General features: G+C 39.7%; 2 protein-coding genes and 1 non-coding gene across 3 annotated transcripts; 1 reads left to right on the top strand and 2 right to left on the bottom strand.

Moving 5' to 3' along the window:
* Nucleotides 1-16,193: 16,193 nt before the first annotated feature.
* LOC122040085 (pyruvate dehydrogenase (acetyl-transferring) kinase, mitochondrial-like) lies at nucleotides 16,194-17,473 on the bottom strand. Its single transcript, XM_042599449.1, has 2 exons — nucleotides 17,332-17,473; nucleotides 16,194-16,541 (listed from the first exon to the last, which is right to left on the bottom strand). The coding sequence occupies exons 1-2, from the start codon at nucleotides 17,452-17,454 to the stop codon at nucleotides 16,272-16,274; spliced, it is 393 nt and encodes a 130-aa protein (XP_042455383.1). The 5' UTR covers nucleotides 17,455-17,473; the 3' UTR covers nucleotides 16,194-16,271.
* Nucleotides 17,474-17,982: 509 nt separating this feature from the next.
* LOC122044038 (glycerol-3-phosphate acyltransferase 1-like) lies at nucleotides 17,983-19,354 on the top strand. Its single transcript, XM_042604585.1, has 3 exons — nucleotides 17,983-18,048; nucleotides 18,125-18,721; nucleotides 19,271-19,354. Exons 1-3 carry the CDS (start codon nucleotides 17,983-17,985, stop codon nucleotides 19,352-19,354), a joined length of 747 nt encoding a protein of 248 aa, XP_042460519.1.
* Nucleotides 19,355-49,424: 30,070 nt separating this feature from the next.
* LOC122044767 lies at nucleotides 49,425-49,530 on the bottom strand. Its single transcript, XR_006129773.1, has one exon. It is a non-coding gene; the product is annotated as a small nucleolar RNA R71 (small nucleolar RNA).
* Nucleotides 49,531-72,089: the final 22,559 nt, after the last annotated feature.

Raw genomic sequence — 72,089 nt, forward strand, 5'->3', positions numbered from 1 at the left:
CGAAACGTAAACATGGATACATAACAAACACCCAACAGAACATGCTATGGGTAACAAACAATGACATACCAAAGGCAAACATGATTGTTGCTTGTAGCTATAAAATACTATGCATATCAAATTGACAATATCATAAAAGATAAGTCAAGAGGTACCCGCCTTTAACTGTAGATCATGTCCAGAAATCCTACGTTGAGACACTCGTTCCAAAACAAAATCCTGCGATCACACATGGTATGATATCGCTAGTCAAGTAAGAACTAGTTAGCTAAATTCATCATAAACCAAATAGCTAACTTATTCCAATATGAATCAGAATCTATATATTAATTCCATTTCAATTATCAACCCCAAATCTGGTAGTTAACCAATCTCATTAATCCTGTTTGGTTTAACTCAATCCATAACCTCTTATCATTCCACAACCCAATGTGTAGCTCAATTAAATTTAACTATTCCACAACATCTAGTTAACAACTACACCTTTCCAATTTGAATCTACATTCATATATAAATCAACAACAACTTACCCAAATCAATGTATTCCATTGCTATCTCATAGCCGGAGAAAGTTGTTGTTGTGAATGTCCAAACCAAGTATCCTACATTACAATCATCACAGTAACATCTTAACATTAGATCTAATTCCACCATAAATCCCAATATCTGAAATCATCCCAATTATGGCACAACAACCTCCTTACTAAAAGGAGTCTTACCTTTGCTTGACCCGTGATCCAGATATCCTGATCCATATTCATCTATTAGATTACCTTACGGTTGGTTACTGTCGAAGGCACTGCTTCTTTTCCTTCTCTGCCGGAGGATGATCTTGAATACTCCTAGATCCGGTGAGAAAGTGTCGTTGGACCTCATTGTTCCAAATCTGGTGATGAGGAGGGTAAATCGGGTCTAGGGCTAGGGCACAGAAGGTTGCGAGCAAGCATCAGAGATGTTGGCCGTCGGTGATCGGGTCGTGGCGGTGGGCTTCAGCTAAGGCACGACGTGCTTTCCTGATCTTGGCCGAGGACAACCCAATGTGGCCGGCTTGAGCAGAGGAGTCGGTGAAACTGCATCTCTGTCAGGAGGAGACGGTAGGATCAATGGTCGACCGGCGACAATGGATTAGGGGGAACACTCGGCGACGTCGGGCAGTAAAGAGGAAAAAGGAAGGCAGCGCCGGAGATTAGGGCTCGGGTAGTTTTTCGTCCGTCGGTGCCGGTGGAGATGAGGTTAGGAGACGATAGTAAGGGCATCGGCGGCGGCGCAATGAAGAGGGAAAAGGGGGTCAGCCGCGTGAGGGCTCGGGAAGAAGGAGGCTCGGCGCGACGGGAAAAAGGAACGGGCGATCGCGCGTGTGAGGCTCGGTGAGGGCACGGGGAGGAGAAGAAAATAAATAAGAAAAAGAAAAGGAAAATAAAATAAATAAATAACTAAATCTTTTCCTCGCCTAAATGGGTAGCCTAAATTGGCTCTCCCGAGCTTCGTTTTTTACTCCTGTTAACTCGTCCGTACGAGCTTCGAAAAATTCACGATAAATTTCCAAAAATTTCAGAAAATTCCCTTATTATTATTCTCTATTTTCCGGTATTTTACACTAACTATGCTTGTTATGTTTCCTCATGATGTACGATTCTTGATATATGGTTAGTTTAAGTTTCCATGCTTCATGTTGGGTTAAAAACCTAGAATCCTACCTCTAGGTTTCGGCTAAGTTATGATTTAGGTTTTGTAGGAAGATCAAAACCCTAACCATGCATGATAATGACTTCTTATGATGTAATATGGATTTTATGTCACCATGTTATATGTTATGTACACTTGTGCCATCATGTTATGTTTTCCCTATGATATGCTAAATGTGATGTGCACTTATGCCATCATGTATGTTTTCTCTAGGAAATGATATATGTTATGTGCACTTTATGTCATTATGTTATGCAAGGCTTATGTATGATGAAAAGCCTAAGAGATGCTTCCCTTAAGTTGGGACTAAGAGCACTCTTCATGATATGACAAGAATATGATATGCCATGATATGACAAGAACATGATATGCTATGATATGATATGAAACATGATATGTTATTTTACTTTGTATGGCTTGTACCGAGGATGAGCTCCTAAGTTGCCCCTAGGTCGATGGTCAAAGAAACGGGCCTAGTAAGGGATGGGCTCCTAAGTGCCCCTAGGTCGATGGTCAATGAAACGGGCCTAATTCCTAATAGGTTCGGGATTAGCTACCTCGGATCTATTTAGGATGTGCGCAAATTCTGTATGTGGTACAAAGTCGGGCCCTCATGATGAGATTATGTTTAAGTATTTATATGATATATATGTTTTCAAAGGACATCTTGCATATACTCATTTCATGATACATGTTTTCAAAGGACATCTTGCATATGTTTATTCATGCTAAATGTTTCTTTATGTTTTAGTAAGATGTTTCTTTTTGAAAAATATATCTATGATGCCTAGATGATCATGCTACTACTTATGTATGAGTTCTCACATGCTATGTTATGATTTACTTACATGAATATGACTCTACTTTATGCTAGCATACAAATTTATATCTAGATGTTGGTTAAATGAACATGTCACCACTTTATGTTTAGATGCATGATTTATGTTTTGTGAGTAGGAAAGAATCTTATTAAGCCTATGTGCTTATAGTTTTATGTTTTCCTTGTACTGCAGAAAAGGCTAAGGAATGGTTACACTAAGAGGAGCAGCAGGAAGGGCGAAAGATGTGTGTGACAGTGGCATGGTGGAATAGATCCATTTGTGTCTCAAAACTTATATATATCTAAGTTGTGCATGTGAAACATGTTTTGACTTTATGCTTATGCTTTTGATAATAACTTGAGCTCGTATGGATAGTTATGCACTTATGTTCTTCTTGTTCATGTTAATATGCTTATGATATCATGAATCATGTCTTAAATGGTTGATATTAAATCAAGTTATATGCATGAATACTAGGATGTTCACATGTTATGTTAAAGGATTAGCTTGTTAGCATGTTTAATATGTGATATGATTATATTGTTCACATATCATGTTTAGTTAATATGCATATGATCTAATTGAATTTTTAAACCTCGCTTCCGCTGCCATGATTTTCATATGCATATATATGTGTGTATGTATGATTCAAGTAAGTAACCCCATCCCTCCCTTAGGGTAGTAGAAGGGGCGGGCGTTACAGTAGATTACTCTCATCTTCGAGTTTTTGGATGTCCAGCTTATATGCATATATCTAGTGAGGAAAGATCAAAGTTGGATGCAAAGTCAAAGCAATGCATTTTTTTGAGGTATCAGAAAAGAGTTAAAGGCTTCAAGCTTGGGGATCCTAAGGCAAACAAGGTGGTGATCAGCAGAGATGTGGTATTTGATGAGAAAGCTATGTTACAACGTACTCAGGAAGAAGGAAAGGAAACACCAAAGAGCAACATGGAGAAAGATATTATGCAGGTGGAGCTAGAGACTCATGTCTCTGATGATTCTAGCTCAGAGCACACGGAGCATCACACTATAGCTAGTGGTAGAATGAGACGAGTCGTAAAACCACCCACTAGATACGGATTCGAAGACTTGGTATCTTATGCGCTTATCACTAGTAGCAGAGACCCTACATCTTTTTAGGAGGTGATACACAGTTTTGAGAAGGACAGATGGACGGGTGCTATGGCAGAGGAGATGGAATCATTGCATAAGAACCAAACATGGGATCTATTAGAACTTCCTAAAGGAGAGAAAGCTATAGGGTGCAAGTGGATATTCAAAAAAAAAAAAGCAATGTCAGAGGAGGAAGAAGTGAAGTTCAAGGCTCGGTTGGTAGCAAAGGGGTATTCACAGAGAAAGGGGATTGACTATAAAGAAATTTTCTCTCCGGTGGTAAGACATATGTCAATTAGAGTGGTGTTGTCTTTAGTGGCATATCACGATTTGCAACTTGAGTAAATGGATGTGAAGATGACATTTCTTCATGGAAATTTAGAGGAGTAGATTTTTATGTTACAACCCGAGGGATTTTGTCAGCCCAGACAAGGGCGGTTGGTTTGCAAGTTGAAGAAATCACTCTATGGATTGAAACAATCTCCTAGGCAATGGTACAAATGTTTTGTTTCATAGATGATTCAAAATGGATATAGGAGATGTGAGTATGACTGCTGCATATATGTGAAGAGCCTTGAAGATGAATCACTGGTTTTCTTACTACTATACGTAGATGACATGCTTATTGTTGCGAAAAATATGAAAGACGTTGACAAATTGAAGAGGCTACTGAGGAAGGAATTTGACATGAAAGATTTGGGAGAGGCCAAGAAGATTCTTGGGATGGAGATTCATAGAGATAGAGCTGTAGGGAGATTATGGTTGTCTCAACGTAGTTATGTGGAGAAGGTGTTGGATAGGTTCAACATGAAGAATGTAAAGTCGGTGAGCACACCCTTGGCGCATCACTTCAAGTTATCCAGTATACAATATCCAAAGATGGATGACAAGATCGAAGAGATGTCAAAGGTTCCTTATGCTAGTGCAATTGGTTGTCTGATGTATGCCATGGTTTGCACGAGACCAGATTTGGTGCAAGCAGTTAGTATGGTAAGCAAGTTTCTCTCAAATCCTGGTCAACCACATTGGGATGCAGTGAAATGGATTTTCAGATATTTGAGAAATACAACTGATTATGGCATCATGTTTAGTAGACAACTGGAAGATCCTTCAGTTGCTGGGTACGTAGATGCAGACTATGCAGGAGATTTAGATAACAGGAGGTCTACTACAGGATACGTGTTCACTGTAGCAGGAGGACTTATTTGTTGGAAATCTATGGTACAATCTATTGTTGCATTGTCTACTACGGAGTTCGAGTACATGGCAACAGCTGAAGCAGCGAAGGAAACTTTATGGCTTACAGGATTGGTCAGAGAACTGGGTGTTTAGTAAAGTGGAGTCAAATTGTTATGCGATAGTCAGAGTGTTATCTATTTGGCGAAGAATCAAATGTATCATGCGAGAACTAAGCACATTGATGTGAGGTTTCACAAGATCAGAGAGTTGATTGTTTCTGGGAAAATTCAACTTGAGAAGGTTCACACTACAGATAATGTTGCAGATATGTTGACAACGCCAGTAACCACAGAAAAGTTTAAGCATTGCTTGAACTTGATCCATATCTCTAGATGCTAGAGGAAGGAAGCCCAGACTTATAGATCCAGATGGAGTTTTGTTCAGATACTCGTGTTCTTCGAAGGAGGTGAATATTCGCCAAGGTGGAGATTGTTGGTAGGTGGCTCATATTTGGATGAAGGTTAATATGAGAGATGTTATGAAAGAAAAACCTGTTAAGATTTTTCGTAATAAAATTCTGTTAAGATTTTATATAACAAAATTTGGTTGTGGTTTTTTATAACAAAATTCGGTTACGATTTTACTGGGGCTGGGGTTTAGCATTATTTATAGGGATTATTATAAGCCTATTGTACAACAACAAACACAAGAATCATTAGATGTGATTCTCTTGTGTAGAGGGAATTCTAATAAAGCTTCGGTCATTTTGTGGAGTAGGCACGCCACCGAACCACGGTAACTCTTCTTCTTTCTCTTCTTTCTCTTCTTCTGCTTCCTCGTGTTTGCTCTTCTTTTGTGCATCTTTGTCTTGTTGCTCCGCACGATCTCTTTTCTCTCTTCCTCTTCTTCCGTGTTTTAGAGGTTGAGAGGTGTTACCCTCTCTTTGCGCAACAATCTTCATTATTCCATTACAGAAACTAACTCCGTAATCTAATTGCTTTACTCGAAGTAAAAATTTTGAATTTTAGATTTTTGACTATTCATCCTTTATCTCTAACCACCATGTTCAATTCTATAGAATCAACTATATATGTTATATATACTCGTTTTTACCATATATAAATGATAAGCCCTGTATTGATTACTTCTTTATCCCTATAAGACTAGCAACATAATCAACAATAAGTGTACATGAAACTCTTTTTAAGGGACTAAATAACAAACATCAAAGTCTTAATTTAGTCTTCTTGTAAGATGAGTAATAACCTCAACTCTATGGAAGTGCTATATATTGTGATCTTTTAGTATAATTTATTAATTGTATAAACTTAACAAAACCAATGAATAAATAAACATTTCATTATATAACATGCAATTACATTGTACCATCATATATGCCCTTTTACAATTCAAGGTATCATTGGACTAACTACATATTCTCAAGGCACAAAATACATAAGTTCTTATAATGAGGTAATTATAAGGATACGGTGAATAATGTGAAGTTTCTGGGTGGGTCAAAATTAAGAGAATCGGTTGATATGATGGTCAAAATTAAGGAAGAGTCCATTTTTGAAGTCAGCATAGTTGATTATTAAGGCCGAAAGGTTATTCGATTGGATCATTAGGTCAGTCTGATGCCGAGTCCATCAGGTTATCCGACCAGACCAATGGTCTAGTCGGACGCCAAATCACTAAATATTGATGAATAACTTAAGATGAGTTAGCACTCTCCGGATCCAAGACTTATTTGCTACTTGAAGATAGCACGATTAACTAGCCGGGTTGAGTAGTCCAACTGATCGGAACTATAGTCCAATCGGACAGAATGGATACCCAATACGATTGAATCCTTTGACTAAACAAAAGGGGCGAGTAAAGGACGAGTTCATGGTAACACTCTATAAGTTCGATCAGATGATCCTTATGAGCGATTGTTGATCAGGTCACAGGAGAAACTCGGTCGGCTGGCCATATAAGCATATGGTGGGCCCCTCAATCTAACAACCTTATATTTCTTTTTGGCATTTTGTGTAACAGGGGATAGAGAATATTCTGCATGTAAACTATATATTAGAAGCTTTATTTCTGCCAAACATAGAGATTGTGGGTTAATTTTGAGAAAGGTGTCAAACCATAATTATGGTTTGTCCTTTTTTGGACACACTTTAAGATTCGTGCATAGACAACCAATAACACTATAAAAGGGGGTCTCTATCTACAACGAATGTCTGTGATGCTATGCATTTTTACACACTCATAGCTACTGCTCCTCTCATAGTTTCTCTACTTGATTCGATCACTAACTTGAGTGTCAGAGGGCCTACGTCAGTGACTCCTTCCCTGGCCCGATCACTAACTCTCCCTGTGACACGAAGGACCGCTCGGAGCCACTTTTTGCTGAATTGGAGTCTTCAAGTAGTCAACATTAGAGCCAGCTTCCTAGTTAACCATCTTCTTCACTTTCAGACGGGATCATATTTAGCGTCATCTGTGGGAATTTCACCTACATCCAAGATGTGAAAATGGATGAGACTGGATGACTCACCACAATAACTTTGCCGCAGGAAGATCTAGAGATGTTAATAGCTGCCCGAGCAGCTAGAATGGTACAACAACAACAAGTAGCAACCGAGTGCCCTCTTCAGAATGTTTTGGCTATGTTTATGATTAGCCACTAGGCCGAGCGCGGTATTCAAGTGGAAGGCCCGATCGGGTTCCAACTGACCTAGCCTCCCTTGGCCACCTTGACGTAAGCACCTGTGCATCCGACTAGCCTCCCGGTTGTACCCCCATCTCCATAGTATATCACCGGGCGTTGTTCCATATGCCTCTTACTTACACCGGCCGAGTGGAAAGGCCCCGAGGATGGTCTTTTGAGAATGCATCCACCATGAGCTTTAGAAAGGCAAAACTCGATTGATCGGTAGCTCCCCTAAGCGGGCAAGCATGCCGTTCTCCCAAGAAATCTTGGATGACAAACTGCTAGCTCATTTTTGACCCTTTTCAATCAGAGAAGATGGATGAGCGACTGACCCTAAGGATCACTTACTCAAATTTAAAAATTGCATCTATGATAGTGCAAAAAGCACCTGACGATCGAACCTAAGTTTTGGTTATGGCAAAGGATTCAAAGTTAAGCTATCTTGTGATCTAACAAGTGTAACTAAGTGTGCAGGAAAGTCGTAGTTAAGGATAGGCAGGTGGAAAGTCCTAGCTATAGTTAGGCAACGAAGTCCTAGTCTGAGGGACTGACGAAGTCTTGGCGGGTCGAGGATTTTAGGCGAAATCCTTGAGTTGAGGACTTTAGGTGAAAATCCTAGGGGTTGCAGACACGAGGTGGAAGACTGGACGGATAGTGGATCGAACGTTCAGCATAAAATCCAAAAGTCTAAGATGCTGAGCAAAAGTTTAAACAGTTTGGAGGACCGGACTGGCAAAAGATAATTTCTCCTGAGAGGAGTAGGTGAGGATGCACTCCCCGTTGAGGAAACAATAGGCATTGATTCAAGCTAGGGTTTTCGGAAAATTCGAAAGTCAAAACCAGATAGTCCAAAGATTGTCAAGTGGCTTTATTAATCATATTTTATTGTGCTAACTTTGTCTTACAGAGTATGTTTTATATTTTTGACTAACATGACTTGCAGGGAGTGAAAAGAATATTTCAAGCTTAGATGAACAGTGTTCAAGGCACCTCCGGGGCGGTTGGAGGCACCTTGGGTGGCTTGGCTGAAGGCCCACATGGAGAGGTGCGAAGGCGCCTTCTATGCACCTGAAGGCGCGTTGGAGATCGAATGGAAGGCGCCTTCCATGAGCTTGAAGGCACCTTCGAAGGGATAAACTTTGCAGATGGCAGAAGTTATCATCTCCTACATTACGGGGATAATTAAGTTGCATCGCTGGAGGCACCTTCAATGGGTTTGAAGGCGTCTTCAATAGTCTATAAAAGGATGGGTCGAGTAGATGCAAGAGTACAACTGATCTTCACAATCTTTCTCTTGCACACCGCTCCAAAGATGAACTGACGAAGCCTTAACGCGACTCCAACAACCGAAAGCCCAGAATTTCTCATTCTTAGTTGTCGGTATAATTTTAATTATTGTAGTTAAATTATTGTACTTATAATTCTCCAAATTATTATTGATTTGGCCAAAGTAAACATTCAACAAGGTTGGGCCTTGGAGTAGGAGTCGTCATAGGCTCCGAACTAAGTAAAACCAACTTGTGTTGCTATTTTCGTTACTTGTTCTTATTCCGCTGTGTTTTACTTGATTGTTTTTAAACGAAAGTGAAAGCCGCGAGTGCTATTCACCCCTCTAACACGTCTCAATCCTACAATTGATATCAGAGCAAGGTCCCTCTGAATTGGTGAAACCACCAATCGAGAAGGGGGTTCCTTTTTGAAAAAAAAAGTATATATCATTTTTGAAAAAAAAATTTGTATATACCCTTTTTGTTTTTTCCCTCTAATTTTTTTCATTGATTTTTTTTTCAATTTTAGTTTTTCACCATTAGTCAAAATTGGTAAAATAACTCTTTTGACAAAATTTGTCATAATATATATATTTTTTATTTTTTTATTTTATTATTTTTCTTTGAAATTAGTGTAAACACCACTCGAGTTTTACTATCTCTTTTCGTACCGCTCTACTAATCCAAGACTAAGTATTGGGACAAGTTTTCTTATTTTATTGTGTGCATGATTTGTTTCTTAAATAGCTTACTAAGAAGGCTATAGCACTGCATGGCCACCACTCTTCTCTGGGGAAGATTTCGGCTACTGGAAGAGTCGGATGGAGTACCATCTCAAAACCCAAGTGAAAATGTGGATTATAATCTAAATCAAATTCACATTTCCCATTGAAGACATAGTACTCATCCCGTATGACAAGTGGGATGCATAACAAAGAGGAAGATTGAGGTGGATGCAAAAGCAACATATACCCTCCAATACGGCCTAACCAAAGAAGAATTGACCCCTTCAACAGCGCCAAGGAGTTATATGAGAAATTGATTGAACTACACGAGGGCACCTCTGATGCAATAGTAAGTAAATGCGACTTAATATTAAATAAGTTATATAACATTAAAATGCAGGAAGATGAGTCGGCGAGCCAGCTACACGCTCGCATCCAAGATCTTCTGAATGACCTCCATGCAATCGGAGAGAAAGTGGAGAACTGCGATGTAATAAAGTACACACTTAATGCTTTTTCGAGGAATACCTTATGGACATAAATGGTAAATGCTTACAAAGTATCAAAGGATCTTTCTTTAATTAGACTAGATGAGTTATTTTCAAAATTTGAATTGCACGAACAAACTAATGTACTTCCAGTCAAAAAAGGCTGAGTCCGAAAATGAATCCAACTCGGAAGAAGACGACGAAACTACCACTGAACTCGTGAAACTAATGCGAAAACTGTACAAGAAGAAGAAGGGCTTCACAAAACGTGAGATCAAAAAGCTAAGCCAGTCAAACATAAAGACTAAGCCTGGAGTCACCTACTACGGCTGTAACAAGAAGAGACATATCAGGCCTGATTTTCCAAACCAAAAGCAACGAAGGAAGAATGCACTACAAGCAACATGGGACGAGTCCTCATCAGAAGACTCTGACGAAGAATGCAAGCAAGCGAGCTTCCTTGCTCTACAAGTGCAAGTTTACATTGTCGAAATCGAGTCTGAGTCTCGAACCGGAGCTAAATCCGAAATCAAGTCAAAGAACCAAGCTGAGCAAATTAACAAATCTGAATCCAGCTCAGAAGATAATTTCACTGTAAATCCACCAATAATTAAATTACAAAAGTTAATTTCATACTTCTTAAGAAAGTTGGCTAAATCTAATATCCGGGTAAAGATATTCCAAAAGGAGATTGAATCCCTTAAGGAGGAGACTAACCCAAGTCCTTTGATTATGCCAATTAAAAATAAAAATTCAACCCAAGTCCAACATCTTGAGAAAGAAAATTCTAATTTGAAAACTCAAGTCAAAGGACTTAAGGACACGTTGGAATGGTTCATATTGGATTTCAAGAACTTTGATCTGATTCTTGTAAAACAAAGGGTCGTATACAATCGAACTAGACTTGGATACAAGGCTAGACATTAATTCAAATCTTACTTGTCTTTAGTGAATCGATCAACTAAGAACCTAGCCCAAGCATGAGTCCCCAAGTCTAACCTGACTAATCAAGTTAGACTTGATCAATATTAGATCCCTAAGGATTAAATCTACTATCTTGATAGACCTTATCGAGACTATGATCCAGGAGGAGCCAATAGAAAAATCATCTTTATTATTAGATAAACCTGATTGATGCCTGATTTACTGTTTTTCTCTTATACATGCTTAGATTATGATAGATAAGAACTTAAGATTGATCAACACTTGTGTAGTTAGACCAATGATTCTCAGAAATAAAATTAAAGATTTAATTTCTTTAAAAGGCTTTGTCAAGAAGTGGTTGTTGTTCCAATATTCAAGAAGGTCTAATGTCTTGCCATAGTCGGGAAGCCAATTATTGAAATAAATGTTTAATTGACTAATTGTTAAACCTTACTTTAACTTAAATATAAATCAATCCTTAGATTTGAATTTAAATTAAAGCTTAAATATCTCACAAAACCCATAAGATTCCCTGATTAAAAATCTAGATAGGGTGAGGTGGATTTAGATTTAAATTAAGAATTAGTCTAACCTAATTCAAACCAATCAAATTCAAAAATTAATTATAAATCTTAATTAATTTTAAAATCTTAATTAATTTCAAAACTTTAATTAATTTCAAGACTTTAATTAATTTTAATAAATTTAATTAATATTCAAACTCAATTATTTTTCAAATTTAATTATTCAAACTTAATTATTTTTAGATATTAATTAATTTTCAAATCAGAACTTAATTTCAAAATCTTATTGACTTTCAAATATTAATTAATTTAAAAATCTTAATTATTTCAAAATTTAATTATTTTCAAATATTAATTAAAAGTTTCAAAATTAGAAATTTAATTATTTAAACATAAATATTCTAAATTTTTTTTAAATTCAAACTTAATTATTTTTAAACTCAAACTTAAAATGCTTTTTACAAATTAAAACTTTAAATATTTTAAAATTTAAAATTTTCAAATTCAGACTTAATAATTTTTAAAATTTAAAACTAACTTTAAAATTTGCTTAACTTCATCTCACACAAGCTCATAAGATGAACATGTTTAATAACATAGAAAGGGTGAGATGGAAATCAAGAAAATAGATAATAACTTTTATGTTTTTTTAATATTTCTCATGCTTAGACTCTAGGACCCTTAAACATAAATAATTTAGGTAAATATTTTTTTAAGGCATTAATCAAGGGGAGTGAAAGGATTTAAGTTAAACAATTATTTTTTCAAAAGTTAAATATTTTGTCAAAGTTAAAGTATTTTTTTTTTTCAAAATCTCAAAATTAAATATCCTTTTAAGTTAAAGTATTTCTTTTCAAAATCTCAAAATTAAATATCCTTTTAAGTTAAAGTATTTTTCTAAAATTTCAAAGTTAATTTTTTTTAAAAAAATAAGTTATGTAAAAAGGTCAAAGTATTTTAAAAAAATGAAGTTAAGTTTTTTTTTTAAGGTTTAACTATTTTTGAAAAGAAAGTTTAAACCATTTTTGAAAGGTGAGTTTAAATATTTTTAAAAAAGTAAGTTTAAATATTTTTTTATATTTGGCTAAGTTTGTTTGAAATCTTTTCAGCTAAGTATTTAACTAAGTTTTTCTATGAAAATCTTTTTTTTTTTTTTAAAAAAAAAGGGTACTTACCTAAATTTTTAAAGCTATGTACTGAACTAAGTTTTTATCAAACCTCTTTGAAGCTAAGTACTTAACTAAGTTTTAAAATTCTTTTCAAAGCTAAGTAACTCCTTTTTAATCTAAGTTTGTTTAAAGTGATAAATTCATAAGGAGCTTAAAGTTAAAAGAGATTAAAAGTTAGTTTTTTTTTCTATTTTTACAAATTAATTTTCTCTCTACTTAGTATTATTTTTTATTTATGTCAAAGGGGGAGAGAAAGGTTAAAAATTAAGTCAAACATAACTTAATAATTTTTCTTGAGGATTAAATTAAGCGGGAGTATCTTTAATTTGCTCAATTGGTTTATTTATGCTCAATTTACATACTTATGCTATATTTTTTTTTGTTATGCTTTACTTAACTTTGAATTGTATTGTCATAATCAAAAAGGAAAAGATTGTTAGTGTAAAAAGTACTTGATGATCGAATCAAAGTTTTGGTTATGGCAAAGGATTCAAAGTTAATCTATCTTGTGATGTAATAAGTGTAAATTAGTGTACAGGAAAGTCCTAGTTAAGGCTAAGTAGGTGAAAAGTCCTAGTTACGATTAAACAACGAAGTCCTGGTCTGAGGAACTGGGCGAAGTCTTGGTGGGTCGAGGATTTTGGGCAAAATCCTTGAGTTAAGGACTCTAGGTGAAAATCCTGGGAGTTGCGGACACTAGGTGAAAGATTGGATCGGTCGTGGATCTAATGTTCAACATAAAGTCCTGAAGTCTCAGAGTTGAGCAAAAGTCTAGACGGTCTGGAGGATCGGTCTGGACAAAGGTAATTTATCTTGAGAAGAGTAGGTGAGGACGCATTCCTCGTTGAGGGAACAGTAAACGTCGATTCGACCTAGGATTTTTGGGAAATCTGAAAGTCAAAATTGAACAGTCTGAAGATTGTCAAGTAGCTTGATTAATCATATTTTATTTTGCTAACTTTGTCTTGTAGAGTATGTTTTGTATTTTGAACTAACATAACTTGCAGGGAGTGAAAATCACATTTCAAGATCAGATGAACAGTGTTTAAGGCACCTCCGGGGCGGTTAGAGGCGCCTTGGGTGGCTTGGCTGAAGGCCCATGCAAAGAGGCGCGAAGGCGCCTTCCATGCGCCTGAAGGTGCATTGGAGACCGGATGGAAGGCACCTTCCATGAGCTTGAAGGCGCCTTTGAAGGGATAAACTTCACAGATGGCGGAAGTTATCACTACAACAAAATTGCTCATAGACATCGGTTTTCCACCGGTGTCTATTTGATTTTCGACCGATGTCTATGAAGCCGATGTTAAAAGTCTGCCATTTTAGACATCGGGTTAAAACCGGTGTAGTATCACTTAATGACACCGGTCTTCGAATCGGTTATTAACCGGTGTAGTATCACTTAACGACACCGTTTCATCAACGGTGTAAAACCGATGTAATATTGTATGTTAATAACACCAGTTTTGGCAGTGGTAAATGACCGATGTAATATTACTTTATAACACCGGTTTTACATCGGTGGAAAACCGATGTAATATGTATATTTTTTAACAGCACAGATTTGATTTTAAAACCGACAATAACAAAAAAAAATACACAAATATTCATAAATTGTACAAATATTCATCATTCAATAATATCCATAAAATACACAAATATTCACAAATTATATAAATAATCTTCTTACAACAATATCCATAAAATACCCAAACATTCTTTTTTACATCAAAAGCTAGCTAATAGATATCAAAATCAAAGTATAACATTCTGTTAACACATCAAGGTACAACTATCTCAAATGTAATCTAGCATGCATTCAGCCCACTCGAACCGCACTTCATCAATTTCAACTCTGGAGTACTTGAGATTTGTAAACTGTAAAAATACATAAATCCACCATATGTCAAATAACTAAAACAAATGTGTGCATGTATCAAATAAAATAGAATACTGAGTTTTTAAAGGCTGCTGTGGAAGATAACGAATATAACAGTGAAGGAAGCATAGAAGAACAAAGAAAATGTTCATAGTTAACAAGCAAATGAAGAGATATACTATTTATTGTACTACCTCTGATGCCATCTTCCAAATCTCATAAGCAAGAATGCAACTGTGCCCTTTGTATACACATGGCTAATAGACATAATACAATAAGGAGCAAAAGCTATAAAATTCACCATCACCACGCAATCAATGAAGCAGGCAAACACAAGGTGGGTTGATATGCAGTGAATCAAAAGGCAACTGTGCCCTTTTTTTGTGGCTTTCATCTTTCCCAGATAATTCCTTCAGTGATTTTTGCTGCTAACTTGGTTTCTGTTTTTTCACATCTTTGTATTAGCGGAATGGATTAAGATTATAAAACCCTCTTACATTTCTTTTGCAGTTGGTTGATTTTGAGAGCTGGAAAATTATTTTCTCAGAATCTAAGAAAAGTGCTGGTTACTTCAGCAGAGTCTCTCTTCCAGAATATAATGTTCCTCAAGAGCAACAAGAAATGGAAATTCAAGCTAACATCTTTGCTTTTGGAGTAGTTTTACTGGAAATAATCAGTGGAAGACCTCCATATTGCAAGGAAAGAGGGTGTCTGATAAATTGGGTAAGATGCATATTTGAAAATATTTGATACTCAAAAACAGCATCAGCTTCTTTGTAACAGATACTGAGGGCATAAACCCAAATTTGTTCTTATTTCCTACAAACTTCCGATAATCATTTGTTCCATGTAGTTTAGAAGCTTAATTCTCAACAAGCCCTCTAATCAGTTCATACAATAGTCAGGGTAAGTTAAAGGTTGTATTACCTCTATTTAGCTACCTTATCACATCCCAACTGAGGAAACCATAGCCTCGCTGCAAATCATAAGTTTCTTTCAACATTATCTTCCCTTTGGAGATTCATTAGTTGGAAAAGACATAACATTGTTTGCCCTTTGGGTTCGCTAGTCTCAAGATATATCCTTCTTGATCCAACAGTTTGTGATTCATATTAGTAGATTCATGCTATATATCCACGGCTCATTGTTCTTCTATGTTATACAGGCCACAAAGTATCTTCAAAACCCACAAGAGATAAGTAAACTAGTAGACCCTGAACTGAAAAACACAAAGTCAGAAGACCTCGCGGGTTACAGTTAGCCATGTGCATGAAGATGGGGGTCTAAAAGTGTATATCTGGTTAAGTAGGGTCATACTTGATGGTAGATGTACAAAAAAAAATTGGTTCTCAAAATTCAGAAAATACACTTAAACAATAAAAAAAAAAACTTAGTTTAGAGTCACAAAATGAACCTTTTGCTATGAAACAGGAGCCCAACATTTAAACAATCAAAATAAGGATTAGTATTGATTACCCATTTATCTTAATAGGTTAGGTTAAATTCGAGTATCAATCCTTTAATCCTAAGGTTACCATTTAAGATAGCTTATCCAGCCACTCTACTCACTGCATCTCCTAATCTCTATTTCCTTTCTTCTTAGGCAATCATTTAGTCTCCAACTAGTATATGGTTTGTATAAAAAAAAAGCATAGCATTCGGTTTGTATAAAAAAAATCATTGTAACAAAAGCATAGCATCCGATTTGTATCAAAAAATCATAGCAAGCACGAGTTTGTAAATCACGAATAAGTATTGGCAACATAATAGGCAATGAATGAGCCATATTGGAATTCAAGCAGGACAAATTGAACTTGAGATTAAGTATTGCATAAAGAAAGAATTGGATTTACCATATCCTTCCATAGAGATAATTTGTAAATCACCACCAAAATAGCGAGCATAGAGACGACTAATTGGAAGCCCATAACCATAACCAGCCATAATTACTCCATCTGAGCTTCCTTCATCATTTTCCTCGAGTGGATTTTTAGCAGTGCTATAGAGATATGTGAAAATCTTTGGAAGACCACTTCTTGGTATGCCACCCCCTTCATCTGATATATGAAATAATTGATAGCATATCAAGATCAGTATTCCAAAGCTAGAAAAACTAGATGATTGATATGTAACAAGAAATTCCTCGAACCATGAGTATTAACAAACAGAGAAATGCCATAAGATATAATTTAATGATATTAAGAAGAAGATAAATTACAAAAATTAGAAAATTTTTGCATTTATCCGGGTGTTATACTTGTATCAACAGCAGATGCTGATATACATGTTGGCAGTAAAAGATTTTCAACAGGCTCTGACGTATTCTCGTATGCATATAGTCAGATATAGACAAAGTGGAAGACTCTTGGATTTCACATAATCATTGTCTAGTTTAAAAATAACCAGTAGCAATGAGCCCCAAATTCATGAAATATTTGAGAATTTCCCTAACTTTCATTTGTAATAGTTTTCTGATAAATCTGATTAACCACTTTAAAGAGTGAGGAGTTAGTCCCATTATGTTCTTCAATGTATAATTGTTCTCTGTCTTGCAAATCTACATCTGGTGGTTCTGCAGTATCAACACTTTTCAAGAAATAAAAAATGCCTGCAAGACATCAGTAACTGTCAAGAATTCCCAAAGAAAATATAATTTAAATTCATATTTTTCATCTTCACTACATCTAGTTTCTATTTTCTAGAGTACCTAGTATTCTGTGTTAAATTCAAATTCTGCAACTTGCCAAGACAGCATGAATTTTTAACTAATTCTTTCTTATTCTTGAAGTATTGCAATCTTGCTTACCAAGCAGAATAACAGTAATTGAAGATTAAGTATTTATTGGTATCGTACCTTTATTGTAACATCTTCAATCCCATCAGCGACAATAATTCTAACAGGAGGGGCATTCTTATCAGAATTCATAAAACATTCTTGAACCGCACGCAGAGAGTTTTTTACCAACTCAAAGACCATAAGGTGCAAATGAGAAGGAACATACCCGGTCCACAATAGCAAGTTGAAAGAAATAATCAGATAAGTCATAAATATACAATATCATCAAAAAACTATTTATACAGTAAGGATGTGAACCTCAAACAAAAAGAAAGTTATAATCATATTACTCTGAAACGAGAGGATTGGTTATACTAATTCCTCCTCCTCGCGCTCTCCCCTACCTTGTGTCTCTTGGGGAAGCACGAGTTTGGGATGAGGATCATGGCCTTCGTGACCTTCTGCGGGCTGAGGACGGGGGACCTGAGGCTGATCGCTAGGACTGTGCTGCCGAAAATTTTCTTGGAGAACCTCCATCTGCATGCATGCAAGGTGCTGAAAGGGAGGCGAGCTGTTGTGCTCACCACCTTGCCGAGGCTCATGGTGGAGGGATTCATGAAGGAGTACTTAGAGGTGGGGGAGGTGGTGGGGGCGGAGCTGCAGGTGGTGAAGGGCTGCTACTTCACGGGGGTCATCTCTTGGCCTGACAAATAGAGAGCTCTCAGGGACATGGTCAAGGCCGGTGCGGCCATTGTGAACCTCTCCAATGTCCACCACCACCAACTCTCGGCCAAGGTTTGACCTAAATTTCTTTCGATTCCACGTTAGTCGATCAAAGATATGAGTTAAAAGTGATTGTTTTATTTTTCAGGAAATTTATGTCGTGAGAGAGGAGGAATCAAGGAGTGAGAGCAGCAAAATGCCGAGAAACAAGTACCCGAAGCCACTTGTGTTCCATGACGGAAGACTGGCTTTTCTCCCGACGCCATGCGAGATGATGGCGTTCTTCATGTGGATACCCGTGGCAATCCCTTTGGCCGTGTTCAGGATCGCGATGGGGATCGTTTTCCCTTATAAAATATCCATCTTCATCGCCGCTGTCACCGGAATCCGATTCCGGAGGGCCGGAGATGGGAAAGCGAACGGGGAGAAGAAGGGGGTGGTGTACGTGTGCACGCACCGGACGCTGTTGGACACGGTGATGCTGTGCTCGGCGCTGGAGAGGACGGTGCCGGCCGTGACGTACAGCCTGAGCCGGGTGTCGGAGGCGTTGGCGCCGATGCGGACTGTGCGGCTGACCCGGGACAGGGGACGAGACACGGCTATGATGCGGCGACTGCTGGCGGTGGAGGGGGGCCTGGCGGTGTGCCCGGAGGGGACGACGTGCCGGGAGCCGTACCTGTTGCGGTTCAGCCCGCTGTTCGCGGAGGTGGCGGAGGAGGTGGTACCGGTGGCTCTGGACGCGCGGGTGGGAATGCTGTACGCTACCAAGGCCTCCTCTTCTCAACCAAATGGAGGAGTTGGAGGAGATGCGGTGTGGTTGGACGGAGAAGCAAGTTCGTCGTGTCTTGATCCTGATCGGGAGAGGATCTAGGAAGGGGGGAAGAGGGAGATGAGGTTGAGAGAGATGGTCGGAGGTTTAGGTTTAGACTGAGAGAGATGGTCGGATGGTCGGAGGTTTAGGTTATCACGAGAGAGATGTCGCGCGGAGGAAGGGCGGGATAAAGATTTAGGTTTGGAGGGAATTCACAGTGTGCAGATTTTGGCTAGTGGGGAAAAATTAAAATATTATTTGGGTTCATTAACATCGGATTTTAAAAATCGATGTTAAAATCGGTGTCTATTAACCAAAAAAAGGGCGCTCATAGACATCGCCTAAAAAAACGATGTCTATGAGCTAAAATCTGCGCTCATAGACACCGGTTTTTAGAAAAACCGATGTAAAATACTCAAAGACATCGATTTTAGCCTAAAACCGTTGTTGTTCCACTGATATCTATGAGCGATTTTGTTGTAGTGTATCGTCTCCAACACTGCGGGGATAAGCTGCATCGTTGGAGATGCCTTTAATGGGGTTGAAGGCACCTTCAGCTGTCCATAAAAGGCTGTTTCAAGAAGATGCAAGAATACAACTGATCTTCACAATCTTTCTCCTATGCACTGCTCCAAAGATGATCTGACGAAGTTGTAACGTGACTCCGACAACCGGAAGCCCAGAATTTCTTATTCTTAGTTGTCAGTATAATTTTAATTATTGTAGTTAAATTATTATACTTGTAATTCTTTGATTTATTAGTGAATTACAAAAGTAAATACTCAATGAGTGTGGGCCTTGGTGTAGGAGTCGTCACAGGTTCCAAACCAAGTAAAACCAACTTGTGTCATTGTTTTCTTTACTTGTTCTTATTTCACTACGTTTTACTCAATTGTTTTTAAATGAAAGTGAAAGCCGCAAGTGCTATTCACGCCCTAGCACGTCTCAATCCTATAATCTATCCTCAATCAATAAATAGATGGAGTCAAGTGTCAAGTGTTCCTCACCACCCTATCTGGCTCGTCACAGAGATGGTTAACAAACTCCCAACTGAGTCCATATGCTGCTTCAAGGACTTTCACAAAATTTTTCTACATCACTTTGCCAGTAGTCATCGTTACCACAAGATGACGTTGAGTCTATTTTCTCTCAAGCAAGGGCCCAAGGAGATGTTGAGGCTTATATCAAGAAATTCAATCAAATGGTCATGGACGTCGTCTTGGCTACCTCAGAGATTCTAGTGAGCATCTTCTCCCAAGGGTTCATCAAAGACAAGTTCTTTTGATCCCTCATTAAGAAACCTCCGAGGAACTTCGACCATCTGCTCAGACGAGCCACCAAGTACATCAACATGGAAGAAGCTCAGTCCACTCAAAAGAAGGATGTTGCTCCTTCTGCCCCTTCCTCTGTGCCCGAGCGCCGAGCGCCCCTTCCCACTTTGCCACATAAAGGGCCTCGACCGGGTCACCTACCACATCACCATGACCCAAGGCATGCAATCTAATATGTAGAAATCGAGCATACACGCTTCCCTGAGCCCTAACAATGGGCTCCTATGTGTAAGTATCCCATGTTGATTTTGATGTGGTTAACCAAGTTAAGTTAGGCTCTGCGTAGTTGATACCTTACGTCTGAGTGCGCACAGACTTAGGAACACAAGAAGTCAAGCATAAGATGTGACAGACGAGAAGGATAGCATGGGAATCGAATTGATGGGCTCGGTGTATCTAATGGATGAGAAGTTACGAATGAGTACACCGGTGGAGTGAGAAGGACACGCGCGACGCTTCCAAGGGACAAGTAGCTTGAGCGGAAGACTGCTCAAAGAAAAGGTTGGAGTTGAGTTCAAGAGAGCTCTGTTGGAACCCCAAGGTTGTTTTGGTGTGATCAACAAGTTAAGTTAGGTCCTGTGTGTTTCTAACCTTGTGTCTAAGTGTGCAGGAGCATAGGAACACAGGTAGTCGAGCGGAAGACGTAGCTAGCGAGAAGGACGGCAGTCTGAGGGACGAGGTGCTGCGGAAGAGTACACCGGCGGACGAGAAATAAGCGCGCGGTGGTTCCGAGGGATGAAAGCCGGAGCGGAAAATTGCTCGGGGAGCAAGAGACGCAGCTAGCAAGAAGGACGGCATGCGGTGCGTCTGAGGGATGAAGACTGCGGATGAGTACGCCGATGGACGAGAAGGAAACACGCGGCGATTCTGAGGGACGAGAAGCCGGAAGGAAGCCCACTCGAGATGACCGGAAGTTGGGTTCGATTGAGCCTTTTTCTGGATGGCAGAGATCACCCAAGTGAGCGGATCCGGAGGAGAAGAACCAGACTGAGGCGGGACTGAACCAGAGAAGAGGTCCCAGATGAAAAAGTCAATGCCTGTTGACTTTGGGCTCTGGGGCGCCTGGAGCAGTCCGGGGTGCCTGGAACCCTTCCAGGTGCCCGGACCAGCCTTTTGACCAAGATAGAGTTTTGACTCGATCTGATCATTGGGGGATAAAGTTTATCCTCCCCAGGGCGCTCGGAACCCTTCGGGGCGCCCCGACCAAGGCTATAAATATAGCCTTGGTCCAGAAGCTTTTCAACAATCACGAGCATTCCATTTCAAACACTTGTACGCTTTAGTTGTAGTTAAGCTTCTATTTCTATGCTTCAACGTTATAAGAGGCTTTTTCGCCTGAAGGAGTATTAGTGCCATCACTTTCCTTAGATTAACAACCTCCCCGGTTGTAACCAAGTCAAAATCCGGTGCCTCGTTCTTTTCTACTTTTTATTTACTGCTTAGCTAATTTTATACAAGTGTTAGCTTAATCGTACGAGAAGGGTTGTTCTTGTTTTATTCAGGGCTATTCAACAACACCCTCCTAGCCGGCCCAACGGTCCTACGAGCTGAGACGCCTCAGAAGGACTAACCGCTATCTGAAGCAACAAAACGATGGTCGGAGCTAGCGACTACCCACCAGCATTCAAGGGGGAGCTTGCTTCTTGGAAGCAACAAATGAAGGTATTTCTTAACTCTGATATTGGTATTTCTTTAATAATGAAATCTGGTTATGAAGCACCAAAGAAAGCAAACAGAGAAAAGATCGACATACGCCTCTGGAACGAGAAGCAACGCGATGAGTTTATGGCAAACGGTCGGGCAGAGTTTCACATTCTAAGCGCGATACCAAATAAAGATTTCGACAGAGTCGGAGAATATTAAAGCGCAAAAGAACTTTGGGAAAAGTTCTTAAAACTCTACGAAGAACCGGTTGAAGCCGTCCCCTCAATAGACATCGAGCCATCATCAGAAGAATCCGAGACGGAAGAAATTACCGAGACAACCCCAACAGTCGAAGTACATCCTGAAGCTACAAGCTCATCCCAGATGAGCATCGATGAAGGGGGAGAGACTTCGGAAGAAAGCAACTCGATAGGGGGAGAATCAACTACTGACAAGGTAAGTCAGGTATGGTCTCCACCTTCTAAACAAGTAATTAACTCATCGAAAAAATTATTCGAATCGCAAAATGCTTTGACAAAAGATTCTTACGAATCACAAATTATTTTGTTAAAAGAATTTTGCAAATCAGAAAAATTGTCGAAAACTTTCTTCGAATATTTTTTCGAATTACAAATTACCTTCTCAAAAAAATTTTGCGAATTAAAAATTGAGTCATCGAAAAAGTTTTTCAGATTAAGAAATCTGTTGTTAATAGATTCCTGCAAATTAGAATTTTTGTTAAAAAATTCTTGCAAATTACAAAATATTTCTTCAAACCAATTTTGCATATTGTCGAAAGAAATTTTACAAATTATATTGTCGAAAAATTTTATCAAGTTAGAATTTAAGTTATAGAAATATTTTTGTGAAATAGAAAATCAAAAAATAACAGAAAATGACATGTTAAAAGATCGAATAAAATTTTTAGCATGTTTAATATTTGTTGCCTTAAATCTAAAAAATTATGATTTAAGAAGTTATGAAAAATTGAAATGGAAATTTAAAACTTTCTGATATAAGTATTAGTATAAAATAAATAAATAAATGCATAGAAATTTTTTTTTAATGTTTTCAATCTTCTTAAATTTTCTTGCATAAATTTTTGGGCTTAAAAAGATTTTTTATGGTGAAAACTTAGAAATTTTTCAAAAGTTATTCTTTGACTTAGAATTTTTTTTCTCTTAGCTTGGAAATATTCTTTCTCGGAAAACCATTGAAATAGATTCCTATAATTTTTCTAAGTGTCAAACCCTTAGATTGTTTTTCTTGAAACCCCATTTTTATTGTGATCAAAGGGGGAGAAGGGAAAATATAAGTCTAGGGGGAGGTAGAAAACTGAAAAAAATTGGAATTTTTGAAATTTAATTTTTTTCTATCATGTTGCATGTTATTGCAATAAATTATTTTATTCTATGTCTATTTTTAACCCTAGCTTAACTTGGGTTGATCACATCAAAAAGGGGGAGATTGTTGGAACCCCAAGGTTGTTTTGGTGTGATCAACAAGTTAAGTTAGGTCATGTGTGTTTCTAACCTTGTGTCTAAGTGTGTAGGAGCTTAGGAACACAGGTAGTCGAGCGGAAGACGCAGCTAGCGAGAAGGACGGCAGTCCGAGGGACGAGGTGCTGCGGAAGAGTACACCGGCGGATGAGAAGGAAGCGTGTGGTGGTTCCGAGGGACGAAAGCCGGAGCGGAAGATTGCTCGGGGAGCAAGAGACGCAGCTAGCGAGAAGGACGGCATGCGGTGCGTCCGAGGGACGAAGACTGCGGATGAGTACGCCGGTGGACGAGAAGGAAACACGCGGCGATTCCGAGGGACGAGAAGCCGGAAGGAAGTCCGCTCAAGAAGACCGGAAGTTGGGTTCGGGTGAGCCCTTTTCCGGATGGCAGAGATCACCCAAGCGAGCGGATCCGGAGGAGAAGAACCGGACCGAGGCGGGACTGAACCAGAGAAGAGGTCCCGGATGAAAAAGTCAACGCTTGTTGACTTTGGGCTTTGGGGCGCCCGAAGCAGTCCGGGGTGCCCGGAGCCCTCCGGGGCGCCCGGAACCCTTCCGAGCGCCCGGACTAGCCTTTTGACTAGGATCGAGTTTTGACTCGATCTGATCGTTGGGGGATAAAGTTTATCCCCCCTAGGGCGCCCGGAACCCTTCGGGGAGCCCCGACCAAGGCTATAATATAGCCTTGGTCCAGAAGCTTTTCAACAATCATGAGCATTCCATTTCAAACACTTGTACCCTTTAGTTGTAGTTAAGCTTCTGTTTCTGGGCTTCAACGTTGTAAGAGGCTTCTCCGCCTGAAGGAGTATTAGTGCGATCACTTTCCTTAGATTAACAACCTCCCCGGTTGTAACCAAGTCAAAATCCAGTGCCTCGTTCTTTTCTGCTTTTTATTTACTGCTTAGCTAATTTTATACAAGTGTTAGCTTAATCGTACGAGAAGGGTTGTTCTTGTTTTATTCAGGGTTATTCAACAACCCCCTCCTAGCCGGCCCAACGGTCCTACAAGCTCAACTCTGGATAGTTGGAGGATCACTCGTTCGACTGGAGAAGAAGTTGGATGAGTCAGCATAAAGCAAACTCATTCGGGCGCCTGGACTAAGTACGGATGCCTAGACCACCTTGGTGTTGATCAAGCATCTTCACAAGCCATTGGTGTGGATCACCTTTGGGGCCCAGTTAGTAGCACTTCAGGCACCTGGACTTGGCCTAAGCGCTAGGATGATGATACAATTTTATCATCGCACCATTGCATAGCCATTGCGAGCAGATAAGGCACACAGCTGGGGGTGCCCGGAGAGGGTCCAAGCACCTAGAGTTTCCACATCAGCAAACGAATATTTTCGACCAGTGGGCTATAAATAGAGCCTTGGTCCTCTTCATTCAAACTACACTTGAATTGTACTCGAATATTTTCCTGTTCTTTATTGCTCATGAGCTGTTAACATCTTGTACGAGGTTTCTCCACCTCCGACTTGTGTCGAAGAAGGAGTTGACTTAAAGAGCTTTATTTGCCTTAGATTAACAACCCTTGGGTTGCAAACCAAGTAACCTTTTTTCCTTATATTTCTTTCAGTTATTGTATTTATTTTTTATTGTTGTACTTAACGTTGAAAGAAAGAGAAAGGTAGATTTGTCTTAATTGTAGGGCTATTCACCCTCTAGTTGATCTCCATGGGACTAACAAATGTATCAGAGTAAGGTTGCTTTAGAAGGATTAACCACCGTCTAAAGCACAAGAAATGGCTAGAGCTAGCATCCATCCATCGAAGTTTGAGGGAGACTTCATGATTTGGAAGAAAAATATAGAGGTATTTTTTAAAATGGATTTTGAAATAGTATTGACTATTAAATATGGTTTTATAGAACCCAGAGATCAACATGGAGAGGTGAAGGAAGAACAATGGTGGAACAAGAAAGAACAGAGCGACTCACAGAATTTCATCTGCTCAGTGTTCTGCCACCTCAAGAGGTCAACTGGATCAGAAGCTACATTTTAGCCAAAGAACTTTGGGAGAAATTCCTAGACTTACATGAAGGTACCTCGAAAGCAAAGCTAGTGAGAAGGGGCATCCTAATAAATCAACTAACAATTCGGATGAACAAGGAGAGAAGGGGCCCAACTCCAAGCAAAGATCAAGGAACTAATCACCCAACTCAACAACTTTGCAGAAAAGGTAACTAATTGGGATGCAATCAGGTATGCGCTCAAACCTTCCCGAGAACAATGGAGTGGTAAACCTTAATAGATGCTTATTGCATCTCTAAAGACTTGGAGGTAAGTACCTTAGAAGAATTTTTTTCAACTTTCGAATTACATGAATCTAGATGTGCAGGAATGACAAAAGAAGTGGAGATAAGCCATAACTTGGCACTGAGAGCCAACAACGAGTCAGACTCATCCCTTGATGAAGATCAACAAGCATTTATGGTAAGAAAGTTAAAAAATAAAATTTAAATCTAACAAATTTAAAGAGATACAAACTAAGAAAAATCCAAGGAGCAAATGAAAGGTTCGATTCTACAATTGTCAGAAAGAATGACACATCAAGGATGATTGCTCAGAGCTCAAGAAGGAGAAAGACAAAGGGCCAAGGTGAACCATGCATAATAATATCAAGGCTACCTGGGATGAAATCTTAGAATCTGAGAGAGAAGCTTACACAGGACTGACACTAATGACAAGTTACGAAGAATCAAGTAACTTAGAAGCAAACATCGATAAAGGGGGAGCCATATCAGAAGATAGCAAGGATGAAGGGGGAGAATCAAGTTTCAGATCCGATATGGTGAGGTATGTCTTCTACCTTCTGATCAATTGTATTCAAGTATAAAATCTATATCTAAGACTCTATGTAAAATTAAAACAAAAAATTAAAAAGGAAAACCTAGAGATGAAAATAACCTTAGCAAAATCCTATTTATTAGAAGATTTCAATAATTTGAAAATTGAAAATGCTAAGTTAAAAGAAAAATTAGAACAATTGGAAAAGGGTGATGCATGTTCACATGTTTATAAACTTAGAAATTTTCAGGGGCTAAATTGATATTTTAGAAAACACAAGGATCAAATTGTAAAAGTATCATAAAAATATATTGCTAAAAAATATCTTTTAGATATCACAAGGATCATGTATAATTTAAATCTCTTTTTAAATTTAACTGACTTGCTAGACTAGAGTTTCTTTACTTAGAAAAATACTTTTCATGCAAACTTTCGGTTAGCGTATCTTATTCAAAATTTTTATACTGATAACACAATAAAATCTCCGTTTGAATTCTTTTAAAAAAAAATTGACTATTAATGAATTTTCTACGATTTTTTTTGCCAAAATATTAATTTTTATTATTAAAAATTCTCAAAAATTTAATCTTCAAAAATTTATTTATTTTTAGATAAACTTTCTATTTTACATACTCAGAAAATTTTACAAAATTTTTCAATCTCAAAATTTATTTTTATTTTTTTAAAAATACATCTCTCTGTATAAATAATTTATTATTTTTATATCAATTTTATTTATTCATAAAAAATTTAACACTATTCTAAATTATTGTGTTTAACAAATAAAAAAAATTTAGAATTTTTTAAAGAATAAAAATAATTTTAAAATTATTTTTACAGAAACTAGTTTTTAAATCAAAAAAATCATATTTTGAAAAATAATTCCTACAACTTTTTCTAAAAATTAGTCACTGTTTTGTAATCTTTAGAAAATTTTTCCAATTTATTTTTAAATGATTACCTCTATTTTTAATATGATCAAAATGGGAGATATAAGATTAAATCTAGGTGAGGTATAATTTTTTGTATCAATTGTTTTAATTTGCAAATTAAATATACGAAATGTAGCATCAGTGTGCTAGAGGGGTGAATAGCGCTCGTGGCTTTTCACATTTTTTACAAAACACAGAATACACGGTGGAAAGAAAGAGTAAAAGAAAAATAGTTGACACAGCCAATTTTATTTGGTTCGGATCCTGTGATGACTCCTACTCCAAGACCCGTGATCGTCGATCGCTTTCATTAGACAATTCACTATCAATTCGAGATGTAAATATTTAAAAGTTATCGATAACTATAGATCTGAATATTCTTGACTTCGGTTGTTGGAGCAGGGTTTAGGCGTTGTTGACTCATTTCCAGAGCAATGCGCAAGAGCGAATGTCGTTCGGATTGATGTGTTAAAGGTATTGGTTGAACCCTCTTTTTATAGCCCACTCTGGGCACCTGGATCCACTTCCAAATGTCCCCACTAGGCAGACATGGCTACACCTCATCGAAACTTCATCCTAGAAGCTTATCCATGTTCGGGTGCCTGGACCACCTTAGGGCACCTGGACCACTAATGTGGGTTGGCTAGTCGAAGCGTGCCACCATAGAATGAAGATAAATTTTTGTTGATCTGGGCGCCTGGATTTGTCTGGGTGCCCTCGGTAGACACCCTGGCACTCCCTCTTCACTACTAACTTGGGCGCCTAGAGCTACTTCAGGCGCTCGGATGTCCGAGCGCTTAGACATGCTTAAGGCACCTGAACTCCTCTTTTTTAGCTATCAACTTTCTGCAACACAAGGTTAGCACAAGCACAAATAATATGTAAAGTAGAATAATTTTGACAGTCTCTAAACTATCCGGTCCTGACTTTGAGTTTCGCTAAAACTCTAGGTCGGACCGACACCTACTATTCTCTCTACGAGGAGCGCATCCTCACCTACTCCTCTCAAGAGAGATTACTTTTTACCAAACCGGTCCTCTAGACCGTCTGGACTTTTGTTCAGTATCCGAGACTTCAGGACTTTTCGCTGGACGCCCGAACCCTGACCTGTCCAGTCTTCCATCTGGTATATGTGATCCCTAGGACATTCACCTAGTGTCCTCGACCCTAGAATTTTGCCCGATGTCCTCGACCTGCCAAGACTTGCCTAGTCCCACAGACCAAGACTTTATTTACTAGCCTCAACTATCCACTGCCTAATGTTCAAATAGAACTTCTTTGTCTAGCCTTAACTAGAACTTTCCTGCACACTCAATTAAACTTGTTAGATCACAATAAATCTTAACTTTGAACCCTTTTCCATTATAAAAACTTAGGTTCGATCATCTGGTGCTCCTTGGACCAACAATAAATTGCATATTCATTTAGTTTACTATTTTAGTTTAAACCCTAACTTAACTTGGGTTGATTCAAATCAAAAAGGGGGAGATTGTAAGTACACTGTGTTGGTTTTGATGTGGTCAACCAAGTTAAGTTAGATTCTGTGTAGTTGATGTCTTGCGTCTAAGTGTGTAGAGACTTAGGAACATAAGAAGTCGAGCGAAAGATTGGGCAAACGAGAAGGATGGTGCAAGAATTGAGTCAACAGGCTTGGTGTATCCGAGGGATGAGAAGCTACGGATGAGTACACCGGTGAAGCGAAAAGGACGCGCATGGCGCTTCTGAAGGACTAGAAGCCAGAACAGAAGATTGCTTGAGGAGAAGACTGGAGTTGGGTTCGGGTGATATCAATTCTGGATGGCTGGAGGATCACCCTTTTGACCGGAGAAGAAGTTAGATGAGTCAGCACAAAGATGACTCATCTGAGCAACTAGACCAAGTCTGGGTGCTCGGACCACCTTGGTGCCGATCAGCCACCTTCATAATTCATTGTCGCGGAACACCTTCGGGGCCACGTTAGCAGCACTCCATGTGCCCGAACTTGGTCCAGGTGTCGGGTCGGTGATAAAGTTTTATCATCGCACCATTGCATTGACGTTGCGAGCAGAGAAGGTGCACAGTTGGGGGCGTCTAGAGCGGATCCAGGCACCTAGAGTCACCACATCAGCAAACTACTATTTTCGACCAGTGGACTATAAATAAAGCTCTGGTCCTCTTCATTCAAACAACACTTAAATTGTACTCGAATACTTTCCTATTCTTTATTGTTCATAGCTGTCAACGTCTTAGATTAGCAACCTTCCCGGCTGTAAACCAAGTAACCTTTTTGCATCGTATTTCTTCAGTTATTGTATTTATTTTTTATTGTTGTACATAACGATGAAAGAAAGAGAAAGGTAGATTCGTCTTAATTGTAGGGCTATTCACCCCCTCTACCACAGAGATTTTAGTGAGTGTCTTCTATATATATGGATTTGGATCAAATCTAAACTCGTATCTTTTAACCCATAATTCATACCAATAGCCTTAAGTTTGGTTCAATACCAAACCATATTTGGTTAAAAAATAAAGCATCTTGGTTCAAAACTAAGAATCCCTTTTAATTAAACGAAAGATAGTCCAACTTGTCTTCAAAGGACATGACTCATCCTCGCTTCCATTGCGCCATGCTAATTCCATATTTATCCTTCGTCTGGTCCAACGAAACTCAATCTCTCTTGACATGAGAATTTAATTCTCAAACTCATTTTATGTCTCTTAGATAAACTCGTAGTACGTGTAATCTTATAGGTTTTCGATTATGTTGGTCATCCATAATTAATTATTAATTATAGAACGATCATGATGTTGGTACCCCAAGGTACTTTTGATGTGATCAAATAAGTTAGGTTAGGTCTTGTTGTGTTTAACCCTGTGTCTAAGTGTACAAGAACTTAGGAGCACAGGGCGTTGAGCAAAAGACATAGCTAGCGAGAAGGACGGCATGGGAGAGAGGCGATGTGTTGGTGCAATCTTAGGTCAAGGTTGACCTGGTTGACCCGACTCGAGTTGACCTGACTCGAGTTGTATTTTGATGTTTGACGATGTTTGACGAGAGTAGAAAAGTTGTATTCTGATGTGTTGACAAGAATATGAACTTGGGAGATTGAGGGTGCAATCGTTGGTCAAGGTTGACCTGACTTGAGTTGTTTCGGAAAAGTCCAAGTATGGAGACTTGGCATGGAAAAAGTCCAAGCAGGGAGCTTGGCATGGGAAAAGTCCAAGTATGGAGACTTGGCACGGAGAAGTCCAAGTATGGAGACTTGGCATGGAAAAGTCCAAGCAGGGAGCTTGGCGCGGGAAAAGTCAAAGTATGGAATCTTGGCATAGGAAGTCGGAGAGAGCTTGGGAGCTCGTTCTCCGGACTGTGGTCAGAGAGGGCTCGGTAGCTCGTTCTCTGGACCGGATGAAGTCGGAGAGGGCTCGGTAGCTCGTTCTCCAGACTAGGTCAGAGAGGGTTCGGTAGCACGGTCTCTGGACCGAATTGGCACGGGAAAAATCCTAGTGAGTGAAGCTAGGTCAGTTGGGAAGTCCTGGTGAGTGAAGCCAGGCAGATTGGAAATCCTGGTGAGTGAAGCCAGGTGAAAACCCTAGTGAGTGAAGCTAGGTGAAAGTCCTGGTGAGTGAAGCCGGGCAAGGGAAAATCCAGATGGATCAAGGGTGATCGGACATCTGGTGATGGGAAGTCCAAGTAGGTCATAGGAGTGACCGGATACTTGGTACGGAGAGAAAAGCCTAAGTGGGTCAAAGGGATTGACCGGACACTTAGCAGGGAGTCCTAGCAGGTCAAGGGAGTGACCGGATGCTAGGCGCAATGTACCAACAGGTCAAGATTGACCGGATGTTGGTTTGGACTTGGTTTGGGCGAAAACCATGAGCTGGATCGATCTGGTGATCGATCTTTGCATGTGTAGGCTTATAATAAGCTGTCACATCATCGAGCATATCTTGGGTGAAGCGATCGAATGTCGTTAATAGCTCACAGTATCAGGCAGGCATCTCGTCTGACTGAATCTTGATGCATCGAGAGTGTCGATGAATATTAGATCGAAGTTGTGTCTCGTTGATCATCTGAATGACGGGCACTAGCTGACGCAACGACTAGATTTTCTCTCTGCTTCTTTCTCCGCAGGTGGAGAAGGAGGGCGACTTCTCGATCTTCTTCTTCTTCCTTGGATTGAAGCTTCTGCTTCTGTGCTCTGAGGTTCTGAGCTTTGTTGAGCTTGCTTCCGAAGCTTCGCGTGAGTTTCCAGTCGTCGGTCAGCTGCTGCGTTTGGGTTGTGAAGTTGCTGCTTCATCGCCTCCGATCGACAGAGAAGGCAAGCGAGTGTTGCATTCATATTGTTGTTTGTATTTGCTTCTTGCTTTCCTTGTACTCCTTTCTTGTTGTTACAAGTATTGTGGCGAGGTTTCTCCACCCACAAGGAGCATTTATTAGCCGGTTCTCCGGGGACTCATCCACCGACGGATTGATAGGCTTCGTCCACCTTACGGACACGCCGAGGAGTAGGAGTTTATCTCCGAACCTCGTTACATCGGTTTGTTTGAGGTTTGTCTTCTTTCCCTTTCGTTTCTGTGTTTATTTTCCGCTGCGCTAACACGTTTTGTAGAAAGAAAGGACGGTTTGGGGTCGGCTATTCACACCCCCCTCTCTAGCCTCCGTACGAAGGATCCTAACAAGTGGTATCAGAGCAAGGTTGCTCTTCATCGGATTAACACCCGGGGGAGCACAAGCTAGAGAATGGATCGACTCGGAGAAGACATCACGTTTCCACCCTTCTACGAGTGCTGCGACTTCGCGTATTGGAAGGTAAGAATGAGGTATTTTCTTATGACTAACCTTGAAAATTGGAGTTGTGTTCAATTATGTTTCAAGCCTCCGATGGACAAGAAAGGAGAAACCCTAGAGAACAAGGAGTGGACCAAGGAGCAAATCCACCAATCAACCATCAATGATGAGGTAACGAAAATCATTGAATTTTCTTTACCTAATGATATTTTGTGTAAGATAGGAGGATACAATAATGCCAAGGAGTTGTGGAACAACTTGGCCAAACTCCATGAGGAGAGCCCCACTTCAAGCCATGAAGAGGAGCCTAGTGAGCCAAGTAGCTCACATCGTGGAGGTGAGGAATTAGAAGTTGAGAGCTACTCAACATCTAAAGAAGAAGAGGAGATGAGTTCTTCTTCAAGATCGGAGCACGAAGAAGAAGCTTCTACCTCCGGGAGGGATGAAGAAGAGAGCATCCATCCATCCTCAACCCTAGGTAACTCAAACACTTTAAGTTCAAGTAAATTGCATATAATGTGTTTTGAGTGTAGGGAATTTGGACATTATAAGAGTAAATGTCCAAAGAAGACTAAGAAGACTCCACCGGCGCCAAAGATCAAGGAAGTCGGAGTCCCAAAACGCAAGGGCAAGGAGCACGTGGTGTGCTTCCAATGCAAGCAACGAGGACACTATAGGAGTCAATGTCCAAGGGGGAGGCAATCTCACAAGGACAAAAGACCAAGCACGTGTAAAGGGGGAGCAAAGGCAAACCCTAAGGTATCCGCTAAGGTTCATTCTTGCACTTCTAATAAGATACATGCTAGTAGTCTTATTGCAATTGTCAAGAATGATAAGCATGATAATCATAGAAATCAACATGTGTGCTTAGGTGCTAAACATCTTAGCCTAGATAAGAACAATACTAGGAAGGCCAACCCTAGGATTAACTCATCTAAGGCTAAGAAGAACCTAGGTAGAAACCCCAAGACAACTAGACATATGCCTAGGAACACCTCAAGAAAGAATGATAAATTAAAACTTGAGGTTTTAGAGAAAGAAAATCAAGTCTTGAGGTCAAGACTTAACACTCTAGAAAAGGCCCTAAAGAATTTAGAGAAGTCAACTCTAGGGTCTAAGGGTTAAATTTCAAAGCCCAAGGACAAGAAAGGTTTGGGTCACAAACCTAAGTCCCAAATGGTCAAGCCCACCTATCATAATGTTCCACTCGATTATGGAACAAAAACTAGGGCTAGGAAGACCACCACCAAGGTCACAAGGGAAGTCACCCCTAAAGTTGATCTTGATGAGTCCCAAATGACCAAGGCTTTAAAGCCTAGGAGAGTCATTAGGAGGGTTGCTAGGGAAGTTATCCCTAGTGAATATTTAGTGAACCCAATGAGCTCAAATAGGTATTGGGTTCCTAGGAGCATCTCCTCTACCCCATAGATGGGTTAGAGAGCGTCAACTCCGATTAGAAGGGTAGTTAACCCAACTTTGAGGAAATTGACACTCAAGGAGCATTTTCAAGGTTTTGTGAACCTTTGAAAATGAAATGGAATAATCATTAATATTTACTCCTTGAAGAGTAAATTGTGCCATATTTGAAAATAAAAATTATATCGACTTTAATCTTTATTGGCACAAGTTAGGAAAACCTAGAGAAATACCAAGTTGGGGTCTTGGTACTCCCTTAGGAATTTAAGACAATCTAGGCCTTTAATTAAAAAGGTGCTATTCTTGAGGTAATATGAAATATGCCAATATTTGAGGATATACTTAATGTTAAGTGGCATAAATTAATCAAGAAAAATAGGAATGCCAACTTAGGTTTGGGCATTTTCTTGAAGCACTTTGAGCAATTTAGGTTTAGATTTTAAGTTAGCTAAGGTGTTAAGGATACTTAGATAGGTAATCTAGGTATTTTATTTGTGCTAACTTACCATGGTTGTTTGCCATGCCATGACATCATGTTTAACTTATTATCATTTGAAATGTCATGATCATGCTTAGGTTAATTATATGCCATGCTTTAGATTAAGTTTCATACTTTATGCCATGACATCATGACATTGGCACATGCTTTTATTTATGATATTATTTCATGCCATGTCATCATCTCTTGCATTAATAATCATAGAATTTGATTTAAGGATAAAAACACATTTTGATATTGAGATCAAAGTGTAGTTTAGCAAATGCATGAGAACTTAACCTAAGATAACCTAAACCCATATTCTCACATCAAAATTGACTTGGATGTGTTTGATACACTTTAGATGTGTGTGAGATATTAGGATCATGAGTTAGGATCAAGGTACATAGTTCTTGTACCTAGATGAGCCTAATTCAAGAGATTAGAGGATCATAGGGAAAACTTGTGTACAAGTCATGTACATATAGTCCTAAGATTATGGTCCTAAATTAAAGGGTTTAAAATCATTTTAAAATTGATTTGAAAAACCTTGATGAAGCTTTTCTAGTGATAGCATTCATCATTGAGCAAGATGATACAAAGATGAGTTAAACTTTGAACTATTTCAAAAGTTTTTGAACTTTGTATCAAGATTTGAAAATGGAATCTATTTTCATAGAAAACTATTTTTCCATGATAGTATATAGTATGAGGATTGTATCCTCAAAATTTTATAATTTTTGAAACTTTCTGGAATTTTCTAGGAGTTTCTGAATTTCTCCCGGGGAGAAAAATCAGAAATCTCTGATTTCAGAGGATGGATCGGTCACCGGACCGATCCAGGGAAGGCCTGATCGGTCTGGTGACCGATTAGTGACGATCCAGAAAGCGAGGATCGATTTGGGAATCGATCCAAGGGGTTCCTGATCGGTCTGGGGACCGATCAGTGCGTGCCGAATTTCTGATTTTCAGCAGGTGTCTGAAATTTCAGTTTTTGGGAGTTGAGTTTCGGGTTTCTAAAGGTTTGAAACTCTCCAAGACATTGTTGGTGCAATGGTCAAGGGGGAGTTGACCTTTAGGGGGAGTCTTACCTAATTGTCAAGGGGGAGTTGAATTTTAGGGGGAGATTTTACTCCTTAAGACTTTTTGAGGATTAGTGATATGGGATTGTCACTAAGTTGATTGTTGTGTTTAGTATCAAGGGGGAAATTAAGGGTTTCAATGAAAGGTATGGGACTTTTATTGGGAAGAAACTCTTGACCTTGATTCCCTCTTTTTGATGTGTGTCAAAAAGGGGGAGAGATGTCCCAAGGGGGAGAATGGGAGAATGCCCGGAGAATGTTCAGAGAGAACATTGGAATTGGAAAACCTAAGTTAGGTTATCCGTTTAACCTAACTTGATTATGAGTTTTGTCAAACATCAAAAAGGAGGAGATTGTTGGTGCAATCTTAGGTCAAGGTTGACCTGGTTGACCCGACTCGAGTTGACCTGACTCGAGTTGTATTTTGATGTTTGACGATGTTTGACGAGAGTAGAAAAGTTGTATTCTGATGTGTTGACAAGAATACGAACTTGGGAGATTAAGGGTGCAATCGTTGGTCAAGGTTGACCTGGTTGACCTGACTTGAGTTGTTTCGGAAAAGTCCAAGTATGGAGACTTGGCATGGAAAAAGTCCAAGCAAGGAGCTTGGCATGGGAAAAGTCCAAGTATGGAGACTTGGCACGGAGAAGTCCAAGTATGGAGACTTGGCATGGAAAAGTCCAAGCAGGGAGCTTGGCGCGGGAAAAGTCAAAGTATGGAATCTTGGCATGGGAAGTCGGAGAGAGCTTGGGAGCTCGTTCTCCGAACTATGGTCAGAGAGGGCTCAGTAGCTCGTTCTCTGGACCAGATGAAGTCGGAGAGGGCTCGGTAGCTCGTTCTCCAGACTAGGTCAGAGAGGGCTCGGTAGCTCGGTCTCTGGACCGAATTGGCACGGGAAAAATCCTAGTGAGTGAAGCTAGGTCAGTTGGGAAGTCCTGGTGAGTGAAGCCAGGCAGATTGGAAATCCTGGTGAGTGAAGCCAGGTGAAAACCCTAGTGAGTGAAGCTAGGTGAAAGTCCTGGTGAGTGAAGCCGGGCAAGGGAAAATCCAGATGGATCAAGGGTGATCGGACATCTGGTGATGGGAAGTCCAAGTAGGTCATAGGAGTGACCGGATACTTGGTACGGAGAGAAAAGCCTAAGTGGGTCAAAGGGATTGACCGGATACTTAGCAGGGATTCCTAGCAGGTCAAGGGAGTGACCGGATGCTAGGCGCAATGTACCAACAGGTCAAGATTGACCGGATGTTGGTTTGGACTTGGTTTGGGCGAAAACCATGAGCTGGATCGATCTGGTGATCGATCCAGTGATACCGCGAATATTCTGATCGGTCTGGTGACCGATCAGTAATACATCAGTAGCATACTGTGTGATAACTGATCGGTCTGGTGACCGATCAGGAGTCGATTAGAAGCCGAACAGGAGCGAGGCGCAATAAGGGCTTATCGGTCTGGGGACCGATCAGCACAAAGCCTGATCGGTCCCCCAGACCGATCAGGAAGTTCCCTGATCGGTCTGTGGACCGATCAGTAGGTTCCCTGATCGGTCCACAGACCGATCAGGGCACTAGCCGTTGCGACGCAACGGCTAGATTTTCTCTCTGCTTCTTTCTCCGCAGGTATAAAAGGAGGCTGAGAGCTTCTACAGTCTTCTGCTTCTTCTTCCTTGGATTGAAGCTTCTGCTTCTGTGCTCTGAGGTTCTGAGCTTTGTTGAGCTTGCTTCCGAAGCTTCGCGTGAGTTTCCAGTCGTCGATCAGCTGCTGCGTTTGGGTTGTGAAGTTGCTGCTTCATCGCCTCCGATCGACAGAGAAGGCAAGCGAGTGTTGCATTCATATTGTTGTTTGTATTTGCTTCTTGCTTTCCTTGTACTCCTTTCTTGTTGTTACAAGTATTGTGGCGAGGTTTCTCCACCCACAAGGAGCATTTATTAGCCGGTTCTCCGGGGACTCATCCACCGACGGATTGATAGGCTTCGTCCACCTTACGGACACGCCGAGGAGTAGGAGTTTATCTCCGAACCTCGTTACATCGGTTTGTTTGAGGTTTGTCTTCTTTCCCTTTCGTTTCTGTGTTTATTTTCCGCTGCGCTAACACGTTTTGTAGAAAGAAACGACGGTTTGGGGTCGGCTATTCACACCCCCCTCTCTAGCCTCCGTACGAAGGATCCTAACACGATGGCCTTAGTGTGTCTGAGGGACGAGGTGCTGCGGAAGAGTACCCGGGCGAACGAGAAGGAGGCGTGCAGCGTTTTCGAGGGAGAGAAGTCAGAGCGGAAGCTTGCTTGAGAAGGCCGAAAGTTGGGTTCGGGTGAGCCCTATTCCAGATGGCCGAAATCAACCAAGTGAGCGGAGCCGAAGCGAAAGACCTAGACTGAAGTAAACAGAGTCGAAGCAAGAAGTCGGGATCAAAAAATCAACAAGGGGCTGATTTTTCTACCCGGGACACCCGGACCAGTCCGGGGCGCTCGGAACCCGAAACTTAGTCAAATTTGGCGTGACATGTACCGTTGCATCGGAGATAAAATATTATCTCATTCCAAACGCCTGGAATCCTTTCAAGTGCCCTGAGCAGGACTATATGTGTTCATTGCTGTAAAGAGGCTTCTCTGCCTGAAGGAGAAATTAGTGCGACTTCATCTGCCTTGGATTACAATCTCCCTGGTTGTAATCAAGTAAACCTACTTTACCTCTTTCCTTTTAGTCTCTTTTATTATTCTTATGTAAGTGTTATTTTAATTAAGTTATAAGTTTGAGAAAGGTTGTGTTTGCTTGATTTGTGCATGGGCTATTTATCCCCCCCTCACGTACTGAAATTTCTTTCTTGCATATTGAATGTGTTCATTGCTTGTCAAAATTTCTTTCTTTTTGTAAACATACTAAACGACCTCCAAAAATTACGTAAAAATACTCTAAAAACTTCTAAAAATCTCTAGAATATTTTAAAGGTATTTCCAAATATTTTTATGAACTTTTAGAACTCGAAATAGGGAAAATTGGGTCGTTACAGTAATTCCAATCGAAAGGAACCTAGTGAATTCTTTCATAAAACCTCTACTTCAAAACTAGTTTTGAGAGTCATGTAGAGACCTGCGGTGTTGGACACCATGGCGATTGGCATTAGGCCAAATGGGAGTGTTAGTTTATAAGGGATGTCCTAAGGCAATCGTCTTATGATTTTTACTATTTATTTGATAAATATAGATTTGTGCACCTAAACATTCAGTACGTGAGTTTAAGATCCAATCATATATGCTTAGGCATATAGACTTCGAAACGTGAATCTCAACCTTTCTTAGATTCCAACATGCTAAACTGCTTTAGCACTCAGTCTATATATGCAGATTGTGAAAGACTAAGCAACATGTTCAATTAATCTCTATAGATCTAAATCCAAAGGATATAGGTTGCTTCTCTCATGTCTTTCATGGAGAATGTCTTAGATAACCAAAATTTAATTGATTATATAATGGGCACATAGTTTCCTATAAGTAATATGACAACAACATATAATACTTGGAACACGATTACACTCCCACTAACCTTTGTATATACGCAAGGTTCGTATGTATTTTTTGTGAGAAATCAAACTCTCATTCATGTTAGTTTTTCATCTTAAAAACTCACGTGCACCCAATAGGTTATATACCTTTAGGTGGATGCACCAAGTTCCAAACTTGGTTATACATGGAATCCATTTTTTGATTTCATGGTTCTCAACCACAAGTCCCTTTCTAAACTTTTTAGAACATCTTTATGACTAGTAGGCTCCTCATCCATAATGAGTGACAGGTCTCTCGATTCACTTATGAGAAATCCATATTTCTCAGGAATTAGGTGCGCCCTACTGGATTTATAAAGTGGCAGTGTATTAACAAGTTCAATTGTTACCTCATTCCAATGAGTAATCAACTGTGGGTCTTATTTAGGCATCTCTTTTGTGTTTATTGGAGTCACTTGAACTACTCTTAGTTCAACATCACTCCCACTTGTTTTCTTATAAGAGAAATCCTTTTTTCTAGAAATATAATATGCCTTGAAATAAACATCTTTTGTTTCAAGGGATCATAGAATTGGTAACCGTAGTTTTCTTAGGGTAAACCAATTAATAGACACTTATCCGACTTAGCATCTAGCTTCGCTGATATAGTCCTCTTCTCATAAGAAGGACAATCTCATATTTTCAAATAAGATAACTGAGGGTTTAACTAATCCATATCTTAAATGGATTAGTCGAGACTGCCTTAGTTGTGAGTTTGTTTAGCAAGTAAATAATTGTCACAAATATGTAACCTCAAAAGGCTTTGGGAAGACTTGCATGATTTATTATTGACCTAACCATATCCATCAAGGTTCAGTTTCACCTTCAAATATACTGTCACATGTGGTATATAAGGCGGAGTCCATTGAGATAATATTTCATTGTCTCTTAGATAATCTTGAAAACTCTTGGCTTTTCACCGCCTCGATCGGATTAAAGTATCTTAATACTTTTTCCAAATTGTTTCTCTACTTTATTTCTGAACCCTTTTGAACTTTCCAAAATCCTCAGTATTTCATTAAATACATATACCTTAGTCATGAGTAATCATCGATGAAGGTCATGAAATAGTTATAACTTCCTGTGCATGAGTTGACATTTGTCCACATACATCGGTATGTATAAGACTTAATATGTCATACTCTTGTTCACCCTTTTTAAATAAAAGGTAACTATGTCATCTTGCCTTTTAAGCATGAAGCACACATATCAAATGAATCCAATTCAAATTATTCCAAAAATTACATACTAGTGTAATTCGAATATGTGTTTCTTACTTATATGACTAAGGTGATTTTTGCCATGTATAGGAATCTAATTGATTATCTAATCCTTTACTATTCTTTAGCTCACTTATGTCATTACAAATATGTGAGACACATTCGCTATCTAATACCTAAGTGTTTAAAGAAATAGTGTGAGATCCAATCTCGAAAATAGGAGATAGGGTGTTCTCTTCTTCATGGACTCAAGATAAATCTTATTGTTTCTTCTCCAATGTGACATCTTACCACAATGGTAATATTCATCCTTTGGAGTTAACCCGGTCAGTTTGTTTGTTTCTATAGTTGAGTGCAAATTCAAAGAAAATATTCTAACTCTAATAATCTAGAAATACACAATTGAGCATGTGTAACGCCCGAAAATTCTCAAAACTATATTAGAAATATTCTATAATTATTCTGGAATTTTTAAATATTTTTCCGGAATTTTTAGAGTAGCGGAAGTAGCAAAAATAATTAGAAAAGTAAAATAGCTTAAGCGGGAATCGAACCCGGGACCTCTCGGGTCCGCTAAGCCTTTAGACCGCTTAAGTAACCAGTTGAACCCAGCAGGGCTGTGCTGAAAGAAAGGGGAGTCAATTATATTTATATTTAAGTTGGGCCGAGTTACCCACTTAATATAAATAGAAGATTTAAGTGGGGTTTGGTTTATTTTTAATTGGTTCGGCAATTTCTCCTCCTCACCCTAACCTCACGCCGCACCTCTCCCTCTTCTTCTTCCTCTCGGCGCCAATCCTAGGGTTCCCTCCCTAGGGCCCCAAGGTCATCTTCCGGTGACAACTCCGGCACGAGGACGCTCTTCTTCGCGAGGGGAACGCATAGACGCGAGAAGATCGTCAAAAGGATCGTCTCCTCCGGAAATCCAGCGATTAGAATCGTAAGAAAATCTAAACAGGAGGTAAGAAACCCCTCACCTGCAGTATAAGTAGCTTCCGTGTGAATTCCATGTCTTAGTTTAGTAATATGTAGACTATCGACACAAAGGATGCGAGTTAGCGCATACTAAGTGTTCGATTAAATTATTTAGCATAGAAAAATGCAACTTAGGCATTTTAATAGCTCAGTAAATGCAATAGAAGCATTTAAATAGTTTAGTTAGCCTTGCCACAGCATATATGGGACTACGGTCCAATGGGTGGGCACCCACAGTCGCCTCTAGGTTCAGATAACCTAGTAGAAGCAAGGTAAATTAACTAGCTATGATTCAGTATTTTATTTTCAGTAGTGGCACTATACAGGATTAGATATCCATTGGGCTGGGCTCCCATAGTCGGTCCCTAGGTTTAGATAACCTAGTAAACCTTACTAAATTCGGGATTTGCAACCCCGGGTCTAGTTAAGGATGCGCGCACAGCATGTACAGTTGTCGGGCCCATTAGCAGTATGATTATGTATTTTAATCTATTATATTATAGTTTTTCAAAACTCACAAAGATCAGTTATGTTAGTTGAGTTTGAATTCAGTTCCAGACTAGTTTAATTCATGTTCAGCTCAGTTTTCTTTATTGTTACACATGATAGTTATGGTTAGCTTAGTATGCCATGCTTTAGTGTTCATGTTCAGCTTTTATTACACATGTTTAGATGATAGTATGCCATGACTAGCTTTGATTTCTATGTATGATAACATGTCATGTTTCAGTCTAATCAGTGCACTCTCAAACAGCATGTTTTAAAAACATATTGCATCGAATGCATGTTTTAGTGAGGTAGATGGTTTCTTACTAAGCGAAAGCTTATAGATACTTTCTTTTCCTTATACTGCAGATAAAGGTAAAGGAAAGATGGACTAGCGGAGGCTGGAGGACAATGCTACGAAGATGTGTGTGGGCAGGAACTTGGAAAGAAGATCTTAGGAAACTCTAGCAAGTTGTTTAAACATTTGAACTTTTCAGTGTTTTAGTATTTTGCACTTCAGTATGTTAATTGCCATGAATTAGTTAACCATGCACCTGATCATGCTTAGAACACTTCTGTTATGATGTTAGAATGTTATTTGTTAGTGTTAGAGTGTTTCCTAGCCATCTTAGAACATGTAATGTGATTGAGGCATGAATTAGTGCTGAAATCAGGGGTTCTGGTTCGAAATCAGAAACCCAGATCGATCTACAGATCGATCAGAGTTGGGTGGTGCCACTGGATCGGTTAGCTGACCGATCCAGTCGTGAACAGAGAGTTAGCGCCTGTTATGGATCGGTCAGCCGACCGATCCAGATGCGAACAGTGAGTACCGAAGCTCACTGATCGGTCAGCCGATCGATCAGTGAGCCACTGGATCGGTCTGCCGACCGATCCAGCCGCATACAGAAACAATATCGCTTATGGATCGGTCAGCCGACCGATCCAGAGTCTTTCTCCGTGCCAGTATCAAGCTTGATCGATCACTGGATCGATCCGACAGCCCAATCGATTCATGGATCGATTGAAATGCCTGATTACAGCTAGCAGGACATCCGAGAGGCATAGATTATCTTCCCTAGCATGTGTACAACTCCTAGGTACACCTAGAATATTAAGTTCAGATTTTACAGTAATCAGATTAGTAAAATTTTAATCAATTCCAGATTTCTACAATAGTAATTTAGCACAGCATAATGTAGCGATCGGCCTCACAGCCTAGTCAGTAGGAGGCGGGTCGTTACAGCATGTTTAAGAAAGATGATTTTATTTCATAAATGTAAACAATTTACATATGAATACAAAATCCACTTACCTATCGAATTCAAGAGCCCTTACTATGAATTCGAGAGATGGTAGGTTATCTCTAAGTGGGTTGATATCCACTATAGATAAGAATAATCTTGACTTTGGCCAACAAGCCATTATTAGCTATAGCAGTAGGTAACAAGTTTACCAATTGCATATCGCTTATATGCAACTATCACATTATGCTAGAAACTAATTGATATTCACATAAACATCAGGTTGTTAACACATTAACAAGTATAAATTAAATGCATGTTACCTAACTTCACCTTTATTCACGTTGATCATGGCTTCGGCACAACAAATCAATGCTTCAAGTTAAAACCAACTCGTTAATCATGAGAATGCATCTTTATGGTTTGAACATATTTAATTTCAGGTTGAGCTTGACTTTGGCCAACAACTCAAACAAAAACTTAAACTCTGATTCTTACCATATTAACGGAAGTTGTAGGTTTTAATATTTTGATGTAAGGGATTGCAAATCTACTAACTACATGACATCACACGCATGACATAAATGATGATATGACACATCACATGCATGACATAGTATGACACATTACACATACAACAAGATTTAATCATATCACACGCATGACAAAATATAATCATGTCATAATTAATGCAACTACATAGCATACAATATGTCATGAACATGGCATAAATTTACATATATTATAATTTTATTTTAGAAATAAAAATATGTTATAAATATGATTTTAATAAATAAATATTTATCTAATAAATTAGGAAAATCAATTTTCTAAATTTAATTAACATATCTCATATAAAATCTTTCTATTAATCAAGAATCTTTAATTATTTTAGAAACAATTTTTTTAAATTAATTTTCTAATAATTTAAGAAATAAATAATTAATATTTTTTGATTTATTATAGAATAATTCAAATCTGGATTTTTTATAATTTTCTAAATCTATTGTATTTCCTAACAATTTAGGAAATTTTCTAAAAAAGAAATATTTTAATAAATTTAAAATTTTAAGAAAAGATAATTTCTATAATTTAATTCAGAATATCTAAATCTGGATTTTTTAAAAATTTCAGAATCTTTTCAAATTTAGTATTACCTAACAAATTAGGAAATTTTTCAAAAATAGAATATTTTTAAAAATTTCAAAAAAATTTAGAAATAAAAAATTTTAAATTAACATAATATTTCTAAATTTAATTTTCTAAAATTATTTCAGAAACTTTCTAAAAATAGAATTTCCTAATAATTTAGGAAACTTCCAAAAATAAAAAAATCTTAATAATTCTAGAAAATTTTTAAAATTAATTATAATACTAATTATGAACGGTAAAATAATTTTATGATAATGTCAAATCATGATCAGGCTCTGATACCACTATTAGGTAACTTGACGCGGGTCTATGCTAGAACACGTTTCTTGTTTCTATATGAATCATGATCATGAATCTCTCGTTTCTATATGAATTGTGATATGTTGTGCATCGCACAATGCGTGACTGTGCGCGCGCAGCATAATAGACTTTTTTAAAAAATATTTTTATAAATTTTGAATTAAAAAAATAAATATTTCTTTATATAAATCTCTAATACATAAATATATCTCCTAAACACATTATAATACTCTATAAATACTTAAATTTATTTCATTTTTAATTTTTTCTTTTGCTAAACACAATAAGCTAATTGGGAAGCCTGAACCTTAGAGATAAAATCTTAAAAAAAATAACTTAAATTATAACCCAATTGGGAAACATAAACCCTAAAAATATTCTGATTTTAAATTTAAAAAAAATCAATATTTCCATATATAAATACCTAATCCATGAATATATCTCTTAAATACATTACAATACTCCGTAAATACTTAAATTTATTTTATTTTTAATTTTTTTTACTAAATACTATAATCAAATTGGAAAGTCTAAACCCTAGAGATAAAATCTTTAAAAAAATAGCTTACAAATTATAATCCAATTGGGAAACATTAACTCTAGAAATAAAATCTTTAAAAAATATTTTAATTATTTTTTAAATTCAAATTTTTAAAAAATAATTTTTTTAAAAAAAAGCAAATGATATCCTGTGCGACGTGCATAGTTGCGTACTGTGCGCGTCGCGCAGGATATCACAATATATATATATATTTGGATAAATCCAAACTTGTATCCTTTAACCCGTAATTCATATCAATAACTTTAAGTTTATTTCAAGACTAAATCCGATTTGGTTCAAAACTAAATCATCTTGGTTCAAAACCAAAAATCTCTTTTTAATTAAACCAAGCCAATTTAGTTTATAATTAAATCAAAAATAGTCCCACTTATCTTCAAAAGACATGACTCATCCTTGCTTCTATTGCATCATTCTAATTCCATATTTACCCTTCGTCTGATCCAACTAGACTAAATCTATCTTGATCTGAGAATCTAATTCTCAAACTCATTTCATGTCTCTTAGATAAACTCATAGCGCGTGTAACTTTATAGGTTCTCGGTTATGTTGGTCGTCCATAATTAATCATTAATTATAAAATAATCATGAGTGACACCTATTAGTACATTATGATCCCCAATTAATCAGAAAATCATAGGTTGATCTCGGAACCATTTCCAAATGCTTCAACGGCTATAGTAAGTCGTGTCATGTTCCTTTCACTCGTCTTATACCCACTAATTGGTTCAGGACATAGTCTATGTGTTAGTCCCCACTATGTTGACTACGTTACACCTAACCCAAGTAATATTTCCTCATTCTGCAGATTCAAATTACTCTGACATATGTCTAAGAGTCTCGTACTCTTAACATATGATGTTTTGGCCAAAAACTTTGAGTAATAATCCTAACGAGTGACCATAGGGTATACGTCTCCTCGCAAGGAGCGGTGAATCCTCTGTGAGCTATCTAAACACTTTCGGACATTTCGACTTATACCCAATCATTCCAGGTCCACATCTTCAAAGAGATGCTTATTTAAGATGTCAAAGTATAAGCCTCTATGACCAAAGTGACTTGTATACCTTAAGTCGAAGGAAACTTGCACTCGAGCTGCAGTAAGTGCTTCATTGGCATATCTATATATGAAGAGAACCATATGAAGTCTTACAGCAGGTCACTCCAATGAACTAGTTACTATAATTAGCATCAACGTTTAACTATCGACATCCCAATATCTTTAGTTAGTGAGAACAGCTACTTGGTTAGACCAAGGAGTATAATCTCTGCTAGTCTATCAAAATCGATGATGTCCGAACTCATCAATTCATCGACTAGGAAATATTTTAATGCATTCATAATTGCACATGTATAGATATTCACAAGTTGTGATCCAATCACAAGTTCTCTTATGCTATGAATCATATCGTGGGCATTTAGTATGTGAGTTTAAGATCTAATCATACACATAGAGAATGTGCACCCAAATAGTGAATCTATATTTATCAAATAAATAGTAAAAATCATAAGTCGATTGTCTTAGGATATTCTTCATAAACTAACATCTCCAACAAGGAATTTTATCAGCCGAACGTGAGCAAGCGCAGATGATTAAGAAAAGAGTCCATTGGTTCACATTGGTGGGAGATCATTTATACAAGAGAGTCTTTTCTCGTCCTTTACTCAAATGCATCGGATTGGACGATATACAATATATTCTACAAGAAGTACATCAAAGTTCATGTGGAAGCCATCCGGGCGGTCGATCACTCATTTAGAAGATTCTATTAGCTGGGTTTTTTTGGACCACTCTGCAAGCAGACTTGACTTGGCTTGTATCCACTTGTTTATCATGCCAAAAATACCAAAACATTCCACACCTACCCTCTGAATTATTGAAGACCTCGATTGTCTCATGTCTGTTCAACCAATAGGGAATGGATATTGTAGGACTCTTTCAAATGACATCCAGCCAGAGAAAGTTCCTTCTAATAACCATGGATTATTTTTCCAAGTGGGTGGAAATCGAGTCGCTAGCTAAGATAACCGAGTATATGGTCATCAAATTTCAGTGGCAAAATATCATGTGTTGGTTCGGCATTCCTTACATGCTTGTCTCGGATAATGGAAAATAATTCTAAGTGTGGAAAATCCAAGAATGATGCTTAAGTTATGGCATTCAACAAGCCTTTACTTCAATGGCTTACCTCCAAAGTAATGGCCAGATGGAGGTCACTAACAGGGAAATTATCAGAGGAACCAAAACCAGGTAGATCATATCGAAGGAAGTTGGGTCAATGAGTTACATAGTGTGTTGTGGGCTTATCGTACTACACCCCGACAGGTCACAAGTATAACCCATTTCTATCTGGTGTATGTGGGAGAAGCAGTTGTGCTGATAGAAGTTGGAGTAGAGTCCGATCAGAGGTGACTATATGATGAGGATAATTTCGGTCAATGCCTTATGGAGCTTGATCTTGTAGATGAAGTTAGAAAGAAAGCATCCGCTCAGCTAATGGAGTATCAACAGCGAATGAAGTAAAGTTATAATCGAAGGGGCATCCCAAGATTTTTCTAGGTCGACGATTTAGTCTGGAAGAGGATAAAGTCAAACAGTGATGTCTGCAAGTTGAAACTACAATGGGGTGGACCATACAAGGTGGTGTAAAAGCTTAGTTTAGGCTCTTATTATCTCTAAGACTCAGAAGGAAAGAACTTAGATCAGCCATGGAGTGTGAATCATCTACTACCCTATCGGGCTTGAGAGTACGTTTGTATTGAATTGATGAAGCTTGTGAAAATTTATATTCAATAAATGTAGGCAAATTGAAGTTAAAATGACAAGTCCAAAATTCTCGAGCCGTTCGACTAAGTTATAAATGAGTTTGCTCTCACGACTAAGTCCCAAACTCTCGTGTCGTTCGGCCGAATTAGAAGTGAGCTTGCTCTCATGCCCAAGTCCCTAACTCTCACATTGTTCGACCGAGTTATAAGTGAGCTTGCTCTAACAACTAAATCTTAGACTCTCGCGCTGTTCAGTCGAGTTATAAGTGAGCTTACTCTCATGACTAAGTACCAGACTCTCAAGCCGATCGGTGAAGATATAAGTGAGCTTGTTCTCACGAAGAAGTCCTAGACTCTCGTGACAATCGGTTGAGTTATAAGTGAGCTTTCTCTCATGATCAAGTCCCAGACTCTCATACCGATCGACCGAGTTATAAGTAAGCTTCCTCTCATGACTAAGTCCCAGACTCTCATATCGATCAGCTGAATTATAAGTGAGCTTACTCTCACGACTAAGTCCTAGACTATCATGCTGATCGACAGAGTTATAAGTGAGTTTTCTCTCACGATCAAGTCCCAGACTCTCATGCCGATCGGCTGAGTTATAAATGAACTTTCTCTCACGACCAAGTCCCAGACTCTTGGCCCGTTCAGGTGAGTTATAAGTGTGTTTTCTCTCATGACTAAGTCCTAGACTCTCGTGTCGATTAGCCGAGTTATAAGTGAGCTTGATTTTATGACTAAGTCCCAGACTCTCGATCCATTCGGTTGAGTTATAAGTGAGTTTGCTCTTACGACTAAGTTATAAACTCTTAGGCCCATCGGTCGAGTTATAAGTGAGCTTGCTCTCATGACTAAGTCCCAGACTTCATGTTATTCGGACGAGTTATAAGTGAGCATTCTCTCATGAATAAGTCTGAAGAATTGGTTGCAAGTTAAGGGCTCTTCAAACCTACAAATTGTGAAGTTGCCCTAGTGGATGTTCACTTAAATATTGCTCAAATAAGCTAGAAGATGCGAGTGGAGGGACGGGTGAAATGCTAAGGGATAAAAATATTGAAGATCTTCAAACAAAGAGAAATATATACAACTAAGCACCAAAAGTCGTTAAATTTTTACAAACACCACAAAAACTCTTAAAAGAAATACTATGCAAAATCTGAAAAGGCATCATCTGGGATTATCTCCATAACCATGATCTTCTAGCACCGAATGAAGTTTTTGGGGATGTTGGCTATCAGATAGCCTCCTTCCCGTAGCTGTTTAATGGCCTCCTCTGCTCCGTAGCCAAACATCTTAGTGGTTCGATTGGAGAGCATTTGATTTAAGTCCTTTGAGCACAAATACTCCACTCTAAGGGACTCCAGCCGATCATATTCCCCCTCCTTATAGCTAACCAGCTCGGCCTTCGACACCTCCGTCTTAGCCTTAAGCTCTTCCAGCTCAGTGTCCTTTGTATTAAAAGCCTATTGTTTCTCCTCGAGCTGAAGTTCCTTGACAACTTATTTAGCCGCTCAGCTGACCTTTTCAGAAAGGAGTGTAGCCTTTGCTTCTTCTAGTTTCTTGGCCAGGGCCTGGGCCTCCTTGTTCTCAATATCTAAGTATTCTATGGCCCTAAGCTTTCGAGTGTTGGCCGACTGAAGGTGTGAATCAAAAGTTTACACTTGTTTATGAAACCTCTCGAGTTGCACAATCTGATCATGATTTTTATCTTTTTCTACTGTGAGGGCCCACTCAGCCCCCAACAGTAGGTCCGTGATGTGCGTAAATATTATGATGATTTATGCATGTTTTAACTCACATTCACTTGCTTTATACGTATATATTCCTTGCATGTTCACCTCTTTTATCATGTATTCATTATATATACTCTTTTGTTTAGATATTTGCTCTTTATTTGGTTCTGTGTTGACAAAGACAACTTTTGGAGTGAAAACGATGATTGTCGACGCACCGGAACAAAGCAGAGAGCAGGACGTGCAACCTTGCACAGCCGTGTGGCCAATCTAGAGAGGGATCAAAGCACGACCGTACAACCCTGCACGATCGTGCCTCACAACCAGCAGCCAAGCAAGGAACAACCATGCAACCCTCCTCGATCGTGCCCTCCCATGACCGCAGCCATGCAGCACACAAGGGGTTCGATCTAGCATCACTCGACCGCCAATCGAAGCTAACAATTTTGAAATCAAGCCTGCAGTAATTCACATGGTTCAGTAGAATCAATTTGGAGGAGGACCGCATGATGATCCAAACCACCACTTAGAGCTTTTCTATGAGATCTGCGGTACCATGAAAGTGAACGGAGTCCCTCCAGAATCAGTAAGCTTATTTCTCTTCGGATTCTCCCTAAAAGACAGAGCCAAGCAGTGGCTAAATTCACTTCCAGCGAACAACATTAACATCCTGGAAGTAGTGTGAGCAGAAATTCTTGGACAAATTCTATCCACCATGCAAAACAGCTCATATGAGGAATCTGATTGCAAGCTTCAAGCAGGTAGACTCGGAATCATTATTTGAAGCCTGGGACAGATTCAAAAGTATACTGAGACAGTGCCCCCATCATGGCCTTGAGAAATGGCTGGTTCTACACGCCTTCTACAATGGGATCAACTATCACACGAAGGTATCCCTCGATTCTGTAGCAGGAGGAGCACTGATGAACAAGAGCCTTGATGAAGCTGAAGAGATCATAGAGAATGCGGCACAAAATCATCATTAGTGGGCATCAGAAAGATCTGATGGTTCTTTCTCAGGGAACCCAATAAAAGCGTCAGGGAAATTCGACGTAGATGCAGTCACTCTCTTGTCTGCAAAGCTGGACGCTCTGACCAAGAAGTTTGAGGCCATGGGGAACAACAACAACACGACCAATGCGATAGTTTGTGTTTGCGAAACTTGCGGAAGTACAGATCATGCCCAAGATACTTGCTCCTTAGGGCCCATACAAGCACAAATAAACCAACTTGAGCAGTGTGATGCAATAGTCAGCTACAACTAAAGGTAAAATAATCTGTACTCCAATACATACAATCCAGGTCGGAAGAATCACCCAAACTTCTCATACTGGAACAATCAGGATCAAGGGCCAGCAAAACAAAGCTATCAACCTGGACAACAGAACTACTCACCTGGGCAGCAGGGCTACTCATTTGGACAATAGACTTTTTAACGGCAACCTTCACAATTGTCCAGAATTGAAAAAATGCTTGAAGAAGCTCTCTCAGAGCAAAAAGAGATGAAGAATGAGATCAAGCTGTTAACTCAAAGAATGAAAAATTCTGAGAAACATCAAAAGATGCAAGACAGCCAGATAGCCCAGTCCATCTCTAGGGCACAAGGAACATTTCCAGGGAAGCCAGATATAAACCCAGTGGAACACTACAACCACATCAAGCTGAGAAGCGGACGAACTGTGGGAGACCCCCAAATCATTACTCAGAAGGGACCTGACTCAGAGGAAGATCCCTCTCCCTTAATGCCCAATCAGACCCAGAACAGGGATGGAGAGGAGGTTACTAAGAAAGTTGAAGGAACCCTTCAAATTTCCCCACAAAGTCAGACGATTCATTTCCCTCAGAAATTGATAACCTCTCAGAAGGATGAAGAGTTCAACCGATTCTTGAAGAAGATTAAGGAAATTTGCGTAGAAGTACCACTGATAGATGCACTGCACCAAATGTCGAAGTTCACAAAGTTCTTAAAGGGTATTTTATCTAACAGGAGGCAGAAGGGCGACTTCGACACCGTAGCATTAACAGAGAATTGCAGCGCTCTACTTATGGTAAATATTCCACCAAAACTTCAGGATCCAGGAAGTTTTTCCATACCGTGCAAAATTGGTTCTGAACTCATACTGAGAACTTTCTGCGACTTAGGGGCCAGCGTTAGCCTACTTCCGTATTCTTTATGTAAGAAGCTGGGACTCAAGAATATTAAACTGACTATTATGACACTGTAATTAGCTGACCATTCTTGTAGATACCCAATGGGAATAGTGGAAGACGTGCCAGTAGAAGTGGGTGGATGTATCGTTCCCACAGATTTCATTATCTTGGATATGGAGGAGGATCCTAAGATACCGATCATCCTTGGAAGACCATTCCTTGCCACAGCTGGAGCCATCATTGATGTGAAAAGTCACAAGTTATCCTTGGAGATCGGCAAAGAAAAGATTGAATTTGATTTATCTGATTCCTCCATCTGTGACCCCTCTTCTCAAGGAAATTCTAGCAAGATCAACATATATAAAGTCGAGCAGTGCAGTTTCCATGAGACTTCCCCTCCAGCAAGCAATAAGAAATACATTTATCCTGCATGAGCGAAACTAAAGGCGCAGACTGGAGCATTAACCCTAGGAGGAGAGTCGTGCTTCCATGGGTTTAGTCCACATTAGCTGAATCAGGGTCGAGCTAAAGATCTAAAACAAGCGCTTCTTGGGAGCCAACGCAAGGGTTTTTCATTCTAATTCATTGTTCTAGTTTTAGTAAGTTTAGTTGAGTACTTTTATTATTTCTTTATTTTTGGATATTCATTTTCAGGATGTGCAGAGCCTCCGTAAGTTGGTCGTGAGCATTTCATGGGTGTGGAGGCGTCAGGGGAACCAAAATGGTGAAAGGCGAGTCTCCGTGCGAAGCCGACAAAGGAATGAAGGTCATGGGTCGTGAAACCTTGCACGACCGTGTGGCCTATGTAGAGAAAAGAAGAACACGGGCCGTGCCAATCGACACGGTCGTGCGAGACTGCCAGAGAGGGAGAAGACTTAGCCCGTGCCAATTGGCACGGCCGCGCGACGTATGCAAAGAAGGAGGAATGGGTCGTGCCAATTGGCACGACCGTGCGACCTTGGCCGAGGGGAGAAAAGAGGAGGTCGTGCCAATCGGCACGACCGTGCAGAATTCGGCCTAACCCGGCCGTGTCTATAAGACACGGTCATGCCCCTACCCGTGTGCACTGCCTACTCCTCAAAAAACCCTAATCTCCACCTTCTTCTCTCCCAAAAAGCCTTCTCCTCCCCACTACACCTCATCAAACCCTAATTCTCACCTCTAGAGCTCATTTTTACTTCTACATCTTGATCTAATACTTCTTCAAGCCACAAATCCGAAAAGAGAGAAGACCTCCTCTTCTATCCTCAAGACCCATCTCCACAAGAAATTCCTCAAAACCTTACACGCCATGTCGCAGATCTTGAAGAGACTTCGTCGAAGAAGCGGTGGATCTGGCGAAGGAAATGCACCAGGAGGCGACAAAGGCAAAGGGAAGGCGTCTTCTTCAAAAGGTAAAGGAAAAAGGGTGGTACGCGACGAAGGCAACGAAAATGAGTTCAATGTTATTTTTAGAAATCATGAACAAAAAGCTAGATATGATATCCTTGTCGCTAGAAAAATTACATGCACTAAATATATGGATCCCATTACTATGGATATGCTAGGAATTAGAGATGATGTAGATTGGATGATTAGTTCTTTAGATTGGAATGATATTATGTACGCTCATGCGCCGACTTACCCCCGCCTAGTCCTTGAATTTTTGAGCTCGATTGATGTTAAATTTTCTTCTGAGGATGACTACGTAGGGGTCATAACTTTTAGGATGATGAATAAAGAAGTTCGGTGGACTTTTAGTGATTTCAATAATTGTTTTGGTTTATCCATTAGTGGTGCCCGTGGATTTGATGATGAAATAAGATGGAATAAATTTTGGACGTCAATAACTGGATCAAAAGACCCTTATGAACCCTCTAGAGACAAGGCATCCCACATGCAAAACCCAACCTTTAGATACCTTCATCGAGTGATGAGCAAAACGATCTTTGGTCGAGGAGAGAGTGATAGGGTGGTTAGAAAGATAGAACTCTATTCTCTTTGGGCGATGTTGAATAAAGTCAATTTTGATTCCGGATTTCATTTCTTGCAAACTTTGTTGAGGGCAGCTAAGGCATCTTCGGGGATGATAATGTTTGGTGGATTGATCACCCAAATAGCATTAAATCTAGGTTATGAACTTGATGGATTAGAGGTGATTCATGGTAATGACAAGATCGATATTGATTCTTGTCTTGCTATGAAGATGATTTGTCGGGATGAGAATGAGTTTTCCTTCCCTAGGAACAATAGTTTTCCATTACCCCTTCCTTGCCTCGAACACACTTCAGTTCGTGACCCCACGAACTGGGTGATTACTGATTTACATCCCGAGACTATACCCTCCATTATAGAAGAAACCGAGTACCACCAAGAGCCCTCGTCATTAGGATTCTCGCAGCCTTCCGGACATCTGGAACCTCCTAGGCACTCTTTTGCATATGGCATGAGACCCTCTAGGTTTGATTTTTCTGATTTCCGTGCCTCTTTAGACTCCCTTCATGAGAAGCAAAATACCCAACAACGATTGTTGGAGGGTCGCTTAAAGTTATCTGATGACCAATTTAGGGAGGTACAAGATCACTTTCAGTTTACTAGGGACTTCCATAGTCAGGTGACAGGGTTCGTTCAGAATTATGAGGTTGACCAGAAAAGAATGAGAAATTTTATGGATGATATGGATATCACTAGACAACAAGTAGATACTCTTTATCAATATCATCAACACATTGGCCATCTTCCTGGTATGCTTAGATTTCCCCCTGGCACACATCAAGGACCCCCTTATCCCCCACCCTCACCATCATATTGATTTCATCAGGATGATGAAAAGTCTAAGTCTGGGGGGGTGTTGTGTCTGTCTGCACAACCTGAGTCGAGTCGAGTTTTCTTTTCTTTTTACATTTTATTTTGTTTTGTATATTTTATTAGTATGTTTTGTTTATTCGTATTTTACTAGTTTCATATTTGCATCTCATTTGCACTTTGCTTTGTTTATTCGCATTTTATGAGATTCATATTTCTAGTTTTGAGGCATATTTGAGAACATCAAACCTTCTACTTTTTCTACTACTTGTCCGATAGCAAAATGACTAGCATTTTCTTAGTTTATGTGTTGTCAAGATAGTGTTAGTATGTTTGATGTATCTTCTTTCTCTATCTCTAGTAGCATGAAATAAGCTAAGTATTGTATGGAGTTTGGTATAAGTTTTGGCCTAACCTTAAGGATCTTATTTACACTACACTTAAGTACTTAAGCTTGAATAGTAGAAATATTTTGGAATAATTATGATTCATCTAAATTGTTTAGTAATTTTGTTCCCATGGTGATTTCTTATTTACATTTTGGTTACTGGATGACCTCGGATCATGGAAGGTCATTTGGAAAAATCTAAATCCCAACATATGCATCCCGCATGTGTGATTAGTGCCACTATAGCACAAAAAAAATTATTATTAAAAAAATGAATAAGGGATAAAAAAAATAGTTGTCGTGAGTGGAAACTAACAATTCACCCCTTTGAGACCAAGTTAGGTTACTGGGGAAATGAATGTTACGTTTCTCTTGATTCCGAGAAGTATCCTTTGAGACCTTGTGTAATTTAAGAAAAATGAACCAAGTGTGTGGCAGGTAAGTGTCTATCACTGGGAACATTAGAAACTCAATTGTATGATGACTTAACTAGGATAAAGAATTGAAACTTGAAGAGTTTGAGCTACTTATTGCATCGAGCACAAAGAACTTATGCTTAGGCCATACTTTGGTAACTCCACAATCATGCTTATCAATGAAACTAGTTGATAGAGTTAGGTGAATGCACTAGGGATTATGAAACACTGTCAGGCGCTCATGAACATAGTTTGTAGCGTTTTTCTTGAGGACAAGCAAAGGTTCAAGTCTGAGGGTGTGATGTGCGTAAATATTATGATCGTTTATGCATGTTTTAATGCACATTCACTTGCTTTATACGTATATATTCCTTGCATGATCACCTTTTTTATCATGTATTCATCATATATACTCTTTTGTTCAGATATCTGCTCTTTGTTTGGTTTTGTGTTGACAAGGACAACTTTTGGAGTGAGATGATTGTCGACGCACCGGAACAAAGCAGAGAGCACGACCGTGCAACCTTGCACGGTCGTGTGGCCAATCCAGAGAGGGAGTAGAGCATGGTCGTGCAACCCGGCACGGTCATGCCTCACAGCCAACAACCAAGCAAGGAACGGTCGTGCAACCCTGCACGGTCGTGCAACCCTGCACAGTCGTGCCCTCCCATGACCGCAACCATGCAGCACACGGCCGTGCAACCCTGTACAACCGTGTCCCAGGAGTCGAGCCCATAGTTCACAAGGTCGTGCCAATTGGCATGGTCGTGCAGTGCAGCCAGAGACAAAGAAGGGCATGACCATGCCATCCTTACACAGTCGTGCCGCCGCAGCCGCGCCCTAGCCTATAAAAGGGTTTTAACCGTTTTCCTCAAGGGTGGAGAGTCGGGAAGCGAGCCGTCAATAGGAGAATCACTTTGGTGTTGTTCAACGTCATCCAGGACATTGGTCCAACGATCTTTCATCACCACATCAACTCTAGAAGCAAAGGATTAGGTCCGAAGATCACTCGTCGTTGTTGGATAATCATACTTCTTCTTTCTCTCTTTGTTTTTGAGGATTGTATGTTTAAATTCACTATATCTTGGGGTTTTTCTCCAGCGTCTATGGTGTAGAGTCCTTGTTCTAGGATGAGGGAGTAATTGTGGATTGGTTTGATGTAAGACTCGTATTATGCTTATATTCATTAGATGATTTCACTTGCCTTGTTTCGACTACTCAATCTCTATATCGTGTTGATTGATTGTGTAGATATTGCCAACCTCATAGAGGGAATACCTTAGATTGTACACCCAAGGGGCCCTAGAGACAAGGGTAATCCATTTACGGGTATCTAGGGTACTTCCTTGAAAAGAGAGACGACTCCTCCACAAGGAAGTAAGAGACCAAACTAAGCTCCTTAATTCTATCCTTGATAACATCAATTAGAGTTGTGTCCTTATGATCTACCAAGACGCCCTAGTGACTGTTAGCTAGAGCCCTAGAGCCAATCATTTGATGATTGTATTTTGGACTTATTGTATCATATTCTATATAAATAAAGGCATTTGGATTTTGGTTATTATACTTACTTGTATTGGTGCTAAATAAACTAAGTATAATAATGCCCTTGAGTAGATGGTTCTCACCTATATCAATCGGTTAGTTGAACCGATAGTGAGATGATATAGGGAACACTACTCTTAATCATTCCTAGTCGAGTATTAACATTCAGGGACAATGTTAATGCAATAAGACTAGTATATAGGTCAACTCGATGACTTGATCTCACAAGTCATGGATATAGAGATATCAAGTTGACACATGGGTATACATTAGATAATGTATACTGAATGATCCGCCATGAGAAAGTATCATGGATCGTTATATGAGTGTGATATACTTTCTCATGTGGCTATTAGTATGACTACTAGTCCTTAGACCTGAAGTCACCATAGATCCCTACATAAGGAGTTATGTACTTTGGTTTCGTCAAACGTCACCCGTAACTGGGTGGACTATAAAGGCGATTACTGGGTATATAACAAATTATGCAGAGGGATGTGAGTGATGTAGATGGGATCTATCCCTCCTATATGACGGGAGAGACATCGGTATTCTTGATAGAGTGAGACCACGAAGTGCATGGCCATGCCCAAATGAGTCAATATTGGACATTGAGCTCATTTGATTTAGTGAGTCTACTTGGAGTTCAAGATTTAGATTGGTCAGAGGATGACACGGTCTATGCCTCACATTGATCAATCTAGATGTCTAAGATAGAAGGACACTTGTCATATATTGTGAGGAGTCACAATTAGTAGTCACAAGGTGATGTTGGATCTCGACATTTCTTGTAACTTGGGTAGTAATGATGTGTTGCTAGATACCGCTCATTACTTATGCTCCTAAATGGGTTTAGGGCATTGCCAACGTTACAAGAACCTATAGGGTCACACACTTAGGACAATTAGATGGAGATTAGGTTCATATGATGAACCAAGAGGATTCGATTCATTTGATGAATCAAATTAGATTAAGAGTAATCCTAATTGAGCTAACTTGAGTTCGACTCAAGTTGATTCATGTGTTCAATGAGTCTAATTTAGATTTTGACTCATTGAATTAATTTAATTAAATGAATTAGATTCATTATATTAAGTTGGCTTGAATCAAATGGTTGGATTCGATCAACCATGGAAGAGATTTGGTCAAGTTTGACTTGATTTGGGAGGAAGATTAAAAGTCAAGTTTGACTTGACTTTATGCCACCTCATTGGTGAGTTGGCATTGATGTGGACCAATGATGTTACTCCACATCATCATGGGTGCCACCTCATGGAAGTTACAAAGCCATTCTCTTTAATGGCTTCATATTAATTGCAATTAATGCAATTAATTTGGGAGTTTCACAATGGAGAGTGGCCGGCCACTTTTGGTTTGAATGAGAATTCATTTTTCATTCAAGTGTGTATCTTCTTCCTTCTTCCTCTCAAGCTCTCCCTCTCCTCATCAACTTGGCTGAACCATACATAGGTGCTAGCACACCTTTTGTGTGGTTTTTCTCCACCTACGTGTTCGTGTGGATACTTTTAGAGGAGTATCTATCTTGATACTCTTGAGATCCGGCACCGTTTGGACGAGCGGGAACGCGAAGGGCTTCGCTTCAAAGGTATAAAAGTTTTCTTCATGTAGATCTAGGAGTAGATCTAAGTTGTAAACTCGTACTCGTAAATTTTGTTCTATACTCTTCGCACGAGATCCGTTGGCTAGGGTGATTCGGGGTTTCCGCGACGCGAAAAACCCAACAGTGGTATCAGAGCCACGTGCGAAGTTTGTACGAGTTTAATTTGATTTTTATGAAAAATTAAAGCTTCTGTACATTTCTGTAAATTTATGGTTTTTATAGTTTTAAGAGTAATTTTTCTCGTAGAAGCGAAGCACAAGTGTTTATACACTTGTAGGCTTCGACAACCGAGAAGTTTTTCCCGAAACAGCATCGTTTCGACCCAAATCTTTTTGGGACAGCAGGATAAGGCACTCTTGGATTGCTTAGGAGCAACTCGCGATGGTTAGATCACGGGTAGGGGTACTACTCCTAACCCCGCAAGGGGATTTGCTCCGCGATTGCGCCCGAAATCGCTAATTGGGACCGCCGGGAAAAATTTACTCATAAAATCTGTAAAATTATGAAAAATTACAGAAAAATTACAGAAATATATAATTTTGAATTATATATTAATTTTGTGATAGTCATGGCCCAAAGACCCAATTTGATTGGACAATATGTGTTGTAATTCATAATACAGCCTGCGCGCCGTATTGTGATATGCGTGTTGTATTTTATTCTTTTTATTTATTTTTCGCGACCTGCGCGTCGTGCCTTTCTATTATTCTGGTTGTAAATTAGATTTAGACTCGAATGTAACTCGAGTTTCAAAATTGTAATGTACAAAATTGGAGCTGTGGAAGGTCCACTCGAGACGGAGTTACGAGGAAGGCGCAAGCAACACAAGGTGGTCAAAAGGAAGACGCTTGAGAAGTTGACCTTAGGTTGACCATCTGATCTTCTCATTGGCTTGAGAAGATCGTAGTAGGGTCATGACTAATCACAAAACTTAGTTATTACTTGTGTATATGATGCATGTTTAATTAAGTAATTAATTAGTGCCTAGAGATTAAGATTAGATCTATATCGTGCACAAGATGCACTCTTACGATTAGATTAGATCTACATCGTGTACAAGATGCACTCTATCGATTAGATTAGATCTATTTCGTGTATATGATACAACATCATTTAGATTAGATCTAAATCACGACAACTCAAAATGCCTACCATGCCGTGATACCTACCACTACCTCGATCGCATGATGTTGTTGAATCTGCCAAAGCAGAGCAACACATACTATCTTGGTAGGGTACGGAGGGACAATCTTGGTCCCGCCTATCAACGCATGGGTGAGTACAACTCAATTAGATTGAGTATTCCTAGTTAACTCGGTTGGATCGAGTATAACTATAGGCATTCTTCCAACGGTTGGAAAGATAGGTCAAAATCACATTTATATTAACTCTCGGGTGTATTAGCCAAAGCTAACTCGAGTTTTAATATCAATGCGGATCTTGATCCTATAAACAAGAGTTGCATAGAGATGTAATTGGTAATCGTTACCTACCAATCATACTAAGTCTTGGGCATATTAGCCAAAGCTAACTCAAGGGTTAGTATGATGTGGATCTTATCCCACATGAATTATAGAATTCAGTGGGAGCATCATTTAGTTAAAGGCCTAATTAAATGATTAAGAATATGATATTTATTTCTTCTTTTATTCTGTTGTAGATTACCATGACGTCGAATACGAACACTTTCTCCCTGCGATCTGTCCTTGAGAAGGACAAGCTCAACAGAGCAAACTTCTTGGACTGGTACAGGAATTTGAGAATAGTTCTCACTCAGGAACGTAAACTGTACGTTCTGGAGCAGCCCATTCCGGAGGCTCCTCCTGCCAATGCCCCGCGAGCTGACAAAGATGCTTACAAGAAGCATCAAGATGACGCATTAGATGTGTCTTGTCTAATGCTCGCGACTATGAACTCTGAGCTTCAGAAGCAACACGAGTTAATGGGCGCTTACGATATGGTTGAACATCTTCGTCAACTGTATCAAGGTCAAGCGAGGCATGAGAGATTTGAGATCTTAAGGGCACTGTTTCAGTGCAAGATGTCAGACGGGGCTCCTGTAGGCCCATATGTACTCAAAATGATTGGGTACATAGAGAACCTACAAAGGTTGGGGTTCCCACTTGGCCAAGAGCTGACCACTGATCTGATCTTGCAATCCTTGCCGGATAGCTATAGTCAGTTCGTTCTAAACTACAATATGAACGAGATTGACAAGCCACTGCCCGAGCTACTCAGCATGTTAAGAACTGCAGAGCTAAACCTTAAGAAGGCTAAGCCCAACACTGTTCTGATGGTTCAGAAACATAAGGGCAAGGGCAAGCCCAAAGGCAAGGGAAAGTCCCAAGCCAAGGGCAAAGGCAAGGCACTGAAGCCTAAAGGAGGGGTCGCCAAGGATGCTACCTGCTTCCACTGCGGTCAGACCGGGCACTGGAAGAGGAACTGCAAGGTATACTTGGAGGATTTTAAGAAGAAGCCACTTCAGGTATATATGTTATAGAAGTCAATCTATCTATTTCTACATCATGGGTATTAGATACTGGATGTGCTTCTCACATTTGTACTGATGTGCAGGCGCTGAGAAATAGCAGGGCATTGACAAAGGGCGAGGTGGACCTACGAGTAGGCAATGGAGCACGGGTTGCTGCTGTTGCTATAGGGACTTACTTTCTATCTCTGCCCTCTGGGCTTGTACTAGAGTTAGTCGATTGTTGTTATGTGTCTGCATTAACTAAAAACATTATATCAGTTTCTTGTTTGGACAAGAAAGGTTTCTCATTTACAATAAAGAACAAATGTTGTTCCGTCTTTTTAAACGATATGTTCTATTGTAGTGCACCTCTGATAAATGGACTCTATATTCTAGACCTTGAGAGCCCTATCTATAACATAAATACCAAGAGGTTCAAGTCAAATGACATGAACCAAACCTACCTCTGGCACTGTCGCTTAGGTCATATAAATGACAAGCGCTTATCCCAGCTCCATAAGGATGGTATGCTGGACTCATTTGATTTTGAATCATACGAGGTATGCGAGTCATGCCTACGAGGCAAGATGACCAAGACTCCCTTTAATGGGCACAGCGAGAGAGCGACTGATTTGTTAGGACTCATACATAGTGATGTATGTGACCCTTTCAATGTCATGACTTCAGTAGATATGGTTATGTGTACTTGATGACACATAAGTCCGAATCCTTTGAAAAGTTCAAAGAATTCAAGAATGAAGTACAAAACCAGCTTGGCAAGAGTATTAAGATACTTCGATCCGATCGAGGTGGAGAATACCTTAGCCATGAGTTCCGTGACTATCTAGCTGAGTGTGGGATTCTATCCCAACTCACTCCTCCTGGAACACCACAGTGGAATGGTGTATCCAAACGGAGGAATCGTACCGTATTAGATATGGTACAATCTATGATGAGTCACACAGATCTTCCGACATATCTATGGGGATATGCTCTAGACACGGCAGCTTTCATACTCAACCAAGTTCCATCAAAGGCCGTGATAAAGACACCATATAGGATATGGACTGGGAGAGATGCCCAGGTGTATTTCATGAGGATTTGGGGTTGTGAGGCTTACGTACGATGTCAAGTCTCACACAAATTAGGACCCAAATCCGGCAAGTGCTATTTCATTGGATATCCCAAGGAAACTAAGGGATATTACTTCTACATTCCCAGTCAGCACAAGGTAGTTGTGGCAAAGACTGGGGTCTTTCTAGAAAGGGACTTTGTTTCTAGAAAGACTAGTGGGAGCGCGTTCGATCTTGAAGAAGTTCAAAATGCGAACAATAGCACTGATGCCTCGATGGAAATTGAACTGGAACCACAAAGTGTTGTGGATGATGTTGCTCCACAAGGAGTTGAGGAACAACAACCAGTTCATGTAGACATACCTCTTCGCGGGTCTGATAGGGTACGTCGTCAGCCTGAGAGATACTCATTTCTCTTGTCTGACCATGATGACATTGTTCTCATAGAGGATGAGCCTACCACCTATCAGGAAGCTGTGATGAGACCAAATTCCGAGAAATGGCTAGAAGCCATGAGATCCGAGATGGAATCTATGTACACCAACCAAGTATGGACTTTGGTTGATCTACCTGAAGGGGTAAAACCCATAGGGTGCAAGTGGGTCTTTAAGAGAAAGACTGACATGGATGGACTTATCTATAAGGGTCGCTTGGTAGCTTAAGGTTTCAAGCAGATTCATGGTATTGACTATGATGAAACCTTTTCTCCAGTAGTGATGTTTAAGTCCATTCGAATCATGCTTGCTATTGCAGCCTACCATGACTATGAGATATGGCAGATGGATGTCAAAACGGCGTTTCTGAATGGAAACCTACTCGAGGATGTGTACATGATACAACCTGAGGGTTTTGTAGATCCACAGCATACTAGCAGAGTATGTAAGCTGCATAGGCCCATTTATAGACTAAAGCAAGCTTCTCGGAGCTGGAATCTTCGATTCGATGATGCAATCAAACAGTTTGGTTTCATCAAAAATGAAGATGAACCTTGTGTCTACAAGAAGGTTGTAGGGGACATAGTTGTCTTTCTCATATTGTATGTGGATGACATACTACTCATTGGGAAGGACATCCCTATGCTTCAGTCTGTCAAGACCTGGCTAGAGAGTTGCTTCTCAATGAAGGACTTAGGTGAGGCATCCCGCATTCTAGGGATACAGATCTATAGAGATAGATCTAAGAGATTGCTTGGCCTAAGTCAGAGTACATACATTGACAAGGTACTCCTTCGGTTTGCCATGCAGAACTCCAAGAAGGGATTTCTGCCGATGTCACATGGCGTGAGTCTTTCGAAGACTCAAGGTCCCTCTTCTAGAGAGGAGAGAGACCGCATGGATCAGATCCCTTATGCTTCAGCCATAGGATCGATCATGTACGCCATGCTATGTACTCGACCTGATGTCTCGTATGCTTTGAGCATGACGAGCAGATACCAGTCAGATCCAGGTGAAAGTCACTAGATAGCGGTCAAGAATATTCTTAAGTTCTTAAGAAGGACTAAAGAATATTTCTTGATATATGGAGGCAATGATGAGCTAGTTAAAGGGTTACGTGATGCTAGCTTCCAGACCGACCGTGATGATTATATATTGCGGTCGGGTTCGTATTTTGCATTAATGGTGGTGTCACACCTGGAAGAGTTCAAGCGAGATATAGTATCCGATTCTACCGAGTACATTCTGCATTAGAGGCAAAGAAGGAGGCGATTTGGATCCGCAAGTTCATCATCGAACTTGGGGTGGTTCCTAGCATTCTTGACCTCATTGAGCTCTATTGTGACAACAATGGAGCTATAGCGAAGGAACCTCGCTCACACCAGCGGACCAAACACATACTACGGCGCTTCCATCTCATTCGAGAGATCATCGAGAGAGGATATGTGAAGATTTGCAGAGTACCTACAGAGGCTAACATCGCAGATCCCTTGACCAAGGCTTTAGCACAGAAGAAGCATGATGGTCACACTAGGTCATTTGGGCTTAGAGCCTACACTGATTGGCACTAATGCTAGTGGGAGATTGTTAGCTAGAGCCCTAGAGACAATCATTTGATGATTGTATTTTGGACTTATTGTATCATATTCTATATAAATAAAGACATTTGGATTTTGGTTATTATACTTACTTGTATTGGTGCCAAATAAACTAAGTATAATAATGTCCTTGAGTAGATGGTTCTCACCTATATCAATCGGTTAGTTGAACCGATAGTGAGATGATATAGGGAACACTACTCTTAATCATTCCTAGTCGAGTATTAACATTCAGGGACAATGTTAATGCAATAAGACTAGCATGTAGGTCAACTCGATGACTTGATCTCACAAGTCATGGATATAGAGATATCAAGTTAACACATGGGTATACATTAGAGAATGTATACTGAATGACCCGCCATGAGAAAGTATCATGGATCGTTATATGAGTGTTATATACTTTCTCATGTGGCTATTAGTATAACTACTAGTCCTTAGACCTGAAGTCACCATAGATCCCTACATAAGGAGTTATGTACTTTGGTTTCGTCAAACGTCACCCGTAACTGGGTGGACTATAAAGGCGATTACTGGGTATATAACAAATTATGCAGAGGGATGTGAGTGATGTAGATGGGATCTATCCCTCCTATATGACGGGAGAGACATCGGTATTCTTGATAGAGTGAGACCACGAAGTGCATGGCCATGCCCAAATGAGTCAATATTGGATATTGAGCTCATTTGATTTAGTGAGTCTACTTGGAGTTCAAGATTTAGATTGGTCAGAGGATGACACGGTCTATGCCTCACATTGATCAATCTAGATGTCTAGGATAGAAGGACACTTATCATATATTGTGAGGAGTCACAAGGTGATGTTGGATCTCGACATTTCTTGTAACTTGGGTAGTAATGATGTGTTACTAGATACCGCTCATTACTTATGCTCCTAAATGGGTTTAGGGCATTGCCAACGTTACAAGAACCTATAGGGTCACACACTTAGGACAATTAGATGGAGATTAGGTTCATATGATGAACCAAGAGGATTAGATTCATTTGATGAATCAAATTGGATTAAGAGTAATCCTAATTGAGCTAACTTGAGTTCGACTCAAGTTGATTCATGTGTTCAATGAGTCTAATTTAGATTTTGACTCATTGAATCAATTTAATTAAATGAATTAGATTCATTATATTAAGTTGGCTTGAATCAAATGGTTGGATTCGATCAACCATGGAAGAGATTTGGTCAAGTTTGACTTGATTTGAGAGGAAGATTAAAAGTCAAGTTTGACTTGACTTTATGCCACCTCATTGGTGAGTTGGCATTGATGTGGACCAATGATGTTACTCCACATCATCATGGGTGCCACCTCATGGAAGTTACAAAGTCATTCTCTTTAATGGCTTCATATTAATTGCAATTAATGCAATTAATTTGGGAGTTTCACAATGGAGAGTGGCCGGCCACTTTTGGTTTGAATGAGAATTCATTTTTCATTCAAGTGTGTATCTTCTTCCTTCTTCCTCTCAAGCTCTCCCTCTCCTCCTCAACTTGGCCGAACCATACATAGGTGCTAGCACACCTTTTGTGTGGTTTTTCTCCAACTACGTGTTCGTGTGGATACTTCTTGAGGAGTATCTATCTTGATACTCTTGAGATCCGACACCGTTTGGATGAGCGGGAACGCGAAGGGCTTCGCTTCAAAGGTATAAAAGTTTTCTTCATGTAGATCTAGGAGTAGATTTAAGTTGTAAACTCGTACTCGTAAATTTTGTTCTATACTCTTCGCACGAGATCCGTTGGCTAGGGTGATTCGGGGTTTCCGCGACGCGAAAAAGCGGTTTTCGCGGCCCGAAAAATCCAACAGTGACAGGGGTTAACCATAACAAGATTTCATAGGGATCGTCTTTGTTTGGTGCTTAAGGATAGTTGCTTTTAGCTTCCGGTGAATGCATGTCGATGGACAATGAGTATAGGATAGTATGTGATATATCAATACCGCCACAATGAAACCAAACTCCTAGAACTCTTCATAAACCAGGTTGATACTTCTCGTTGCTAGTTCTCGTTTCCGCTTCCCAAATCTCTTTTCTTAGATTACTTACAACCATCGATAGTGTTACTAATCCTAAGTGTGTCATCACTAGTGCTTATAACCAGTCCTTGTGGGATCGATAATCTTTATTACTGATGACGAATCCGTGCACTTGCGGAAGCATAACAGCCTGACTGGCCATCCAACTCTTTCTTTAGTTGAGCCACCTCTATTGATAGCTACTTGACCGAGCCTTGTGATGTGCTCGTTCCTCCAACCGAGCCCTGTAGAAATTTGTGCTCATGGCTCAACTTAGTGTCATAAGGCTAAGACATTCACCCAAAACTATCAAAGTAAAGAGAGAGTTAGTTGAAGCACACAAGATAGAAGAATGCATGAGTGCAAATATGGTTTACCAAGTGATATCTTGACTGAAGCGATCAACTAACTTCTCTAGTGAGCTCAACATCGCTCGGGCTCGAGAATCCACCTAAGTTTAGGCTAGAGGACCTTGGATCTTTATTATGTGCTTTGGGACCAGTGACTCAGTCGGGTGTGTGCAAAGCCATTCATGAGAGGGTAACCTAAGGATAGTCCTGGCCCGATGAGGTTTACCCTATTTGCCTAGTTTTGAGTTAGATTTAGATCTGGTCTTTGATTTGAACATGGCAGACGAGCGTATCATCGAAGAAGGGGGGGGGGGGGGTTGGCTTAATCGGAAATGGAAACAGAAAGGAGATGGGCGGTGTTGGCATAGTTTCGGTAGGCAATTCAGAAAGTGATGGTGTTCGCTCAGACGAAGCTAGAGTATGCTAACCGGCTGCAACTTTGGGAACAACTGAGGTTGAGCTCTCCCCTCACTGAGAATGTGCACGGGTGGTAGAGGCCTCGACTGAGGCTAGTGGTAAAGATGTGGCCGATCGGACCGATGTAGCCGATTGATGTCTTTTGTGACGTTGATGGTGAATTAGGGGTTCTGTGGAGGTTATGGATTTAGAGGGAACAACTACCAGTAGCAAGGAAGGGCGTGGAAGTGGTAGCTCGTCAATATTGGTTGTCACATCATTGTCGATGACTTGACTTGTCTCCTCTTCGTTGGTCATCTTGTCTCCTCTTCGCCAGTCGACTCCTCGGAGGGGCCAATCAGCAATAGTCCATGGCTTTCTAATTCGGCTTCCACCCGAGAGTCCATCTCTTCGTCCACTAGCTTTGTGGAGTCACTTAGCAATACCTTTCATATGGTTTTAGCTACAAAATAGAAAAATAAATCAGTTAGATCCAATAAAAATAAGAGGATGAATGTCTCATTGAAATGGTAGTCGGGTTCAAATGGGACTTAATCCAAACATATACAACATACCCTCAGTCAACAACTTGTGGATATGATCCTTCAAATTGGCTAGCTGAGTAGAGACCGTAAGGTACACCAGCTCCCATTTGAACTTTCTTAACACAAGAGGGTTGGAAATTTTCATTTGCCACTCGGTTGAGAAGTTCACTGAATGGGCCAGTCGAAGGATGAAACAGTGAGATTTTCAGCCTTTGTTAGAGGAGAGCATTTTATCAAAAAATATTACACCCACTCAGGCTTGGAAGATAAAAACACTCTGATTAGATTTCTTAGGATAATAGAAATAGTGGAAGACGCAGGGGTGCAAGGGGACTCGATATACATGGAACAGTACAATGACCCTGCACAGTAGCCTAATGGAGTTAGGTGTTAATTGTTACAAAGGGATATAAAAATATGAGCAAACTTTAGAGAAAAAAAGGTGTAGAGGAAAATGAAGACTGTAGAGGATCCGGTCCTTAAAAAAGCATGGAAGCTAGGCGGAGGAAGAGAGGATGATCATGACTAGAAGGAATGATGGTGTGATTGGGAGGAATGTGATAATTAAGGCTCATCTTGTCCACCTCTCTCCCATTGAAGTTAGAGGTGGTGGAGATGTACCAAAGCCCGTGGGCAATGACAGCAAGGGAGGATGTCATTCAAAGATCAAAAGTGAGGGGGAAATGGAACTTACTAAGAGAACAAGAAGTTTGAACAATCGTCGGCAATGCCAAGCAGAAAACAGAGAGGAAAAGAAGATGAAGAGAGGAATGCAAAAATGATGAAGTGGCGTTGAAGCGTAAACCTTACAAACCCTATTAAGGATCCCTTAGAGCCATTCGATCAAGGGCACAAAAAGGAGAGATTTAATCTGGACCATCAAAATTTGAACCGACAGCGATCACATCAAATCTCAATAGATGCCTATCATATTAGATATTCTCTCCATCAACACTTGACACGTGGCAACCCAATATCGGTGAAATTTATGAGGGATGGGAGATAATAAAGGATTATGATAAAAAGGCATACTCATCTTGTTTATTATTAATGATGAGTGATGTGCCATGTTTCCAAGGTGTTAGAGTGAGGTTAGCTCAACCCGAGCGGCTGTTCAAAAAGGGAGTGTTTGGTCGGAAACAAAGGACACCAAAAAAATCAATAAATAAGTATAACATCCGCTGGAGCCTAACGTCACCACAAAGAATGAGTGTCCGATCGGACACCGAATCACTAAATATTAATGAATAACTCAAGAAGAGTCAGCACTCTCCAAAGCCAAAACTTATTTGCCACTTGAAGATAGCACGATTAACTAGCCGGATCGAGTAGTCCAGCCGATCAAAACTATAGTCTGATCAGACAGAATGGGCACCCGATTCGATTGAACCCTTTGGCTAAACAAATGGCCCGAGTAAAGGACGAGTCCTGACAACACTTTATAAGACCAATCAGCTGGTCCTTATAAGCGATTGTCGATCGAATCAGAAGAGGAACTCGGTCGGCTGGCCATATAAGCATATGGTGAGTCCCTCAACCTAACGACCTTATATTCCTTTTTGATGTTTTATGTCACAGAGGACAGAGAATATTCTGCATGCAAGCTACACATTAGAAGCTTCCTTTCTGTCAAACGCAGAGATTGTTGGTTCATTTTGGGAAAGGTGTCAGAGCATCTTTATGGTATGTCCTTTTTTGGACACGCTTTGAGATTTGTGCACATGCAAATAATAACACTATAAAGTTTTATTATTGCACCATTTGGATAGCCATTGTGAGCAGATAAGGTGCACAGTTGGGGCACCCAAAGTGTGTCCATACGTTTGGAGTCACTACATCAACAAATGACTATTTTTGACCAGTGGACTAGAAATAGAGCTTTGGTGCTCTTCATTCAAACAAGACTTAAATTGTACTCAAATACCTTCCTATTCTTTATTGTTCATGAGTTGTCAACGTCTGGGATTAGCAATCTCCCTTATTGTAAACAAAGTAACTTTTTTTCCTCGTATTTCCTTCAGTTATTGTATTTATTTTTTATTATTGTCCTTAATAATGAAAGAAAGAAAAAGGTAGATTCATCTTAATTGCAGGGCTATTCACCCCCTCTATCCTGAAGATTCTAATGAGTGTCTTCTCCCAAGAGCTCACCGATGACAAGTTCTTTTGATCCCTCATTAAGAAATCTCTGAGGGGCTTCGACAATCTGCTCAGATGAGCCATTAAGTACATCAACATGGAACAAGCTCAGTCCACTCATAAGAAGGATGTTGCTCCTATTGCCCCTGCCTCTAAGCCCGAGCGTCGAGTGCCCCTTCCCGCTTTGCCACATAAAGGGACCCAACCAGGTCACCGGCCACAACACCATGACCCAAGGCCACATGTAGTCTAACATGTAGAAGTCGAGGAGCATGCTTCCCTGAGCCTTGACAATGGGCTCATATGTTTTGTACCTACCACCGCTCAAAAATCCATAATACAAAAGATTGCTATCATTATAATCAAGAGCAATGCTGATCGACTAATCAGGGGTTTTTCTAGCGTTCCCCTTCTCCTTACCATCAGTGCCATCACCAACTGAATGGACCCCCATGTCAGATCTTTGCAAGGGATGATTGGAAACAACAAAGGCTCCAACAAAGAAATAACTGAGCACCGACTTGGGCATCTACAGAATAACTTCACAAGTTGAATCGAGAATAAGAAAATAGTGACCATGGCACCCGGGGCGACATTGGCATGATTGTAGGAAGCTCGATTGATAGTGACTCCAATCAGAAAAGAAAATCATAGGCTCGTCGATTGGAGATCCACTCGGTTGGATGTAGCCAAGAGAGGGCACAAGGGCCAGAAATCAACATTAACCCCAAAGACTTGGAAAGAGTAGAGATACCTATGATAATGCTCTAATTATTAAAGTTGTGATAGCTAAGTATAACATTAATCTCACTTTTATTGACACAAGCAGCTCGGTTAATATCATTTTTAAGAAGACATTTAAGCAGCTTTAGATAGATGAGAGCGAGCTCGAGTCAATGACAACTCCTCTTTACGAGTTTATGGGAAACGAAGTGCAGCTGATCGTACAAGTCCAGTTGGCTATCTCTCTTGGGGAGGAGCCCCTTATGAAGACCCACCGCTCAAACTTCATTGTGGTGGACACACTGTTGGCTTATAACATAATCTTGGGTCAACCGACACTGAACGAATTTTGAGTGATCATCTCCACCTTTTGCCAAAAGATAAAATTTTCGGTTGATGACTCGATCGGTGAAGTAAATGGAGATCAACTTATCGCACACAAATGCTACATGGAAGTGGTGAAGACGGAAGCTCGCATCGCCTGAAAAAACTCAGTGAGTAAGGTTAACATCATTCAAGAAGGACCCCCAAGTTTATGAATAAAAATAGGAAGTATAGATTCACCTCGGCCGACCAGAGGTCATCACACAGATTGTAGTCGATCTGAGCCCCAATAACAAAGCAGAGTTGGTCACCTTCTTAACACGAAATAATGACGTCTTCGCTTGGATGCCTGAAGAACTCACGGGTATCTCACCAATAATAATGGAGCATGTGTTTCACGTCTACCCAGACGCTATGCAGATTAAATAGAGGAAGAGAGATTTCAGAGTCCAACAAAACCAAATCATCCCAGTGGAGTTGGAGAAGCTGCTTGAAGTCGACCATATCCATGAAGTATAATTTTTGAGCTGATTAGTAAATGTGGTGCTAGTATCCAAGCCTAGGAACAAGTGGCGGGTATATACGATTTTAAAGATCTAAACAAGGAATGCCCAAAAGACTACTACCCTCTACCCCGCATTGATCAGGTGGTCGACTCAACTACTGGTTACGAGGTGATTATGCATGTTGGATGCATATCAGAGCTACTATCAAGTCACCCTAGCAAAATAAGATCAAGAGAATGTTAGTTTAATCATTGCTAAAGGAACATATTGTTATAATGTCATGTCGTTCGGACTAAAAAATGTAGGAGCAACATACCAACAGTTTATGAACAACGCGTTCCAAAGGCAGATTGGCAGAAACATGGAGGTATATACAAATGATATACTAATTAAGTCCCTCCGAAAGGGTGATTTATGTGCAGATATAGAGGAGACATACTGCACCTTATGAAAGTATGAGCTCAAGCTGAACCCCAACAAATGATTATCTGGGGCTAAGAGAGGATGCTTCCTCAGCTATATCAAGACATAGAGGGGAATTGAAGCAAGACCAAGCAAGGTGAAGGATCTATAAGTCATGTCCCCGCAGCACAATTTGAAGGAAGCACAACGCCTGATCGGAAGAATCACATCTTTGTCCTGATTCATCTCAAGATCATCGGATCAAAGCCTACCATTCTTTCAGATACTCCATCGAGTCATAAAATTTCAGTGGGAAGTAGCGTGTGATAAGGCGTTGGTGGATCTTAAAGATTATTTATCTACTTTACCTATACTTGCAAAGCCCATGGTGGTTAAGTTGCTCTGGGTATACTTGTCTACCACTAAAAGGGTTGTCGAATCAGTGTTGGTATGCGAGGATGGTGATAAATAACAATATGTGTATTTCTTATGTTATTTATTAATATTTGAATGTCGCTACACTGCTCTCAAGAAGTTGACATATGAGCTGGTTTTAGCTGCTCAGAGGTTACGCCCTTACTTTCTTTCTCATCCTATAATTATGTTAATAATGCCTTGGGCCAAGTACTTGTCAACACAAAAACGTTAGGAAATTGATCAAGTGGACCATGGAACTAAGTGAATACAACATACAATATCAAACCCGATCGGCCATCAAAGCTTAAAGCTTAGCTGACTTTGTGATGGAGATTCTGAGCCGCCAGAGACTTGGAAGATTTATGTGGACAGATCGTTCACTCGACGGGATAGTGGAGTCAGGATCTTTATGATATCCCGATACGAAAATAGAATGCAATTGTCTGCTTAGTTGGAGTATTAGGCTACCAATAATAAAGTGGAATATGAAGCATTAATAGGTAGTCTGCAACCGATAAAACATGTGTGAGTCTCCCAGTCCTAATTTACTCATATTCTCAATTGGTAACTCAGCATCGAAAATTCCCCACTTGGGGAATTAGTACGTAGATGAGTTGGCCAAGTTGTCTAGTTCCCTAAGCCCTTGGATATTGGACAAACCGGTCAAGCAAACGTTATTGATAGCTCACATTAAGCGACAATCTAAGGAAGAAATATAAAGTGATTGACGGATGCCTTTGAGTTGGTCGGTTCACATTCGTGGGAGATCATTTATACAAGAGAGTCTTTTCTCGTCCATTACTCAAATACATCAGATCGGACAATATACAATATATTCTATAAGAAGTGCATCAAAGTTCATGTGAGAGTCATCCAAACGGTCGGTCACTCATTTAGAATATTCTATTAGCCGGGTATTTTTGGCCCACTCTGCAAGTGGATTCGTCTTGGCTTGTATCCATTTGTTTATCATGCCAAAAAAATTAAAATATTCCACACCAACCCACTGAATTATTTGAAGACCTCAATGACCTCATGTCCGTTTGACTAATGGGGAATGGATATCATAGGACCATTTCTAATGA

Source organism: Zingiber officinale, chromosome 2A (genome assembly GCF_018446385.1).
Source record: "Zingiber officinale cultivar Zhangliang chromosome 2A, Zo_v1.1, whole genome shotgun sequence".
Lineage (NCBI taxonomy): Eukaryota > Viridiplantae > Streptophyta > Magnoliopsida > Zingiberales > Zingiberaceae > Zingiber > Zingiber officinale.

Coding starts and splice junctions, on each gene's coding strand:
- LOC122044038 (XM_042604585.1), top strand. CDS start 17,983: ATGGTCAAGGCCGGTGCGGCCATTGTGAACCTCTCCAATGTCCACCAC. Junction 18,049..18,124: donor ACCACCAACTCTCGGCCAAG/GTTTGACCTAAA, acceptor TTTATTTTTCAG/GAAATTTATGTCGTGAGAGA. Junction 18,722..19,270: donor CGGTGGCTCTGGACGCGCGG/GTGGGAATGCTG, acceptor ATTTTGTTGTAG/TGTATCGTCTCCAACACTGC.
- LOC122040085 (XM_042599449.1), bottom strand. CDS start 17,454: ATGGTCTTTGAGTTGGTAAAAAACTCTCTGCGTGCGGTTCAAGAATGT. Junction 16,542..17,331: donor TTGAAGATGTTACAATAAAG/GTACGATACCAA, acceptor CAATTATTTCAT/ATATCAGATGAAGGGGGTGG.